We start from the raw sequence: 67,838 nt of genomic DNA on the forward strand, positions 1-67,838 counted from the left end.
TGAGAAGCACAGGCATCAGTTTAAAGTTTGTCAGTATTAGTATTTATAGTATTTATTCTAAAAGTGCATTAAACCGTACCTTTCCTGTCTTTATCAATTCAATTTAGATGATACAGAAATTGGGTGAAAAAAGGACAATGCTGCCCACATACACCAAGACAGTTGGTCCTCTGATTACATCACACAGAAAATAGGAAACCAGATTTTAGAGTAGAAAAAATGTCACAAGTCAAACGGAGGTGCTTCATCTCCGAATATGGCCTTAAAACTGCAAACATTCATCAGCATATCTGTGTTCACAGCATGACTCGGATAACATTAGATCCATATTTAGTGGTTCCTAGTTATTGCCAAACCAATAAATCAGGACAGATTCTTCAAGATTAGTCCATCACAGAAACAAATGAGGGGGAAAAGATAGCAGTTGAGAAACCAAACCTCAGAGCTCCACGTCTTCAGAGCCCTGCCTCACACAATACTTGGTATCCATAATTGATATTGGGGTCATCATTTTGCCTCAGATCAGGTGTCTCAAAAACTGGTTATGTCCTCCTCTGAGCTTCCACCTGTTTTATTTTGGTCAATTATTTCTTTGTTGTAACAATGCTTCTTGGAAATAAATCTCATAGTGTTGGAAAGCCTGTTTATTTCCCCTTAAATGGTGCCACACTTGTAAGGAAAATGCATTTGTGGATTGAGCAGCAGAGTTGAGTGTGTGGGCTGGGCCCTTATAAACTTGTCAAATCTTCCCTGCCAATGCCAAACAGCTTATCCAATACTGACTTCTGTTTTGAGCTTCTGGTAAGTAAGTAAGTAAAATTTTATTTATATAGCACATTTCTAGATAAAAAGATCACAAAGTGCTTCACAAAGTATAAAACAAAAAGTCAGTACCCCAGGTGCTGACAACATTTTTTTCCACTAATTTTGCTGATACCAAATGCCCTGATTAAAATTATAAATATATTATATTATTTTTTAAATAAAGATAATAACATATTTCGTACATCTTTCAGATCACCATAAAAAGTGTTTAAATACTTTAAAGATATGTGATGTAGACTGTTATCAGATCTTCGTAGTTTATTAATATAATGAAAATAATATTTATGTCACAGAGATAATATGAAAATGTGTTAAATATGTATTAATATATGCTACCTTTCTGACTTAATTCCAACTTAATTTTTATAATTTGTTTGTTTTTGTTTTACGATATAGATACAAAGACCCCGTTTAACCCTGTTTAATAAATGTTTAATAAATCCTGTAAGCACAAATAAAATGTCTAAGGGGACTGAAACCTATGATAGCTCTTCGAGAAATACACCAGATGTTCTCATGTGTCGGTCTCTCTGCACTTCATCCATCCGGATGAGTCTGCTGTTAAGACAGGGCCCGGTGCGTGTTATCCGGTAACCCACAGCGTGCCTCTTGGTTGGTAGGCTTTCAGTCATCTTCCCATTGGAGGCTTAGCGCGTCACGATGAGGGCGGACAGCGGTGTGGACCACACAGCCTGTGTCCGGGGAGGGTAAAGGTGCCGCCTAAAAGCGTGCCGAGTTATTGGATACGTGTTGTTGCTAGGGGCGTGGGTTGTGCCGTGAAATGTTCTAGTTTCCCCAAACCTGAAAGAGATGAAATTGAAGAAGAAAACGGTATTATCAGCTGGAACGACAGATGCGCTGAGAGCTGTGTGCTCCGACGACGTGGGGCAAGCTGTGCCGCAGTGAGCATAATCTGATAAGCGCTTGTGTCCATCCTGCACTCAGCTTCAGGACGACGCAGGAGAGGAAAAAGTATATGCGGAGTGTGAGGATAGATGGAATTATGCTGAGGTCACACTTCTCGGAGCTGATTCACACTTTCACCCGGAACACCTGCTGTATATTTGCATCCACCGGAGTCCGTCTCGATGACTGCCGCGCACTTGCTTGTCCCGTGATGTGTCTTTGGAGGAGCCGGTGCGTGCCACGGTCTAAACATCCCCGCCTGTCCACTGTAGGCCTATAGAACAGCTATTTGTCTGCGGAACAAATCACAGTTTTATAGTAGGCGCAGGATCTTATGCAATGTGGTCGAAACGGATTTCGTGAGCTCATAGGTTAAACTGACAGCGACATCAGGCTTAGGTCGCCTTGCTCTGTGCTGTACTGCAGCAAGGTGGACCACCGGGGCGTGAGGTGGCAAGGAGCAATGCACGCATCCTCCCCGCTGGACATTTTTTGGGGGATGTTTTGTGTCCCGAACAAACAAAAAACCCAAGGCCATACACCCTGAACTGGCGAACTGCGTCACCGTGTTGGAGTGTTGCAGGTAAGCAGCGAACTCTTCCACCGCTACGAGAGAGCGACTCATCATCCTCCAGAAACAATGTCGCCGGTGAGTGTTTAACAGCGTAACCGGGATGGATTCGGTGGATTCAAGCAAAGATCCGCCACTGGGATCCACGTTTTCCTCAGCACCCAATCTGGACTCGGACATTAATGCAAATGCTTGCAGGCCTGTGTATGAGAATGGTACAGACCACAATGTCAACATACAAAACACAGCCCTGCGTGGAGCAAGTGACCCCAGCTCATACCCCTCCACAGACTACCAGGTGCCGGTCCGCCACAGGTTTATTCGGCGGAGCCAGTGGTTGTCAGACTCCGAAGAGCCGCCGGTGGACACACCGGAGTTCGTCAACAGCAGTCCGGCACTCAACATCGACCTGCGAACCATCGTTGACAGGAGTCGGGCGCGGGTTCTGCACGCGACCCGCCTCCAGCAGACCTCGAGCACGGAGAGCCAGGTGAGCCTGAAAGACATGGCCACAGAGAGCGTGAACGCGGACGAGGAGAAGGGAGGCAGGAGCGAAAGCAAGCCCAAGGCAGAGGTCGTGCCCTCCGATGTCACAGGTAAAGCAGGAAGTGACGAAAACGAAGAGGAGCCCGGAATGAAGGCTGTGGCCACCTCGCCCGGAGGGCGCTTCCTCAAGTTTGACATCGAGCTGGGGAGAGGGTCTTTCAAAACTGTCTATAAAGGTCTCGATACCGACACCTGGGTCGAAGTGGCCTGGTGTGAGCTTCAGGTGGGTTCGCTAATCACTGAGGTCCAACATCAATCAGCCAACACAAATTAGCTGACTATAAGAGCTCTACGGCATCATTGATTGTTTTTCATTCGCTCACTTGAAGGTTAAAAATAAAAAGCAAGACAATAATAAAGATCTTTATATTACACATAAATACCCATATACATGCCAGTCATGTACCAAACTCTCAGGCAGGGTCAGTGGATGCTGTGTTACATTGTTGCCTTTGGTTCTTTCCCTCAGCTCAGCCAGGTCACAGCCATGGTTCTGTATATAGCTGGATTAAACAAGCTGAAGTTACAAGCATTTACAATACATATGACAGGATTTATGTGTGAACACACGCACACATATATATGTATTATAAGAAACTTCACTTTTTCACTTTTTTAAAATTCAGCAATCAGTTTACAAGCTTTTATTTTTTATAATTCTTAGCCTAGATGTTGCTATTTCCAAACCAAGTTGAAGTAACAGCACATTTCCGATTCAGTAGATTACAAAGATGTCATTTAAAGGAAATCTGAATCCTCCTTGTCCCCTGTGCACATTATTGACTCTTAAGTGAATTGAATTTCATCTGTACCTACTCAGCCATGTCAGCAGATGAACTGAAATGGCACTTTAATTAGTCAGATTTGCTTATAGGCTATATTTTAGCAAGGGGTGATGCAGTGTTTCATATGAGTGACAGCTTGCTGTATCACTAATCTGTGTATGTGGTAATCTAATGATTAGTTTAGATGCTGCCCATGTGATATACAGATTAGTCTGCAGACAGACCTGTAGACAGTGGCTGCCCTTTAAGGGCTCAAATTGTGCTAAGCTTTTTCAGTCTGCAGATTTATGAGCAGGCATAAGAATACAATTTTAAAAATTAAGTATTAAGACATTCTGCAACAAAACACAAGCAGAAGCGTCTTTGTTTTTCCCAGCAGATCTTTTTCATTAAACTTAAATAGCTACTACTTCTTGGTGTATGCTTAGTCACTGAATTGGCTTTCACGCTACACGCGGACTTAGACGTTGGGGCCAGTGCACAAAATGATGAGTCACCATCTCATCGTAATCTTAGAAACCTTTCGTGTGCTTTAAATGATCATAATTACAATTATTTCATATAAGATGAAAAACATTTCACCTCATACTCTTGCAGAAAGTGTAGGAAGGCATCTCAGCAAGTCTGGCCCAACAAATCACTGAATTTCTCCCTAATGAAAAAATCACAGCCTAGCTCTATAAGGTTCATAGAATTAAGTGGTAGTTACATTGTGCTTCTATTTGCATTCAGTAGATGAAAATGAAGTTCTGATGTAGCCCATTCAACGTGTCTTCATCTCATTTGAAGAGTGAGAACGGCGATTGTCCAAGGCTGTACCACAATGCGTCACTACTGTTTAAGATTAACTTTATTGCTCATACTGGAGGAAACGCATTTGGTTTTCTGATCCTCATCAGTACACCTATCCATATCTTCAGTGCTCATTCTTGTCTGTTAGAAGAGAATCCAACCACTGGGCATATTTTTAAGCACTTAAACACATAATTAACTGGATTTCACAGCAGAGTGTGCTTTTTGAATGTGTGTCACGTTTGATGAGCTCTACAGTAAGTGTATTTGTGCATTATGCGTGTGTGTTTGCATCTGCGTGGTGTCTGAGCAGGTTCTTAGGGGAGATCTAGTGATGATTCAACCATTCTGTCCCTCGAGATGAGGCCTTGCCCTTCGGAGTGTCTCTGTCTGTGTAGCTCACTCACAAAAAAAGCTGCTGTAACTCAAATGCCCTGTGTGGTTTGTACACTGTGTGCGTACGGAGGTAGAAGTAAGAATGAGACAGCAGAAAACATAGATGCTCATAGAAATCAGAAATGAATTCGAAATGAATTGTATTTGAAGTGGAGTGTTTTTTCCTGGTGTTGAGCAAACCAGGCTGCCAGTTTTGCTACTTACTTGCCTGCAAAAATGCGATCAAACATTTGCTGACCGAGTTGTTTACCCGAAATTAGCAAATCGCCTAACACAATTTAGTAAAATGCCAAAGCACTTTACCACACTGAGAAGTGTGTCTCACAGTTGTACATTTTGTCTGATGGCTTAGTAATGAATATCAAACAGCGATTTATACCCTTGTGCTGTTACCACACAGATGTGTCTGGAGAGTGAGTCTTGCTGATGCAGCCTTCTGCACCATGAGAGTAGAAACGGGAAAGGCTGGGTTCATCTAAGGACAGCTTATAGTATACGAAGTATTTGATACACAGTAAACCGAGAGTTCTGTATGTTTATATTATTTCCAGATTTGTGTCCACAACATTATATTTTATTTCTAATATTATTTATTATTTAGTTTTTCATTGTGCACAATTATGTCTCAGTAAAGACAATCCTGGTGCCACACCCTGCTGAGATCTTATCCCTCAAAGCGTCTTCTAATAATTTGTATGAAAATTGCTTTTAAAAAAGGACAATGAAGATATGGGGATGAGGCAAACTGTAATATATTTGTACACGATAAGAATCAGAGTTATGAAAGAAAGTCGGATCTGTATCCTTCACTGTGTTGCATGTAATATAAGACACCTCAGACTGAGCACTGTATAGATCACTATGAGCTTTGCAGGAAATCTGATTCTCAGGTATTTGTCGATAATCACTAGCATGAAATGTACATCAGGTTATTGTGGACCCCCTGGCCTTTGAAACATCAAATGCACCCGAATGGTTTCTGCTGAAACGTGTCTATGGAGACGGCTCTAAAGAAACCCTGGAGGTCATGCAGTTTTTGGCGTTGTCATAGTCTTTGAGTTGGATGTGCTGTGCTGACAAGAGAGAAACTGAAATGTGGAGGGTGTTTGCTGTCAGCTGTTTTACTATTTATACAACAGTTCAGGGAAGAAAGGGGTCAAAATATTGATCCATTATACACAAACCCACTCAGGCTTGTATAAGTAAAGACGTAAAATTCAAAATTTGTACAATTTAATTCCTAAATCAAGGATTTTCATTATGCTTTGTGGCTTTGTGATTGAAAGGAAAATAAAAATAAATCCTAGCTCGCTGTTATAAAGTCTTAATGGAATTCTTTTGTGTTCCATTATTTACCAGAGGCATGTTTGACATTTATGATTAAAAATGTGATTAAAGCTCACGTTTATCTGCCATGACAGATGTGTCTGTCTCTGTATCACAGCAACAGATTAAACAAGACTTCTACTCATCTGTCTTTTGAAAATGTGATTTCACTAATGCTGTAGTGCTTTGTGTTTTCTACACAGTGGTAATAAAGAGAGTAATTGGTTCAGACCCCCATGTATACCCACTCAAAATGCCAAAGCTGCTTTCACTATAAACATGAGCCACAGGCAGCAGTCCCATCATAAAGCAATGGGAATATTCAAAGGAATCATATTTGTTCCATTACCATCTCTAACTGAGAAGAATGCATATCTGTCCTTAATGAGAAACAGGTGCAGCGACTTATTGAAACATTTGCAAACAGAAGTGGAAATACATTATAGAAGGCAAACACAGAGGCTGTACAAAACTAATGCGCTTGAAAGTCAATGTTTGGTATGTTCACCTTTATTCTGCAGCACTGTCTGAACTATATTAGGCAAGCGTTCTTGTATTTTCTTTAAGCAGTCTTCAGGTATAGCTCTCCAGGCTTCTTGAAGGACATTCAAAGCTCTCCTTTTGTTCTGTTCTCTGTCAACATGATCCCACACTGCTTCAATATATGCATTTCTATATATGTGTTTGCTTTCAAAGAAATAGTTGTCATGTTGAAACTAAAGCTGTTTCTAATCAGATGCATTCCAGGTGATATTGCATGGTGGAGAAAATCTGATGGTACAGAAATTCCATCAGTTTTGACAGGATCTCCAACCCCACTGGCTGAAACGCAACCCCAAACCATAACAGAGCCTCCACTGTGTTTCACAGATGGCTCTCCTTCCTCATCATCATTCATCAGTTCTTGTGTAATTTGGCATACCTCAGCCTTTTCTCCCTGTTTCCCTTCCATTTCTTGGCCTTCCACTGAGGCCATTTTTGCTCAGGAATCTGTGAACATTCATTTGAATCAAATGAAGAGCTAGATGCATCTCTCAGGGCCTGTGTCAGGTCTTTGCTGCCTTTTTTCCCATTTCTTAAAGACAGGACTTTCAGACATTGTTCATCTGTTGCAGATAGGTTTTGAGACCTGCAACTTCTTCTTTTATTCTCCACTTGTCAGTGAAGTAAAGTAAAGAAAACACTGCACAACATGCTGAGATACACAAAGTTTTCACCTAATAGAAAAGATACTATTTTTTGTCTGTCAAACTGTGTTACCTTTGGCAATCTTTTTAGTTATTTATTTTGTAGATTTGACTAAAGAAATGGGCGCAAAATAGGTATTTCTGTCCCAGGCTGCTAGTAAAGTGCCTAAAGACACGAGTTAAAATTGTTTCTTTTGCTAAGTTGTCTTCTATGTGTAGACCCATTACCAGTTAGTCCCCTGAGTTGCCTTTTTATGATTAAATGCTTCATAGGTCAGTGTTACATGGCTTAACAAACAAACAAGCAAACATTCCTATGAAAAAAGGACTGGGCTGAAAATCCCTCAGAAAACGTGCAGAACTATTATTTGAGACAACTTTGAAAAGATAGAAGTCTGGCTTGTAGGAAGCAAAATATAAAGAAATGAGGTGGGTAGAGAAAGACAGAGAGACAGAGAGACTAATACTGTTTCTTTATACTCTATAGAAGTAGATGCATAAATAATAGTAAAAAAAAACAAACATTTTCTTTCTTCTTTTTTCCAGGAACGGAAACTGTCCAAAGCAGAGAGACAGAGATTCAAAGAGGAAGCAGAAATGCTAAAGGCTCTCCAGCATCCCAACATTGTGCGATTTTATGACTTCTGGGAATCACCCGTCAAAGGGAAAAAGTGTATTGTTCTGGTGACAGAGCTGATGACCTCAGGAACACTAAAAACGTGAGCGGCAAAAGAAAAATATTTCCTGTCATAACCTTTGTTTGTCTATTTTGCTATATTTTAATTTGCTCCCCAAAGCTGTTGAATGGCATAATTTTAGTCATTCTAATCAACGGCTGAAATCCAACCAAAAGCTGAAAGATATATTTATGTGAAGAAGGGGGTGGATTTTCTTCGTAAAGTGTAATTAGCAAAATAAATGAATACCAAATAGAGGGTAGGACACAATAGAAAAAGATTTTCAGGCAGTCACAATTAGGAAATTGGTTTGAGAAAAGAACAATCATTAGAGAAGGCAATAACAATTAGCAAGAGAAGAACAGCTAACTGGATATATTTTATAAATGCAGAGGTTACTTGGGGATAGATCTCTAAATGTGATTTCAGCGACTATCATTCAGCATGTTTGAAAAGCCAGTTTTTACTTGTTGCCAACTGGAAATTCTCTATCACCACAATAATATATACATTTTTATCTTCCAACAGGTATCTGAAGCGCTTTAAGGTCATGAAGCCTAAAGTTCTTAGAAGCTGGTGCAGACAAATTCTCAAAGGCCTCCACTTCCTCCACACTAGAACTCCTCCGATCATCCACAGAGACCTTAAGTGTGACAACATCTTCATCACTGGTCCTACAGGCTCTGTCAAAATTGGAGACCTGGGCCTGGCGACTCTAAAGAGAGCCTCTTTTGCTAAAAGTGTTATTGGTTAGTTACCATGCAGTTGGAAAAACTGCTGTTTTAATGATTTGGGAATTTTCACAGTGCAGAAAGAAACTGTAAACGCAGTGCAGACACTGTTAGACACCGTTAGGGGTCGAGATTATTTTACCTGATGCATCAAAGTCAAACATTCGCTCTAGTTTTGCTTTTAATTCTTGGCTCTGTTTTTATCTTTGGCAAAATATTTCACTGCACTCACCAATCCCACACTAAAATGTGTCAGCGGGTTATTTGTTGCTGCAGGTAGTGTTCAGTACCAAAAATGACACTGACGATCACGGTGGGAGTAAACGAAAACAGTAAATCTGTGTACTGCATAACCAAAATAAGGGAACTTGTTCCTTCTAAGTGTGGGATTTTGTGCCTGTTATGTTTTTTATGTAACAAAACAAAAATTTCTGTGAAGTATAGAATTACATTAAAAGCTCAATATCTATGTGTCACTGGATCCGACCAGCTGTGACACAATGAGTGTTTTGAATCATTGGCCATTTTTAAAAAAACATTAACCCTACTTGGTGTAGAGTTACCGAGATTGTTTGGGCTTATTATTAGCTTTTTGACCACCTTAAAGTTGCTATATTTTACTGTCATGTTTAGAAAATTCTACACGATTTATCAGGCCTGATCAGTTTCTGCTGTTGATGCCACTGGAGTTCAATTAAACCATCAGTAAGTTTGCAATTTATCATCTTCTCTTGCATTAATTTTCCAGGCACTCCAGAGTTCATGGCTCCAGAGATGTATGAGGAGCACTATGACGAGGCCGTGGATGTCTACGCCTTTGGGATGTGTATGCTGGAGATGGCAACATCTGAATATCCCTACTCTGAATGTCAAAATGCTGCTCAGATCTACCGCAAAGTGACCAGCGTGAGTTCACGTTCAAATCCTGCCACTGCTATAACAACTTTCAATCTATGATTACAACAAAGCCAAGCTATATCTCAATTTTTTGGTTCTTATTTAGAATGAAGGGTTCATTATAAGCCTGCCACAATATCCGATTTGTTCTGCAAATTTGCATTGATCAAAAGACAGTCAAATTTACATGTAGGTTTGCTTATTTTGTTGGAGTTTTTTTGCCTGCACGGATGGACTGTTGTATTTTTGTAGTGTTCCAGGTCAAACTTGGAAGAAAAAAATAAAGCATCTAGCTGGTTCTGCAGCGCTTGGAACACAGGACCCTGAGAGCATGGGCAAACCTCGGACTAATTTACTTAAATTACTGTTATAATAGACAACAGTATCTACCTAATGTAGCTAATGCTGACACTTTTAATTTGGCAGATGAGAACTGTCCTATTTCTTTTGAAAACCTTTTTTCCCAGGGCCCATATGTCTGAAAGACAATGTGTTTAACAGGCTCTGTATTTCAGGATTTTATACAATGCAGACAGAAGTTTCTTCTGTTATTTCTCCAAGTACTTCTGTTTAAAACCTGTCATTTGGTAAGCTAAGACATGGATTAAATTTTTTTTAGGGGGTGAAACCTGCCAGCTACAGCAAAGTCCGCGACCCAGAAATTAAGGAAATAATCGGGGAGTGCATCTGTCACAGATGGGAAGAAAGGTAATTGGAACAGAACCTCTATCTCTGGCTTATGACGCATTGTTGTGTGGGTAGAGATTGACTCTTATATTAGCACTGCGTTGTTTTGTTTCTCCTCCTGCAAAGAGACGTCAATACCACTATTTGACTCTGACATAGTTTGTGCTCCTCTGTGTTTTACTGTGCCAGTGACATGTAGTGCAGGTCTGTAGTGTTTGTGTATTTCTTGCAGGTACTCCATCAAGGACCTCCTGAATCACGCCTTCTTTGCAGAGGACACGGGTGTGAGGGTGGAGCTCAATGAAGAAGATGATGGGAAAAAAGCATCCATCGCTCTAAAGCTGTGGGTCGAAGATCCTAAAAAACTGAAGGGAAAATACAAAGACACTGGTGCCATTGAGTTTACCTTTGATTTGGTGCATGAGGTCCCAGAAGTTGTTGCCCAAGAAATGGTAAGGAAATTTTTTTTCAAAAAGCACTGTTTCTCAGTGCTTTGCCAGTTCATGTTTCTTATTGGTGTCTATTAAAATGTTGCCTCGCAACAAACACCTGGGTTTGAATCCATCATCTGGCCGGAGCCTTTCTGTCTAGAGTTTGTATGTTCTCCCTGCGTCTGGGTACTCTGGCTTCTTCCTACAGCCAGTCAGTGAGATTAGGTTTATGGAGTGATAGAGGGGAAATGAATTTAAACTCTAACCATAACAAAAGTAGTTTTGTTTGTTTTGTTTGTTTTGTGGTTTGCTATTTCAATTCAGTTTCTGTTATTTCCTGTTATGAGGTAGTTGGGCTATCAGCATAATGATATACAAAGTGTCTAATAATGTTATGGAAGTCATTACATTGGAATACATCTTCTGATGTAGGTCTGATGTAAGGAGTGCGTTACTGGTTTGCAGTACTGCGAAGTGCTTCAGATACCACAGGACTATGTCTACATAGACACTAGAGCAGGGGTGTCAAACATAAGGCACGGGGGAAAGGATCAGCTTGGCAAAGACAGTCGGGCCCACTAGAGAGCTTTGGGAAAAGGAGGGCATAAATTTTCGATTTTCAATTGTATTTTAATCTATTTTAGCGTTTTTCCTGTTGGTAAAGAGCTCCATCTGGCCATTTATATTACATAACAGTAATTATTAATTGTTTAGTTAAAAGTCTTTACATGCCCTTGGTGTAAAAAGTGAGTTTGACGCTCCTGAACTAGGGCAACTGATCACTTGACCTTTCGCTCTTCATGCAAACTTCTGTTAATGCAGGATGGGTAATTCTGAGCTGCAGTGAGTATCTTGCCTGTGCCTCCATAGGTGGATTCAGGTTTCTTTCTGGATTGTGATGTGAAGATCGTTGGGAAGTCCATCAGAGATCGTGTAGCTCTAATCAAATGGAGGAGGGAGCGGACTGTCTCACCAAATGGAAACAGCGAGACACCCGTGAAGAAAACTCAGCAGAACCTCCTGCAGGTTCCCAGTACAGGGATGCCACAGGGAGCTGCATTAGCTACTACAGATTATGAAGACCAAGAGTCAGAGCAGCAGACTCTGATCTGCACCATCCCCGCTGCCACATCTACCACATGTAAGAAACTGAAATTAGAATATTATGTGAATGTGTGCATTAACACAAAACCTGAAGTTAAAACCAGTGTTGATTTTAAGAGCCAATTTTGACCAGTTTTAGTTTTATTAAGAATTTAAACATCTAAGCTCTTTTAGTTTTAGTTGATTCAATATCGCAAGAGCATCACAAACTAAATCTGAAGTGATTCAGTTCACTAAAATATAAAGTGTAAAAGTTTGTCATGTTTTTACCAGTGAGAGTTGCTCCACATGGTTTACAAAGCATTTTATTTTCCATGACATCAAATATGAAATGCTGCTGCTTTTCCTGCTAAGAGATATTTTGTTGTGTTATCGTGAGAAAGCATAGCTGAGCCTGCCCTCCCTGCGTGTTTTTCAGATTAAATGTGTGTATCTAACCTTACTGCACAAGGAGATTACTTCTGATTGGATCCTACCTATCTACACAACGTAATTAGCTCTGATTGGATCTCATATTTCCAGAACGTCTTCATCTCGCTCATATGAAATGTGCTGACAAAAGTATCAACACATGTCATGATAGTTTTTCTCCTCGCGCATTTGTTATCATCTTGTTTTTGTCACTGACTAAAACTACAAGAAAAATTATTGGTCAACAAAATCAAACACTGGTTAAAACACACGACACAGACTGTTGCTAAAAATAGTTTCAGTGAACCTAAGCGAGAATCAGACATATGGCTGCTGCAGTGTCTGAGTGATGCCAAATTACGTGACATCATTTAGCATTTGAATTTGATTAAGATTCTATTCCACTGTCTCCCACACCCAATCTCTCTTTTTGAGTGTCTGTCCTTCCTGCATATGGACAAAAAGCATCACGGTGAATCATAATCTTTTACATGCTCTCTTATTACAGCTGACAGTGGAGTGAGCTCCACCATGCAATTAGATGAGCTAAACAATCAGCAGAATGGCCCCTACCCAACGCTTCAAGAACCTGTCACCACAACTCAGATTATCTACAGTCCTCCTGCACAGACTGACCCTCAGCTGCACCAGGGGCCTTACCAGCAGTCCACTGCACAGTCTGTGCAGTTACACCAAGGAGCGTACCAGCAAACCGCAGGCCAGCTGCACCCTGGGACCTTTCAACAACCTGCATCACAACTGCACCAGGGGCCTTATCAGTGTCAAACAGTGAGTAAAAGCATTTCATGTTATTTTCATTTTCTCTTTCTGATATCTTTAATGATATTTTTCCGAAATAACGAAAATGTTATTTTCTTTTTCTGAATGATACCTCATCAGCGTCACTACAGTGATCCCTTTGTATGCCATGAGAACCTGCTCATCACTGAAAGTACTATGTGTCTTAGGCGTGGCAGCGCCTCAATGGTTGAGATGGTACAGTGTAGGATGCAATCGCTAACTAAGACAACTCCACTCCCCTGCTTGTGTCCGTTACAGGAAGTGTCTCCGGCAAATAGCACAGAGAGTCGAGTGCACGATACAAACTGCCTGTATGCTAACTCTGCCCAGAAGCCGTCATTGTTATCGCCTTTCTTGCTCCCCCATCAACACTCTCATCATGACTCAGCAAGTCATTTCGATTCACCTCACCTTCCCCTTAATTTACAACCTCCTGCAGAGCTGCCTCCATGTGTCCCACGCAGCCCAGGGCCTCACCATCACTGCAAAGCTTGCATGTCTCTCCTCTGCAAGGACAGGACAAAAGGAGGTGGATCACTGGGACACACACACAAACGCACTGACACCACATCCACCCAGTTTGCTCCAGTCTCCAAGCCAAGCTCGCCCACATCTCTTCATCGGCCAAGGTCTCCTCCCTCTCTGCCCACTACCACATCATCAAATTGTCAGCCCGTCGTGGCAGCTTCTCCTTCACATCTTTCTCCACCTTCAAAAACTGTGTTCCCACGGAGTTTGTATGAAGGTGGAGATCTCACGCTCCTCAACTACTGTCTCCATCACATTGTCAGTCGCAGGACCAGCTCCCCCACCCTCTCTGATAGAGGTGTTAATCATCCACTACACAACCATGGGGAGGCTGGGGTTTGTTGTTCTTCAGTACGTGAGCATAAAGACAAGAGCCAGAGCCTGGATGCTCCGTTCTACTGTTCTCCAAATGTGGTTAGGAACCTGCAGTTATCATCACATCACAGCAAAGACAGAGCCAATTCTCTGGTGGGTTAGAGAAGAAGACTTTGCATAGCCTGAAATGCCATAGCAGCAGCCTTCTGTATCTTTCCTTATCCTGCAAGTTGCCTCTCTCCCCTGGCCAGTATGTTAGCAGCCTGTTTTTGCTCCTGCTTAATCAACATTAAGTGCTGAATTACTCGCTCAAAGTGCTTCTCTTAACATGTTGGATGGGCAATGATAGATAAATGCTGCCGCTTCCCGTTTCCATTTTAACTGCCCTTGATGAACAATTCCAGCTGCTAAAAAACACCCCTCTCCATTTTCTTGCAAGTGACCACAAATGCTTTGACAAACTAAACTGTGAGCCACATTTGTTGTATTAAATACAAACACATATTATACAGTTCTACTATCCCTAAAGAAGGTCTCCCATTATGTGTTTCTGACAGACAGTTCCTGCTCCAGCTACGCCAGCCACTGCTGCTAACCAGAGCAGACAGTGCTTTCCAGCTGCAGGCCCAACTCTACAGACACAGAACACTGCCCAGCCCAACCAGGAGCAGGTACTGCATACATCTGACTCTAAAATGGCAACATCTGTAGTGAGACCCAAAAATCTGAATTATGAAGCGACGGTTTGAAAGTCGCTCATTGGAGTCCACCCAGCTGCCTGTCCTAGCGTGCTTGACTCGCAGGGTCTCGTCATTTGACATGCAATATAAAAAATACAATTTCAACTTTTAAATCATAAACTGAAACATGCAATATAATGGAAGTTAATCTGCCATTTGATTTAGTGGTGCTGGCCATTTTAAGTCAAGTAGGTCTAGTGCTGTGTGTGAGGTGGGTGAAAAGTGTATCTGATTTTCCCTTTAATAGCCAATGTGCACTGTACTGTATATCTGTGTATATGTGTGTGATGTGAATAGCTGTTCATGTGGTTTGTGTCTCCTTCACATTTATCTCTCCTCACTGTAGTACCATCTCCAACCAGCTGCTATCCTGCCAAAGGTAGAGCAGCATGCAGAATAACTGAATCACAAGTCTGCCTGCCCTGCAGCTCACTTGTAACAAAGTGAAGCTGTTAAACTGTTTAATTATTAGTTTGAATTCTCAGTTTCAGATTCATACTAAATACTAAATAAGTAAAAAAAAAGAAAAAAAGAAAAAGAAAACCCCAAACATGTCATTTCCTTCCTTAGCTGTTATCTGCAGAGCAGCCTGCTTCCCACCTGAGTCATCCTGACACCGCTACCAGTTTTCCACATTTAGTCTCCAGTGCTCCTTCCCCACTTCTACCCCTGCAGATCAGCATGCAGGTGTGTTGTGTTAGCATAGAGAAGACAACAACAAATCTTCCTATAAAATGTTATAATAGGTGGCAGGGTAGAGTAATAAATAAGGGGCCTGTGTGAATGTTATTTCTATTGGTTATCTTTGTTCATTTTATATCATTTTCCCTTTTTCTTTCCCAGTTTTCCTCACCATATGCAGTTATTCAAACAGGGGGCCACAAGCCTTCCCCCGTCTCCCCAGCTCCTCTGCCATCTGTCTACAGCAGCAGTGAATCCACTATGTCTAGCACCTATTACTCACGTTCACCCCACCGTCCCTCTCTGCCTCTGATTCCTCATTCTGCCATGCCATCTATGTCTACTCTTGGCACTCCTCTGTCCACACCTCAGCATGTAGCCAGTGTGGCATTCCCCCTCCCATTTTTTGCCATGTCCGTGTCCTCAGCAGTGCCACAGCAGCAGGGCAGCCCCTCCACATCTCAACCAAACCTAAGTTTCCATTCCACCCATCCCTTACCTCTCTCTCAGGTACAACCCACCCCATACCCTGCCCCCAATCCTGAGCACGGTCTGGCTGAGCAGCCTGTCCAGGTGAATATTTCACTCAGTTCTCACTGTAATGGTTGGTTGGATCATAGGAAATCTGTAATACTAAGGTGGAATGGGTGTGATGCTTGTTGGGCATGGTTTTAGCGACTCAAAGACACAGAGTACTTGAACTAACTGATGAACAATTCTTTAAATGTGCTTGTTTTCTTTCAGATACAGTCAATCACTCCGCATGGCACTCTGGGAGACTTTCAGCATTTGGGTGCGGTTCACTCAGTTTTGCCTACTGTTCAGACTTCTCTCTGGGGAAGGGGAACAGATTCAGAAACTAGTGGAGCTGGGCTTGACTTAGCAGGAGCTTCTACAATTTCAGCCCCAGTCCCAGCCCCAGCGTCAATCCCAATCCCAGCTAAAGTTGATACTCAACCTCCAGCACAAAGTCTGGCTGTGGTGGGAGCACAAAACCAACTTCAAGTCCCAGTATCAGCTCAGGCCGCAGCTATGCCTCAAACCACAACCCTTCTTAAATCCCCCACTTCAATCCCAATACAAGTTCCAACAGCAATTCAAGCTGCAGTCTCAGCCCCAGCTCAACCACTAGTATCAGCATCAGGTCCCATTTTGGAGCGAACAGAAGTCTCCTCTGTGAGCATACTTTCATCCAAACCCGAAATGTCAGTCCCAGGCTTGGTTTCAGGCCCAAACACCCTGCCAGCACCAGTTCAGTCTGCAGCTCCTGTTCCCGCTCCAGCTTCTGTCACAACTTCAGTCCCAGCTCCAGTTCTGCAGCCTCCTGGCACCCAGACAACAGTCTCAATACCCGAGTGTTCCAGCCTGCCTGCAACTCAGCAAACTGCAGACATGGCATCTGCATCCAGCACCCCTCAACAAGAGCCCTGTGCAGAGGTAGTGATGAATCCAATGTCTGTGAATATTTGAGAGCAATACCAGTTTATACACTTATGTAAATTCTATAAGATTTACCTGTGCTTGATTAAAATTGTCTCTGCAAATGACAAATAAAGTCATGTGAAAAAGAAAGTTCTGCACAGAACTCTTTGGAGATCCATGAAAAACTAAGTACACCAGCCAGGTGCTTCTAAAGAAAACTTGATGAACTGATCATCAGCACTTGTGATCCCCTCTGTAAAAGCAGAGGTTTAGGCAGTTAGGTGTGGGGGTAACTCAACGCCACAGTCTTACCAGTTTTTAACGTCTCTGAAAATTCAGCCCAAGATCAGACTGTATAATGCTCCAAGAAACTGTGAAAAAAACGCTTCTCAGACTCCAGAGGCCTTATTAACCATGTCAGGTGTTAAAGTTCATGAAAGAACATGGCTCCACAGCTTAGGTTCACTTAGATTACAATACGCCAGCACATCAGTGCAACTCATAGCAGCTGTGTCAAGCATGGTGGAGGAGGGTGATTATTTGTGCTTGTTTTGCAGCTACAAAACCAGAGCATTCATTGAGTCGACCACGGACTCCACTGTATATTAAAGTAATCTAGAGTCACATTTGAGGCCTTATGCCTGACAGCTCGAGAGTGGCTGAAATTGATCCCAAATGCAGCAGCAATTCTACAACAGAATGGCTGAAAGAGACAAGATGTGTCAGTGGTCCAAAGTGCAGACCTCAACCTGACTGAAATGCTGTGGCAGGACCTGACGAGAGCTCTGCATAAATGAATGCCGGCAAACCTCAGCAAGGGATACAGAAACCAATTACTTCACATTATTACTACTTCCACAAATGATGGCTCATTGAATATACTGTAGCTCTGTAAAAACTTTCTTTTTCACATGACTGTATTAAAGTATCCGCTGGTCAGAAAGAACGTTCAAACTGCAGGATTCATTTCAAATTACATTAACATAAATTTTATACATCAGTCCCATCATGACACCAGCTTCTGAATCTTAGTTTATTATGCTGAGAAGTAACAACACACATTAACCATATTACATTATACATTAACCACAGTAAGGCTTAGTCCCCCAGTGATCCATTATAGGTCCTTCATCGAGGTCCTCTTACACTCCCATTTTTCTATTTTCAGGAGGTGCTTCAGGAAAAACCAATATCTTTACCCAGTTATGAATTTGACAGGTGTGTATCTGTTGTTTTTAAAAAAAATCTATTTTATGTCTTTTCAGATTCTGTAGTTTTTACAATTTTGTGGGAGGAAAATGTGCCACTTGGCCGTGAATTGCTAAACTGTCTTAAAATGTTTTTTTTTTTTTCGTTTTAGTCTCAAGTCTGATATACCATCTGGTAAGGAAACAAGTGATGGCTATGAAAGCTTTGCTAGTGTGGGAAAGGGAGATGGGAAACCGAGGAAACATCACCGCAAGTCTGCCCGCACCCGTTCCAGGCAGGAAAAGACCAGCAAACCAAAGCTGAGCATGCTCAATGTGAGTCTTGGTGACATTCGTGGTGTCAGAATGTACAGTTTCTTGAAATCTTTTATTTTTCTGATTGTAAAGTGTAAGCACTGCTCCCACAGGTTTGCAACACTGGTGATAAAATGGTCGAATGCCAGCTGGAGACTCACAACCACAAAATGGTGACATTTAAATTTGATCTGGATGGAGACGCTCCCGAGGAAATCGCTACTTACATGGTTAATCCAGACTTGTACAATCTAGACTTTGTGTTTAATCATTTCTTAATATTTACATTATTGTTTAACATCTTAACAACTGCATATCTACAGGTGGAGAATGGCTTCATCTTGATGTTAGAGAAGGAAATCTTTATTGACCAGCTGAAGGATATTGTGGATAAAGCTGAAGACATGCTGAATGAAGACATGGAGGGTGAAAGGGACACAGCTTTGAGTTGCAGTCCTTTACAAGTCCAACCATTTGAAGCATTAGTAGGAGAGGTAAGAAACAAATACACTGCTTGCTTGAAAATACTGTAGGTTTAGATATTAGCAGTGACATACTCATAAACACGGATTCAGACAAATAAATAGAATGGCAAAGCAATTAGCATACTGACTTAGCTTTCATCTGTACATTTCTTTGTAGAGTCAGCAGCCTGGAGGATCTCAACCAGTCTATCAGCAAAATGGTATAACACTTTTCTTAGAAAAACATTTACCCATGTCTGGTAAATCCTTTTTCCTCGTCACTATAACTTCTTTTTAAAAATCCATCCCAGTTCTTCATACAGGAAAGAGATGGTTCATAATCTGCCCTGTAGAGGAGATACCCACATCCAGTCAGGAGACCCCCTCTGACGGGACAACTACGCAGTCACCTGGGAGCTCAGCCGCTATGCACCCTGCTGACAGCACCACTGCAAAGCCCTCCAGAGGTGACTGCAAATTTTCCAATAATATCCAGCAGCTTCAAGGAGCAAGAACACCACCTTGTGGCAGTACAATGACAGGCATCCTGCAGCTCAGATGGGCAAAAACTGATTTCACAATAAATAAAGTAGACCTTTTTTTTTAAAAAAAAAAAAATCATAATTCTGTGTAATTTTGATTCTACCTTTTTAAAAACCTTTTGCAGAAGAGGGTTCATCTTCCACAATGTCTGGGGGAAGTGGAGGTTTCTCTTATGACGTGTACGGATTCTGCAGTCCTCCAATAATGTCCAACACAGACCCGCTCCTCCTGGCCACCCTGTCACCTCCTGTGTCTGCACCTCCGACTCTCCAGTCAGTGCCATCAGTGGAGCCAGCAGGCAGTTCAATGCAACACAGCATGCAAGCCCAGACAGCCAGAACACAAACATCATCCCCGCATGCTGCTTTCCCTGTGGAAGATTCACAGGGATCCCCTCTCGGCTCCATCTCACCAATCCATGCATCTCAGAAGTTGCCTGATATGACATGCCCGGTTTCTATTGCTGACGACGTGCCCTGCTGCCCTCTGGTCATGCCCCTCTCTCTCGATGTGAGCACTTCACAGGTTGGATCTCCGCTTACTCTTCCGCTCCAGGAGCCAGGATCAGTCAAAGAGGCACCGGCTGTCTCCTACGCCCCTGCAGCACGGAGCGAGCGACCACAGCAACCTGTGGTGCTGCATCAGCCTTTTGCCACTGTTGGAGGGACCAAAGTGTCCTCACTACCACAGAGTCCAGCACCATCCCAGCATGGTGCAGGCCCCAGTGAGTCCGATGGTGAAGGAAGACTGGCTCGTAGCGGCTTTGTGGACAGCACCATTAAAACCCTGGATGAGAAACTACGGAATTTGCTCTACCAGGAGTATGCTCCCATGTATCCATCAGGCAGCGCTGCAGAGACACCAGGGTCTGGCACAGAGTACATTCAGTCTCCTCCTGGTCCAGACAGCGCCACAGGAGGCTCAGGAAACAGCACCCCAGGGCCAATAGGGGAGGGACGCTACAGAGGAGGTGAACAGCTGGTAAGTATGTTTTGTACTGTGTTGTACTGTATCCAAATAATATTAATTTAACTGTTTAATATATTTTAGTGTTTTAATGGAGTTCAAGAAAAGGAGCACAGCTAAACTGATCTAAGAGAGAATGACAAATATTATTTAGCTGTTCCTCATCAAGTATTTTAAAGGACAACGAGTAATAGTTTGTATCCTCTGCCCTCTATAAGCCTCAAATTCCAGAGAGAATGGACAGTTTGAGCGCACTGAGTGATTCAGCTGTGTGTGGTACGTCAAACATCGCAACATAATCGGCATCATTATCTCCTAAGTAAACTGAGATGCGAGTTACTTCCTGCAGTGCTACAGTTTTAGTATTGTGGATATTTTCCTTCCAGCGTCCCTGTCGAGAAGACACGTTCCTCACTCTGCTTCATGCTCTGGAGCAAGAGGTCGATTTAAGGTATGAATGAGAGCATGTTCACACATTTAAAGTGAAGGTAGAGCTGTTTTTTCAGCACCATTTTCTTCTTTCACACCATTCATGATGTCATACGAATTCTTCTTCTGTGCTTTTGGCAGATCACTCCTGTTCCCCCTGAAGTGGCCAACAGACGAGATGTGAAGCAAAGGAGCTGGAGCAGCGCTGCCTCACCGGCGCACCCTGTGGGATACATTAGGGACCATGGTCAGTTTGATGCCATGGCTACCTCCACCACAATTGGCCGTTTCTCTGTGGTGAGCACTGAAGATGACATTACACAGAGGACACGTTGTAGCCGTTACTCTGCACCGCCTGATTTCTATCTGGACACGCCTCCTTCTAACGCCAAGCGGGGCTCTTTACCTCGTGCAATGACATCCGTCCCTGTGGATGTCACGGTCCACGCTCGCTTCCTCTCCTCAGATTCAGGGGCAGAGAGCAGCCCTGCAAAGCTGACTCCTGCCACCCCGTTGCAACACTCCCGCTCTGAGCGCAGAGGAAGTGACCTCATGAAAAGGGCAGTGGCCTTTCTCCGTCGTTCTGGTCGCAGCAGCAGCGTGCAGAGCTCTGACTCACCGAGCAGGCATGGTGGGGTGCACGGCTCGGCCTATGGCAGCAGCGATAATGACTCCGAGATGGAAGATTCAGACATAAAGAGAGAACTACAGAGACTCAGGGAGAAGTAAGCATCGCTTGTGGTTTGCTTTCTGTCATGCAGCATGTTTGTATATGAAGATATTTTGTCATTTAGCTTGTAAGTCATTATTATTTTTCTCTCCTGGGTTTCCTCAGACATCTGAAGGAAATCTCTGAGCTGCAGGCCCATCAGCGAGGGGAAGTGGAGCTCCTGTATCGAAGACTTGGTAAAGTTCCTCCTCCTGGCCTGGGAGTTGCTGCACCACATGCCAGCCGTAGAAAGAGGTCCAGCAAGCACAGGCTGAAGCCAGGCAAACTTCTCAGCCCTCTGGTTCAACAGTTTAGAAATGTCACAACCAAAACTGGTGACTCTAGCAGATCCAGTGAGTGGCTTTGCAGAAATCCAAGTACTAAAAGTTAAGAATATGTACTGAAAGACTATTTATTGATGTTATCCTCTTGCATTTGTGTGTCTTTAGGTGCTGCTGCAGGTACGGGTGACAACACAGTTAGTTTAAATGGGTCTCCAGCTAAAGGGTCTTTCCCCACTCACAGCAGGGCCCGGTCATGCACCAGCCACCTTCCCAGCTCAACCTCGGAGCCTGTGCAGACTCAGCAGCCCTGCTCCCTTAAAGGCTCTTTATCTACTGATAACATTTATGCTGGACTACACGGAGATGGAACTGGCACACAAGTGCCACCGGGGCAAGGTACCACACACCCTGATTCAACAGTATTAATAAAACCATTATTTGTGTTGTTGCTTTGTTTAATAATGTTGGCAATGGAGTGTTTATTCTTCTTACCCTGTTGTCTTTTCCCCTTGATTATGCTCCTCTACAGGCTGGTCTAATTACCCTCAACCATCTGAGAGAGTGACCTATAAATCGAGTAGCAAGCCACGAGCTAGATTTCTCAGTGGGCCTGTGTCTTTATCTATCTGTTTGTATCTCTTCTCTTCCCGCATAGCTTCATATTTTCTGGTTTCCATATTTTCAGTAAAACTCCTTTTAGTTCACAGGGTTCTTTATGTGCTATTTTTTCTCTGCCTCATTATTATTAGTTGGTATTTTATTGTATTATTTCATTTCAGAGATGATTTTATTTTATTCAGCAGTTTACACAAATTCCCTGAAAGAGAAGCTGAGAATTTTACCCAATAGCTATCAGTCATGTTTAAAAACTGTTTTTATTTATTTATTATTCAACATATTTTTATAAGTATTGAGTTTTACCTCACGTTTCACGTGTCTCACTAATTCTTCTGCTCTCTGTCTGTGTGCAATAAGCACTTATCAACTTTGTATTCCTAGGAAATAGACTCTTGCATGTCTCATGCATCCCAAACTACAATAGATTTTCTCGTCATGCTTCTTTCTAACCCTGTATTACCTGTTTGTTATCTGTGTCACTCGAATATCCTGCACTTTGTAATGCCTTAAACATGGGTCATCTGCATGATTTGCTAACTATACGGATTGTCTCATTTAAGGGAAATGATTGCCTTGTTTATCCATTTGTTAGTGTGATTTTATTCCCTTGTTTTGCAGTGCTCTGTAGCTTTGTTTTGCACCGCTCCCCGTTATTGACCATTATAACCTGCTGATGAAAGCAGCAATTTGCATTAATCTTTTTTTGTTCTGTAGGGGCGACACTGAAGCGACTTTGTCTTGGTAAAGAGCGTGGTAGCAGTATGTAAAATTACAGTCTCATTAAGAATTTGTTTTTCTATAAGTCAAGTTGTTTGTTTCATGTTGTAATCAGGGTATTAAACCAGGTGTTTATATGTGTGTGTGTCTTTTTTAGGGTCTGGAGCTTCAGCAGGGGCTTCCAATCAGTCACAGCAGCTGCCTGGGGGTGTCACACCTCCTCCACATCAGCCGGTGATAGGATTGGCCCAAGCTCAAGCCAATAACAGCAACAACAAAACAGGCACATACAGTAGCACATCTACGAGTGCCCATGATAGCAACCTGCCTGAAGACTTACAACGACTAATGGATGACTGGGCCCAGGAGGTTCTGATTGTCACCCACCGGCCTCGCACTAACTCTTTGAGTATAACTCGACCCCAGCTTTGGGATCAGGATCCACTTCAAACAAGTGAACAGCTTGCTAGGGCTTCAGATGTGAGTGCTATGGTTATTATCTATTCTATAAAAGAGATATTGCAAATATACAGTGTTTAGATCATGAGGCCTGAAGTGTATAAAACTACTCTAATGGCTATAACTTCAAAATGCCTTAATGTTGTAGGGACTCATTAATTAGAAGAGTTCATTACAGAATACAGTAATACGCTTTCATTTTCTCATGACTTGCACTCTGACTTGATTATTGTATTTCATTTCCTAATGCATGCTGGGGCATTCGTTAACATTACTAGAGGTTATTGCCATGCTAGTATTACAGTACTGTATCCTGCATGTCTACATGTTAGTGTAGCTATTATTGTTTTAATATGCAAAAGTGCTATGTTTACTATTTGCTTTTAACTATGTAACCCTTTTAGTTATCACCATGGACAGCTTCAGGACCAGAGGCCTGTAGTCTGCCACTGTCCTGGCCTGATGCCCCTGGGTCAACAATGATCGCCACCCCGCCGGCGGGGGCACATCCCTCTTATCAGCATCACTCTCCTGCTCCATTCAGGGCCTTGCCCTCACCTCTCTCTATTAGCCAGTGGCCTGGGTTTTTCTTTCCCCTTCCTCCAGGAGTCTTTGCCTTTCCTGCTGTGGCCTCAGCTCAGGATACCCACAGCTCCATTCCAGCACCATCATATCAGCCAACTGACCCCAAGGCGAGGACTCTCTAATCTCTGTAGCATTGTGTCTTCCAACTCCGTTACCAAAAATATATCTCATTATAGTTCTAGTCAATCTGTACATAATAGTGTAAATATATATAACCAGCACGTATGTAATCATATGTACATACTCATCCTTAGTCTTTTTGTTATTTGTGTCATTTTGCATCAACATACCTCATGTCCGTATTACAATGCATAATCCTTGAGTGCAGTCCACTTGTAATTAGCTGAATCGTGCATTAAAGTGCAGATTTCTTTTTCTGTATGTGCATTGAATGTACATACTGTATTTCTCATTCATATTGTGTTTTCAGTTAAACAGCTGATGTTTGTGTTGCTCATCTCACTCATATATATATAAGCTGCCGAGTGTATATATGAATTATCGTCAGTCTGTAAATAGCTCCTGTGTTTGTACAGTTACCATTAGATAATCTGTAGGTTGGTGCTGCAGTTACGTGTCTTAATGCAACACCTTATTTGCCACCATCATGCCATCACTGTGAAGACTTGACATCCTGGTCACTAAGGCCAGTCGCTTTACTTTCTCTCAGTCCAAGGATAGGTTTCATTCTTCATCGATGAAATGCTTCCAGCACAAGCGCTTGAAATATCCTTAAGAGATTTGAATGAACTTGAACTTTATCTTCAGGTGGGAAAAAAACACCTGTGAGAGTGCCTTGAAATGCAGTTTCCGTTTTTTGAAGAAAAGCATTTAGATTCAAAGCATACTCTAGATATTCTATATAAGCTTTCACCTTCACAGGTAAATTATGTGATTTGAATAATGAATGTGGATTAAAACATGTTTAATTTAGCAACAAAACACAGCTAATCACTACAATCCGGTGTTGCGGTACATTAAATATCAGAGATTGTAAAAAGATTAATGAATATCCAAAGCTGAATTAGGTTAGCATATACTTGTGTAAGTTTCCTTGTTCACTGAAGTCATGTTCTTGTGGGATTGCTTTAGCACCTGCACAGCAGCCTGCATGACCACACGGATGTTCTCTGAATCCCCACTGAGTGGTGTTCTGTGTTTAGAGTGGATGTTGTTCAGAGCAAGCGATTGAAATCATACATAAGGAGGGCTGAAGGACTCAACACACGAGTCAAAATCATAATCATCCCATACCTCTACTAATGCAATCTGTAGCTTTACATATTGTTGCCTTGTGGTTTTTAAGAGATTACTGCGTGGATGGTTGTCGTTTGATAAATGCTGTTGATGTGATAATATTAGGGGGGCACATGACGAATGTGAATTACCGAAAAGCCACAACTGTTTGATGTTTGCGTAATAGGCATAGGTTTTCAAAATTGTATTTATTAGATGCTGGCCTTTTAGCTCATGCTTATACGTATTAAGGCTAAAATGATTCAAGGATTTCCAAAAAATATAGTGCTTTCACTATTTTAGTCAAAAACAATACTTTAATACATCTCTTGCATAAATCATTTACTCCCTTACAAGAGTTCTGGGGTTGCATAAGTCATTTTGTGTATTTTTGAGTGCAAATGGCACAGTCATCTTAAGAAAACACTTGCTTTTATAAATGTGGTCCCTTGTTTCCCCGTGTAAAACTACACAGTCAGTATGGTAAGCCAAGCAGTTCTGTAAAGGCACGATAAACACTTTTGGGGAACCAAAACAGAAATCTTCTATATTTGCAGAATTACAGGACGCTAAATTTCCCATAATGCAACACACTAGCATCTTTACATCATCAGGGTTGTTATCTTTCAACCTGTAAAAAATATTTTCAAATTCACAAAACACATTACGCAGACTGAGTATAACACATCATAAACTGAACCTTAAATGTAAAATCATTGGCATGACCCTTTAAAATTGTTTCACTTTTGCACATTAAGAGAGTAATTTAAAATGGATTATTTGTCTATAAGGTAGATCTTTAATAATGACCTAGATATTTTTTTTAATCTCCTATGCAGTAGTTTTCTTTGTGCTTTCCACTGTAACTTCTGTCTTTAAATCTAATGCTTGCAATGACAGCTAGATGTATGATTGCTTTTGCCTGCTATATCACCTGTTTTCCCAGCAGTTTCCTGACCTTGTCAGATTGATACCTTCTCAAAAAAAGCTGTACATACTTGAAGACATAAATAAATTCATTTTTGCTTGACACCACACAATATTAGTCACATACTGCTTTCATTAGTAGTCACAAGCCAAATTGTCTCTGGGTCTCTCACTCTTCTCCACTCTAATTCGCCAAAACAGTATTGCTTATTACAAATGAAAAGACAGTTTTGCAAATGCAGTTCTGGGAAAGTTATCACTCTATATTTCACCAAACAGAGGCTAAAATCTATGTTAAAATCCACATTTCACCACTGGTATTTGTATTTCACTGATAATAGGAGATTTCTGAGGTGTTTACTTAAAGTTTTTGTGTATTAGTATCTTTCCGTCAGGCATAATGCACTTGACACTGCAGTTTGAAGATCATCCTGATCTTGATCGTGGCTCAAAGAGTTGGCAGTTCGTCTTGTAACCAGAAGGTTGCCGGTTTGAGCCCCGGCTCAGACAGTCTCAGTCGTTGTGTCCTTGGGCAAGACACTTCACCTACCGCCTCTGTCAGTCTGCCACAAGGCAGCTGTGGCTACAACTGTAGCTTACCTCCACCAGTGTGTGAATGAATAGTGGAATTGTAAAGTGCTTTGAGGGCCCCAAAAAGCGCTATATAAATGCAATCCATTATTGTTATTATTATTATTGTCCAAGGAAATCTAAAAAGTAGAACTCCAGAATTACACAAATTGTCAAGGTGTCTTGGAAGCATTTCTAAATAACTGGAGATTCCAAGATTGTTAGTTTAAACAGTTGTGTATATACACAAGTCAATCTGGATGTGTCACCACATTGCCAAGGTCTTAAAGAAGGCCAGCAACCACCCTCAGATGTGAGGAAATTAGTGATGTTCAGGAACAACACTGGATCTACCGATGTTCAAGTACGCTATCAACTGGAAACTGGTTTCATCATCGACCAAGACATGTTGACCAAGAAAGAAACCCAAATTCCACCGATTTAATATTGATTAAAATCTGCAGCTGCCCACATGGGCAAGCAAACTGGCTTCTAGAAAAAATGTTTTGGACAGATGGAGAAAAGATTGAGCTACTTGGCCACAATGACAAGAGGTATGTTTGGAGGAGTAAAGGTGAGGCTAAGAAACCTGAAAACTCTGTACCCGCAGTCAAGCATGGTGGTGGTAGTGTCGTGGTCTGGAGCTGTTTTGTTGCTAGTGGTACTGCAACACTGCACAAGGTGGATGAAATAATGAAGCAGGAGCAGGAGGACTCCACATATGTTGACTTGGAGGTGATTTGGACACAGCTGGGTGTTCCAACAGAATGCTAATCTGAAGCACACGCCAATTACAGTTTTGGATAAAGAAAGCAAACATCTGCAATGGCCAAAGCTTCAGCCTTAATCCTATGTGGACAACACTTAAAAGCTGGCTCTATGCAAAGAAACTAATTTAAATGAACTCAGTTATGCCAATTATGCCAAGAAGAGTGGTTAAATATCCAGCCAAATTATGCCAGAAGCTTGTTAATCGCTACCAAAAACATTTGGCTTGGGTTCAATTTGCGAAACGACTTTAAACCAAATATTAATGATGGTGTATGTATAGATTTGACACTGTGTGGATTAGATAAAATTTAAAATAAATTTAAAAAATAATCCAATTCATGCTTTTTAAAGTCGTTAAACATGAATGCTGTATTCAACCTTGGAAAAAGAACTTTTCAAATAAATCATTAAAAGCCCCAAATAACCATGATATTCATGCCAGTGATGAATGCCTTATCTAATGCTTGCAATGAAACCTTCAAGGCTGTTTTTCCCAGCACCTTTCAGATGGTTTCAGAATGGCACAGTCTGAACTACATACTTTAAGTCATAAATATTTTTTTTGCCCTAAACAAAACATTATTAGTTATAGTCACTAGTAATGGAAAGACAAATTATTGCCAAGACAGGAAACAGAATTTCCTGTCACTAATGAAAAGACAGCCGTGGGACCAAAGTCCTGGTAAAGTGCAAAGGTTTGACCCTCAATGTAAACATGAACTCCCACAGAAACTGCTGGACTTCTGGTAAATTACTGATTTACTTATGCGAGTGGGTGTTTTTGTCACAGACAGTTGTTGAAACTGGAGATAGGGAAAACAGAGTTTGAACTTTAAAAAAATAGGTACACAATAACGCTGTCCTTGTTTGAGTTCAAAAGAGTGTTTTGGCTGTTTTGCTGGCATTTTGGTTGGAGGCATCATGGGGAGAACCGTGGTGCAAATCACCTTCATCATATTCCTGCTGGCTTTGGCTTCCACACAGCCAAACAAGGTAAGTTCAGTACACATAAAGGGCAGCAACAGCATTTCAATGTAACAAAATCCTTAAAAAGTGCTATTTATACTTCACAGATAACAAGAGATTTATGAGGTCCATTGATTTTTATCTCTCTTGGCGTCTTTCAGTCAGGTGATATACACTGAACTTTGCAGGGTGAAGGTCCTTTTGACTTCTTCCTCCAGGGTTACTTCATGTTGGTCCTATTACATGATAATAATTTAACATAAGGATTGGAATAAGCTTAAGCTTTTAAGTAACAGATAGAAGATAATGTAATGACACCTGAAGTGAAGAAATCCTGAATGTGTGCATGTTTACTTTATCCTTTGTCTAGGGTCAGAGTATAAAGTAGTCTATTAGCTCATTTTAATGTTTAAAGATATACATTTAATAACAGTGATGGTTAGTGCTAGATTAAGCGATTTATGTCCCATTAATTGATTTATTCTTATATATGTGTTTTTATGATTTGGAAAGACCTTGAGAATCAACTGTATGCATAAAAAGTATTCAGGGAATAAATGTAAAGTGAATTAGCTTTTGGTATATCCCATAAACACTAAATGAAAAAAATAAAAATTTCTGTATTTAGACCAGTGAGATTCCACATCATCCACAAAAACAAAACAAAACAAAACAAAAATTAACACATAGCACAGTGTAAAACTCTGTTTCCATGTATTTACTGCATCCTGGTGAACTGTTGGCATTTATCAGGTTGCAATAAATATTTGATAATTTATTGCACCCAACAGCTGCAGTGTGTCAGCTGGTGATTCTATTAATTCATTTATTTCCATGTGTTGATGTTTTTCAGCACATAACCAGTCACATTTATGGTGTGGATGTGTATCTATTTCCCTTATGGCAATGATATCATCCAAAAACAAATTATTTTTCTGCTAAATTTGACCTTTGGTCAGCTGCTAAGCTCAGCTAAGCATTATTTTTTCGGTGAAATGTGCCTCCTGTGTTTGCTCAGGATGACTGGGACATCTACAGCTTTCACATCAACTCCACAGTGACCAGTCGTTATGCCACCACTGTCATCACAAGCCGTGTGGCCAATCGTATGGATGAGTCAAAGGAAATTGAATTTCATGTTCAGATTCCCAAGAATGCCTTCATCAGTAAATTTCGAATGTGTGTGAAATTAAAATAATGTGTAACCATCCAGAGATATTTGCAAATAATGAATTCTACAGTGAAGAATAAATGACAGGATACTCAGCAGTATGTGCATTTACACAAGGGATTTTCTTGATCCTCTTCAGGTTTATCGATGGCCAAGTTTATGATGGTGTTGTAAAAGCTAAGGAGCAAGCTCAGCAGCAGTACACTGAAGCTGTGTCCCGTGGTGAAAGTGCTGGACTTGTAAGGTATTAACTAAATGATTAAATGATAGGTATTGTACAAATACACTGAGTGTTCCTTTGGATAAAGAAGAAGAAAAAGAAAAATTTTTGTCATTCAAAATTAGTTTGGTCTGTTCTTGTGTTTTCTCTTCTTTCTTCATTTCTCTAAAATAATGTTAATGCAAATAGGAAAATATATTTAGAGTTAACCTTATTCTCTGCTCAGGTCCAAACTACAGCCATAATTGCAATTTAGTGAGATAATTTTTTTCTGCTTTAGTTCTGTAGGGAGGACACTGGAGGAATTTAAGACCTCTGTAACTGTGGCTGCTCACAAAAAGGTCACTTTTGAACTCACATATGAGGAATTAATGAAACGCACACATGGCAAGTACGAGCTGCAAATTCATGCTCGACCCACACAGCCTGTCAGTGACTTCAAGGTGATTGTCTTGTTGGTATCTATTAGTGAAAAATGCTGAGATAACATCACACATGATGAGATCTTTTATTTTTATTATATTGTATTTATTACCAGGTGGATGTGTACATTCACGAGGAAGCTGGCATCAGTTTCATCGATGTGAAAGGAGGCCTGAGCACCAATGCCCTCGCTAATGCCATCACTAAAACACATGCAGATAAACAGGTACTGAAATCTTTTTTGTTGCAGAACAGTAAAAAAACACGAGCTTTCTAACAAGAGACAGTTTGAGGTACTAACAGGTTGTTATTCATTTGCAGTAAGAGGGAGCTTGATCTCAGTGTAAAATGAATGACTATAAAATGAGTAAAATGCACAAATAACCATTATGGTAACGATGATATTTCTTCCAACATTATGGCTCATTTCTCATCCTTGTACACAACACAAATGCTAGCAAAGTTCTGATGTCTGGCGTAATGTAGATGGCAGCACATCGTGCTTCCAAATCGTAAAAATCCTACAGCAGTTCATTAACTAGAGATCACTTGGAAGAACTGAACATGATTTACAGAATTTACATGAGATACAGAATTGGATTAATAATTATTTGGCGATTAGATTCTGATGAACCATCATAGTAGAATGAGGTCCCAGCAATGATAGGCATAAGGGCAGGATCCCCATGGATTCTAGATGCCAGTGAAGGTGGAGATGGAGACATGGATGCGCCTCTGAATGATCAGTCGGAGGTGGACATGGTGATGAGACAGGCTGGATGAATGAATGGCAGAAGAGAACTGAGATTTTAAAACACACCAAACAAAGTCTGATTGGCTCATAAAAGGTTTGGAAGAAAATGATTGGACTAGAAAAATGCTGTCAGCACCAGTGTTTGGGTCATTACTCAAGAAAAATCAACTATCACACAATACTTAACAAAAAAAGTAATGTAGAACATTACTTTCTTACTTGCAGGAGAAGGTAATTTGTTACATTACTTGTTAAATTACGTTATCATCACTCCATAAAATGACCTGAAACAGTTACATAATTACCAGAAAACAACAGAAACCTGAGGCTACAGTCCCACACACAAACACAGATCCCTATCATATTGCGGATGAAGACAGTCTTGCTTTTAGTCAAAGGAGCTTGCAAAGAAAAGCGTCTGGACTTCTTTAAGTTACTTGAAGACGTTTCACCTCTCATCCGAGAAGCTTCTTCAGTTCTAAGGTCAAATGGTGGAGAGTCCCAGATATAAACCTAGTGGGAGTATCCCCCCACAGAGGGACAAAAGGACCCCCTGATGATCCTCTAATCGCCTGAGCCAAGGTGTGAAATTGGGTGTGGGTCCCAATCAACCAGAGTTTCGGGTGAGTTCATTGTGAAACCTGGCCCCACCCTATCATGCGAATTCCTGAGATCAGATGGCCCAGGATGTGAGTGGGCGTTAAGGCGTCTGGGAAGGGATCTCAAAACTGGATTATAGATGGCAGACAGTTGGTGTCGTAAACCACCGCCCCTGTTTAAAGATGGTCGCTCACAGTGGACATAGATGGCTTCTTTCACTCCTCTTTCAAACCATCTGTCCTCTCTGTCCAAAATGTGAACATTGGCATCCTCGAAAGAGTGTCCTTTATCCTTAAGATGCAGATGGACTGCCGAGTCTTGTCCTGTGGAGGTGGCTCTTCTATGTTGTGCCATGCGCTTGTGAAGTGGCTGTTTGGTCTCTCCAATGTAGAGGTCTGGGCATTCCTCGCTGCACTGTACAGCATACACCACATTGTTAAGACTTAACAATGTGGTTAAGCTCCTTTGACTACGATGACCTGGATGACTGAGAACCTTCACAGACATCTTGCTTTTAGTGTTTACAGATGAACACAAAGCAGAGAAAAAAACAGCCCAAAGAGACTAGAAAAGAGGCTGGTTTCTAAATCTTCTTAATATGTTTTTTTCTGTACATGGCTAAGTTTTAACCCACATTTGTCTTTGCAGCAGTGAAGTGTTTTTGGTTTTCTGAAGTATTCATGATGCAGTGGTTCAAATACATATTGTCATGGTCCGGAGTCCGTGACTCCGTGTTTATGTTAAGTTTATTATTATTCTGTGGTTTTGGTTATCTTGGGTTTTTGTACTCTTCTGTTTCACATTTCATGTTCCTATGTCGGTGTCCTCCAGTCTGTGTTTATTTGGTGTGTGTTGTGTTCAGTCGGTGTGTTTCCTGTTTTACTTTGAAGGTCTCTGTCTGATGTCAGTGTGTTCTGTTTACGTTTCCCCTGCCTCGTCAGCTGTTATGTCTCCCAAGTGTGTTTCCCTCCTGTTTCCCATCCCCTGATTACTGGTGTGTGTAAGTGTGTGTTCCCTCGTCCTCGTTGCTGGTTCGTCTGCTTCTCTCCGTCCGTCTTCCTGTGTATTTTCCTGTGCCTTCCTGCATATCTCTTTCCGGTTAGTTTCTGTTAGTTTTTCCAGTTTAGGTTTTCTTAGTTTCATGTTTCACCCTCGCCATCTCTGTTGTATCCACTGTTGGTAAATAAAGTCACTTGCACCACTGCTGCTGCATCTTGGGTCCTTATAATTCACAAATTCACAATTCAAAAACATAATTTCAGTAGTTTACTAATCATTTAGTTCTGTTTGCATTTACATTTTCAGCAGACCATGTATACAGAAAATAAAATCACTGACATTGCTCTCTTTCAAGTTTCTAAACTCTGTGATTCACTCTGTTTCCAGGCGTGGGTGTATTTCTATCCAACAGTCGACCAACAGAAAATGTGTGACAGCTGTGGAGATCAGGGTATGAATGGAGATCTGGTTATTGTTTATGATGTTAACAGGGATAATGGACTGGGACACATCAAGGTAAACCCTGGTCTTTTAGCAACACAAACTGTATGATTTGGGCTAAAAAGCTTCTTGAATAATCCTATAAACAATCAAGTCGTTGTTTTTTTTTTTAAACAACTCCACCTTAGAAATCTGACGGGTACTTTGTTCATCATTTTGCTCCATCTGATCTTCCACGGATACCAAAAAATGTCGTCTTTGTTATTGATCAAAGTGGCTCAATGGGGGGCAGAAAAATTGAGCAGGTAAAGTATTTGAAGGGTCTGTTTCTGATATTATTTTATAAATTTTTTCTCTTTTTTTTTACATTTTTAATGAAAAGAAAAACAATATGTAGCCATGAATTATGTTTTCTTACCCAGACTAGGACCGCATTAATCCACATTCTGAATGATCTGGCAGAAGATGATCACTTTGGTCTGATCACTTTTGATGGTATAATTTCTTACTGGAAGCAAGAACTCGTTCAGGCAAACAGCAAAAACCTGGAAAGTGCCAAAAACTTTGCACAAAATATACAAGACAGAGGATGTGAGAAGTTGCAGTAAATACACATTTTGGAATATCAACAGTTGGGAGGGGAATAGCAGTACTGAAAATGTATTTGTTGTTGTTGCATTTCAGCCACAGACATAAATGAAGCAGTGCTGCAAGGAGCACGTATGCTGAATGCACATAACAGAGAAGGTTCAGCATCTATCCTTATACTTCTCACAGATGGAGACCCAACCTCAGGTTGTAATAAAACACATCTGTAAACAAATGTACACAAATATTTCATGAAACTGAGATCTTTATGAGCTTATTGTGGTTAAAAGTCCTGATTTATTATGAATTATGAGACTACATTGTTTCTGAGCTGAACTGGGTATGTCTTGTGTCTTTTCAGGGGTGACAAATCTGGAGAAAATCCAGTCAAATGTAAGACAGGCTATTGCAGGCAAATTCCCACTGTACTGTCTCGGTTTCGGTTTTGATGTTGATTTTAATTTCCTTGAGAAAATGTCGCTGCAAAATAACGGTGTGGCACGACGGATTTATGAAGACTCTGATGCTGATTTACAGCTGAAGGTATTTAAATTATATATACTCTTTTATGTGATTTGAAACTCCTGACAATTGAAAGAAAAGAAAGAGCATGATTTGTATCACTTCCACACTGTATGTCAACAGGGTTTCTATGAAGAGGTGGCCACACCTCTACTGACAGATGTGACAATGATCTATGTGGGTGGGACCAATCTAACCCAGACTAACTTCAGTCAGTATTATAATGGTTCTGAGATTGTGGTGGCTGGTGAGATCACAGATAATAACATTGAAACCTTCACCCCACAAGTTGTGGCTATTTCAGTAAGAATCAATCCAAAGGACTCATCAGCAGAACTCTTCTCAAAACCTTTTTTGTGATAGACTGACGTTACAATTAATTTATTACAGAGTAACAGAAGAATAATATTCTCTAACCCAAATGAAACCGTGGAATCCACTCAAACAGTGTCTGATGACCGTATCCAGAGGGTTTGGGCATACCTCACAGTTAAGCAGCTTCTGGACAAAGAGTGAGTTTGACTTACAGCATCTTTCCACTTTTTTTCTTTTCAAGTGATGAGCTTATTTTAAAGGGTAGTTGTAGATTGGCACAGCAAAGCTGAGATTTCGGGTAAGGCTCATCATAATTTACCGGAGCCTGAAGAAGAAATGGTTTGTTCAGTCCAAGGCCCAAAAGATTCTGTTTTACACACCTTTATATATTTGTTAGGAAAATACTGCACAGTTTCCAGTTTTAATGGTGATATGAGATGGTAACAATCTTACCACCACTTTTAATTCTATTTAATTTATTTGTGTACTTTTTAACTGGTTGACTCTGGACTAAAGGCTTGTTTTCTAAAGTAAATTTATTTCTTTAACTCTGGGGTGTCACAGCTGTTGCGATACAGCTGCAAATCCTTCTTGAAGGAAGTAGTATATTAATTTATCCATGTTCATAATTCAAACAGCCTTTCAGGTTTGTAACCCTATATCAATATTTTCAAAACACTGGATTATCTTTGGACATGGAAACATTTTTTTTAAATTACTTAATTACATTTGATTTCTGTGTCAAACCCCTTATTCGTTTAATCCTTTGTGACACAGGCTTCAGTTATCTGAAACTGAGAAAGAGAAAGTGAAGAAGGAGGCTTTGGAGCTATCACTGAGGTATAGTTTTGTGACCCCTCTCACATCCATGGTGGTTACAAAGCCTCCCGGAGAGAACACAGATGTGCTTCATAAACCCAAGGAAGGTGAAACACCACAGAGAAGGCATTTCACTGGAGGTTATTAAAAGATTATTAAAATTCAAGTATTTAATTTGGATCAATTCACTTAATTATTTGTTGTTTCTCTGTCACATAAAAGAGAACCATTGAGTATTTATAATTTAACTACTAGAAAATGTAGAAAAATTGAAAACTAAACAGTTATGTAATAATATAAATTATTAATTTCTATTATTACTTGTAATAATAGAAATTATTACAAGTAAAGTTTCTATTTAGTGTTTTGTTGGTGATTAAATATGAGAATAGTGATGCCTTGCCTGAAATCATACAATATTTGCCAGAACTTTGCAATATTCTTGTCTGAATTTTTTGTAGTTCCTGTTAACCGCATGACCAGGATCCATGTTCCTGTTCATGGTATAAAGCGTATTTTTACATTGTATTGCATGGATGGTATATTGAAAATACAAGAAGTTTTTTTTTTTTTGTTCTTTTTTACACGATTTGTTTTTTATTATTATTTTTTTTCCTTTTGAGCTTTTAGTGATGTATTGTCTGAAGCCATACAGTATTCACCAGACTTTTGTGATATTCTTGTATGTAACTAATGTTGTCTGAATTTTTTGTAGTTCCTGTTAACCGCATGACCAGGATCCATGTTCCTGTTCATGGTATAAAGCGTATTTTTACATTGTATTGCATGGATGGTATATTGAAAATACAAGAAGTTTTTTTTTTTTTTGTTCTTTTTTACACGATTTGTTTTTTATTATTATTTTTTTTCCTTTTGAGCTTTTAGTGATGTATTGTCTGAAGCCATACAGTATTCACCAGACTTTTGTGATATTCTTGTATGTAACTAATGTTGTCTGAATTTTTTTGTAGATCCTGTTATGGTCATGTCCACACGTGCTCGTGTTAAACCCCCCAGGCATCAGGCCCCTGTTCGTGTTTTAAAGAAAAACACTCGTGGTATAGTATTGCATGGATGACATACTGAAAATACAAGAAGTGTCTTTCATATGAATAGGTTTTATATGACTTTTTTCCTTTTTATGTTTTAGAGGTCCAAACTATATGTCTGGCTCCTTCAATTAAAATTCACTCCTTACTTCTTTCATTTCTCTTTTTTGTGTGTACACATCTTAATTTTCAGCTATATAGAGCAGTTACAAGATGTTATCAAATAATAGAAATTATTAGAATCACATTAAGTGTGTTTTTTGTTTGAGGTTGAATATGAAAACAGTGATGTCTGAAGTTATACAAAATTCACCAGAGCTTTACAAAATTCTTGTGCGTAACTAATGTTGTCTGAATTTTTTTGTAGTTATTAAACTCAAGAGTGGACTTCTAGACACTTCTCGTCATTTTCCACTGGCACCTCGTGGTATAATATTGCATGGATGGCATACTTTCTTTTTTCTTTTGATAGAATTAAAGATTTTACAGGGGATTTTATACATGGCATCTCCAGGTTAAACTCATGATACTTCCCCAACTGATGACTTAAACCAGGCTTGGCCAACTCCAGGCTTTGAGGGCCGGTGTCCTGCAGGTTTTAGATCTCACCCTGGGTCTACACACCTGAACTTCAAGACATGTTGAGGACTTAAATCAGCTGTGTCGGATCAAGGACACATCTAAACCCTGCAAGACACCGGCCCTTGAGGCCTGGATTTGGACACCACTGACTTAAACAAAGGAAATTGTTTTTGTTAATGTAAATATTTGCCATAGAATAAAGTGTGTATTTATTGCTTGATGTTTAATATAAGAACATACATGTTTTGTCCAAAGTCATACAATATCCATCAGAGCTTTGCAATATTACTGTGCGTAACTATTGTCTAAATTTGTTTGTAGCTCCTGCTCCCCCTGTCCCTGCGTTCATGGTCCTCTCTACAACTGTCAATGTCCCACAGGCAACTGATGGTATTGTATTTTATTGATAGTATAAAGATAGATCCTCAGAGAGGATTTTGTAAATGGCATTTACAGGTTAAAATGTAAACAAAAACATATCATCACGATACTTCCTCACATGATTACTTAAACAAAGAAAATGATTTGTATTTAGTCTATTTTCTAAAACTGTGTATCTGTGGCATGAGGTGTTGTTCTTTTATAGATTTATAAAAATTAATTTCCATGTTTAAAAAAAACCTGAATTTGTTTTTTCAATGTTTACTACCCAAAAGAAGTAAAGTGACTAATATGTGAAAACAGTAAAGTTGGTGTTGAATGTTAAGCTTTTTATTTTGAGGAACAGAGTTTCTATATACTGACTCAGTGTGTCTATGTGTATCTAGTTCCTCTTCTTCACAGGTTTTTAATAAACAGTGAGAATCAGACTGTTCCATTGTGCTTTGATGTCAGTGGCTCACTACAACTTAAACTACTTCACCATCCCAGTGAGGGTCAGTAGTGTTAACTTTTCCTAATTTAATGAACCCTGATATATTTTTTCTTTTCATGCATAATAAAATCTTACTATTCTAATTTTTCATTAGCATTTTAATACAATCCCCAATTTGTGAAGTGTGTTAAGAGCTGCATTTCTCTTTTGTTCCAGAGCTGTTTGTGAATGGTGAGCTTGATTCAGTTGTGAATGGAGGCTTCAACAGTATTTTTATACACTTCCAAACTGACCATCATGTTGAGATTGACTCCAGGGGCGTGACTGTACGAGAAGGACAGACAGTGGCACATCACACTGGACAGGATACCATCACAGCTGGGAGGTAATCTTGCAATAGAATGGTACAAACTCATGTTCTCAGTATTGTATACAGATATGTATGGAAGCCCGTTTCCGCCACTAAATAAAAACAAAACAGCTAGTATCCATAACTCGAAATTTCGACTTATTTTCTCGAAATTTAGACTTATTAACTTGAAATTTTGAGAAAAGTAACTCAAAATTTCGAGTTACTTTTCTCAAAATTTCGAGTTAGCTCTGCCAATCAAAAATATACGTGAATGAGGTCGCTTTCTTGTTACCCGGAAGCATATGGCGCAGAAGAACGCGCACTCAAAAACGGATCCCAACAAATTGGCGCTTTCGTGAGTACGTTTGCTGATAGTAACACCATGTGATTCAGCTAATAACACAGGGATTTCATCATTTGTGAAGCCAGGCTGAAAACACTCAGCAATCTGTGCATTCACGACTGGATGTAATACTGGTAGCTTAGCTGTAGCATTTGTAGCTGAGGGCTTCAGCTTCCGGGTAACGAGGAAATGACGTCATTCACGTAGATTACTGATTGGCAGTGCTAACTCAAAATTTCGAGTTACTTTTCTCAAAATTTTGAGTTACTTTCTCGAAATTACGACATATTAACTCAAAATTTTGAGAAAAGTAACTCGAAATTTTGAGTTATTGAGCCTTTTTTTTTTAGTGGCGGAAACGGGCTTCCATAGATATGTAACTAGTATAAGTATAGGAGATGACGAATCCTAAATTAGCTTACATGTGTCAGACTGAACAGGAGAATAAACACGCAACAAATGGAGTTGTCACTGATTTTTATTTGTACCGATTAAACATATGAAATGTTTTTTAGTGAGATCTAGTTTGGTAAGCAGACCCTTCAACAAGGTTAGTAGTTTACAAATGCAGAGCAAATTGGCTGCACAACATTATTCTTATAATGCTTTTTAAAACTCATGCTTACATTAAAGGTTCTGGACACCCACAAAAGTGGACCAATTTTTTTTGTCAGTGACAGAAACTCTTCTCATCTTCAGAATTACAAGATTCGTCTTTGTTGGTGTTCATGTTTGTACATCTTGCTCACTTTCTCCTTAGCTGTGTTTTGGGAAACAATTTTCATCTTTCATTTCATTATAATCCATAAAATTGTGGCCCTTTGTAATGCCTTTAATAGTTTTGGAAGTGTAATCTGAACACAAGGCTGTCAGGAGCCCACTGCAGCATTTGGCAGGCATCACAGCAGTGCCTGCTAATTGCAGAAAAAAGATTTAAAAAAGGTGGTAAATTTAAAAAAAATATATTATTCCTATTGCTACTTATCTAAGCAAATTACGATTTAGGACGTTATGATAAATATGAAACGATTGAGAGTAACTATTTTTTTCTTTGGCGATATAGCATCAAATTAGGTCACCTGTTAATTTCTGAAATTTTGTTTTAAAGCCTGGAATTTAGTTGGAAAGACGAGATGTGATAAGGAGGGGTAGGCCTGACTGGGAAACCACACACTTACTGGCAAATGACTTTTAACTGATAACTCATTAGCCAATGATAAATGGACCAGTTTTTACACAGCGCTTTTCTACTCTAATGCAGCACACAAAACTATACAACTTGCCTCATTCAACGATATTCCAATATGAATGGAGAGCAACTTCACATTACCCGCAAAAGAGCATCTGATGTTGGATGCTGTTGTTGCAGCTTTAAGGCAGGGATGACTCCGGGAGTTACTTTCTCACTGCATATGCTTTATTTCACAATCAGATCGATAACAAAAACATACAGCAGTTCCTCTCCAACTCCTAGCCCTTTGCTGCGGTGGAAAAAAGAACGACTACCAAACCCCTTCAAGGAACATACGTACAAAAGAGTTTTCCTGACACACCAATGGGGCATTCAATGCCATCTTGTAAATATGAGTACTCTGGCAGAATAACAGTTCAAATGAAAAATACACCAGAACAAACAAGCAAACAAAAAAAGAAGTGTGGGGTACCTTTGAACCAATGAACAAAGTATAACAATTTATACTTTTTAACATAACCCGACCCCATCAATATGTGTATCTCTCACACTGTGCATCTTTGAACGTGTTGCCTGTGGAAAAATAGGCCTATAGTATGTCTTGACTGGTGTAACTAAAGGGATCTTGTGAGACTAGCAAACCTTTCAAGTTTCAAAATGAATTTGCTCTTAGGCATGATAGTCAGCCTGTGCACCCTCTCATATTACAGAAGTTTCATTATTATTGTACATGTGCAGAACAAAAATCCGCCAAAATATGTGAAATGCTCAGAAACTTTACAGAGCTTTAAAAAGTTCAAATAAACTCTATATCCTTGCAGTGTGACAGTGGTTGTGCACAACAAGAAAATACATGTTACAGCTGGAAAGATGCGCCTGGTGATCTTAGTTCATGAGAAGAATGGCAACAAATTCCTTTGGCCAGTTTTAAAAAAGCATCGCTCGGCCGACGACTCTGAAGGACTTTTAGGTGAGTGGAAGGTTTTTGTGTATGTGTGAATATTCACTGCATGAGCTGGAAAATTGTGTATATATTTAAGAAAAACCCGTTTACAACCAGCAGTGGTGTTTTCTGTAAAAATATCTTGATGCTGGGTCTGTTTTAGTATCTGATTCTATATGTCAGGTCCTATTTTATTGTTTTACTCCCTTTTTCCAGCTGTAAAGCCTGCAGTGTATGAGGTGGTGCAGCAAGTTCCTGTCACAAAACTAAAGATTAAAAACCAAGAGATAGATGTTACAAGGTACGTTTTTTGTAATGTTTTCAATTTCTTCATTCAAAACAGAAAGCCGTTTAAGATTCCACCTATAATCTTTTTTTCTCCTTTTGTAGTGACAGCGCTACTGATTACAGCATCGACCCTCCTGTCACAAAGAACTGCTGGCTTATGTCTGCTGACTCTGCCCTGCAGAGGCCACTGGCAGATTTTTCCGTGGCACAACTTTAAGTGTGAACTGTGCTGAATTACAAACATGAAGAAATAAAAAGTATCAGTTTAAAAAAAGAGCATTTTGAAACTTATTCAGTGTTGGTCTCAGAATGTATGTCTATGTAATGGGAAAGGCTTTAGGACCCAGGGCATCAAAGGAAGGTAATAAAAGAGGAAGTAGCAGAAAGTGTCTTCTCTCCGTTGTTTAGATGTGTAGTCGTTGAAAATTGTGGTTTTGGGATGTTACAATGTTTTGAAGTCCATGCTGAGTAGATTGCGTTGTCATTCAAGCACTTTGCGATAATACTGCCCTTCAGTATGATTCAAGTAATGAGTGAAAGGACATTAATCATGTTGTGCAGCAAGCATAGTCAGTTGGAGGATGGGCTGCACATGTGATTGTGCCACTGTTTTTCTTCTCTCTAGTTTGTTTTAGAGTGAGGGCCGTATTTTAAAACGGATTCTTTTTTCCTTGGTTTTGTCTTTATGTCAACTGGACCTGCTGCAATATTAATTAAGAAATGTCCAAACACCTCACAGCAATGTGCCACCAATTATTTCCTTAGCAAAGCACTTAGTGGATGTAATAAGTGTCCCCATGGGATCGCATTTATTTAGGGTGGATTTGGTTAAAGAAAAGCACCCATAATTTTTCTGCTGGCTAGATTGAGTTATTAGGTGATGCTACATTGCTGGCAGGTTGCACCATTAAAAGTACTCTGTGAATCGTTAGTGGCCTTTCACTGTGATAGTCACATTTTATTGCAAATCCTTTTTAGTCATAAAATTGTATAAAGGTTTGGTGATACTGACCTCTTATCCTGTTTATTCTGGACTCGTCCCTGCATGATATTCTGACTGGGAGTTTGTATGACAAGGTTTACAGAAGGTCTTTAATCCTCCACAGTCTACTTACCATATCTTGTCTACACCATTCCCTCAAATTGTTTTCGTTTAGCACTTTTGAGCCTTTGTTAAGGCCAGATCCCATCCAGGAATGTTCCAGAATTTTTTCAACCACAAACATTTGTGGCCACATGTATTCATTGGGTAAGTCCAATGAATACATGTGGCCAAATAAAATGGTAAGGGCATGTGCAATGCTAACAAGGTTGTAAAGCACTTACACCTTTGATGATGACTCCAACACTGTCCAGGTCATCTATGGTTTCTTCATGTTCACGTTTCATGGCCAAGATGGCCAGGATTAAATTCATTAAAGGCTTGCCTAATTTGTTTGAAGATGAAAGTTTGTTTCCCTCACACCAGGATCATTTTGGTTTTTTGGGCAATGTCATTTGTCAAACTTAAATCAACCAAAGGTGGTCTGTATTTTTACACATTACAGACACCATAAAAACATTAGTGTCATGATGCTCACTCGTTTTGTGTTTTTGCAAGGTAAACACAGCAAAACCATCAGGATGAACAGTACTTACGTGATGTTATTCAAAACCTCCACATTTAATAACAGATTAATACGTTAGCTTGTTAAATATTTCCTGGACTCCAACATTTCTTCTTGGAGAGTTTTGAAGACACCACCAAAGAACCGCATGGCTATTTATTGATAGACCTCACACCAACCTGCCCAGAGTGGGGATATTGCCTGAAAAGCAGCTTTGTCTTTTTATTTTACGAGGAAACCAAGAAAATAACCATTACTTTTTCCAAAGACACTGATAGAAGAAGTTTGGACTCTGGATTAGAGCCTGGTACTGACAGTTTTTGATGATGTCTTTTTTTTTTTTTTATCTGTCTGCTCATCTCTGGTCTGGGCCGCTCCTTATTGATGCATCTCTCTCAGGCTCGTATTAATCTTGAGGGTGACAGTCAAAATCAATACTGCCCAGTCAGAGGTTGTCAAAGTGACTCTGGTTGTTAGCAGTTTAGAAACTTCACGACTTTTAACCGGTAGAGGTTCAGTTCTGGGGCAGAATTTAAAGCCCATTGTTCTTCCAGAGTTTTTTCGGCTGTTTTATGGACTCTGCAAACATATATCCAAAGCTGCACTGGTACCATTGTAAATGCCCTGTTGTTTGTGTTGGGTGTCTGGCTGAGCAGCAAAAGGTTGCAGGGCCTCATGGGCACAATGGTGAAAAGTTCTCATTCTTCGTAGCTGATTTCTCAGTTAAATTTTGGTGTCAAAGTAATTTGTTATTTATTTGCACTATCTCTCTCCCTTGAAACTAGGTTTTGATGTTGACTATGTTTTTTATTGATCAGGTAAAAGCCTGCCTTGCTGCTCTTCTCATTGGCAGGGATTAAGGCCACCTGTTCTTTGAATTACTTTATTAGTGCTTCAGGGAGGAGCCCGAGCTCGCTGATTTAACTCAGGAGGCTATTTCCAATACATATATGTCAAGCAGCGAAGAACCTCTGGTTTCTCACTTTCTGACCTATGGCTTCAGGTGACAGGGTGTCATAGCCCCCCAACAGCTGCTACTCAATGATCAGCTGCAGAATAAGTTATCAGTTTTCTCACTGGTTGAGTTTGAGGTGAGGGCCATCCTTACTCACTATTGATGCTTTAAGGAGGAGCTCCAGGTCGCGGCTTGAACCCTCAGGGCTTCTTATTAGCTGCTGAGTGACTGTGGTGTGAATATCCAGATGTCTCTCTGGACTCTCTCACTGGGACGTCCGACTCCCACAGAGTGTGGGAGGGTCTAAGTTTCACTTTGATTGTGATCTAATTTTGCATTAAAAAAACAAATAAAATTAATTATGCAGTTCCAATGGGCTATAAATGATCTGGCTTTCACCTTCACTACTCCTCTATGTTGTTATAAAGCCTTACCTATGTAATATTGTTTACACACACACACACAAAAGCAGTTATGAAAATAATGTGTGCTCAAAACTTCCTGTTAAAAGGGAGTTTTTCCTTCCCACTATGATCCCCTATGCTTGCTCATAGGGGATCATATGATTTTTGGGGTTTTCTCTGCATCTATTATTGTAGGATCTACTGTACAATATAAAGCGCCTTGAGGCAACTGTTGTTGTGATTTGGCGCTATATAAATAAAATTGAATTGAATTAAATGTGATAAAATTTATAATTGTCATAGATTTTATTACCTCCCATAGCAAATCACTTGATAGGTGCCGGTCATAAATGACCTTTTTGACAAAAATTTACATCACATCTCTCTTTTTTTTTTCATGCTTTCCCAGACGTCTCCAGTACATACATGCCAACCCTCCCGATTTTTCCGGGAGAATCCCGAATTTCAGTGCTCCTCCTAAAAATCTCCCGGAGCCACCATTCTCCCGAATTTCTCCCGATTTTCCACCCGGACAACAAAATTGAAAAACCATATCGCAGAATTCATAGCGTGGCCCAGCCAGTTCCAGTTTCCAACAATGGCGGCAGCTACTTAGTTTTAATATTACTCTTATTACTCTTTCTGGGTCACAAAATAAACTTTTATTATATTTTCAGGCAGGGCCGTTTTTAGCCCAAAATGAATCAAAGCACCCCCAAAGATTTCTTACTTTTTTGACATTTGCTGTTTTTGTGACACACTACCGAAAATATAAAAAACATACAGCACTTGGTTGAGATGTAATAGTTTAACAACAAAAGTATAAATACCCCCCCCCCCCCAATGGTTTGTTCCAGCTCGCCTCTCCCCTACTCTGGCTCTAGCACCCTTTCTGCCAGAGCGATGGTGGCTGAGTGCCTGGCTTAAAACAGGGCATGTCAGCTGCATTTAACCTTCAGTTACTCTTTATATAGTCAGGTAGGAGTCAGACCATGTTTCTTTTTAGCTGAAAAACATTACACCACGGTAACCTGAGAGTGTTGAAAACGTGTTTTCCAAACAATGTTTGCTACACTACAATCCGTCCTACTCTGTAGTAAAATCAGCGACATTTGACTGTTGCTCCCATCGAAATTTATATAGTCTATTTAAAATCGACAACTTAAAATTGTCCGTAGCCTACTGTTGTTACCACTGTCCCGTTTGAAATGGAATGAGAGAAACTGGTTATTTTGTCATATGTGCATGTGCTGATATTAAACCCAAGGTACTAACTAGCTAACTGACTGGATGCTAGTGATGTGCGATACCACTGACTTCCTCAATATCGATATTTCAGTATCAATCCGCACATCACTACTGGATGCCCATAATGGATATAAGGAAGTTTTTTGAAAAAAAGGAGCCACAGTCAGGTAAAAGTGTAAGATCAAATGATCCGTCAATCAAAAATAATGTTGGAGCAGTGTTTCAATATTTATATCTTTTATTAGATGTACATGTGGTTTGGCTATTTTCCTTTTGGTTGAAAGTACACTGAGAGAGGACTTTTTTTTATTAGTGATCTTAATAATATATTTTTTTCATATTAATGTCATTTTTTCATCTAATTCAATACAGTCTATTTGTGTGTGATTGTCAGTTCAAAGAGGGAGAGAGGAAAGAGGTGAACGTGAGGAGAAAGTGCAAGGTCAGGAAGAACCAGGTAAGAAAACAGACAGGGATACCTGGCTGAGAAGGACCATGGGTCAAAGCAAACTCCAGCACCTGGCTGTGATGTCAGTTGAGAAAGAGATGTTTGAGAGAGTTGACCACCAAAAAGTGATAGACAGATTTGCCAACCTCACAGTGAGGTGACGTAGGTTAAAATAGAAGAAAAAAACCTGCAGAGAGATAGTAGTATCTGCAGTAAAGATCTTTTCATACATTGTATATGTTGTACCATAGGCAAAGTTGCCTCCATGTTTATAATTTTTTTTATTAATATTTTGTACATTTGTATGTTTCAAAGACTCTTCTATTTTTGGAGTGTATTTTTAATGTATCTGTATTATATTATACATACACATTAAAAGTAAATCTCTGTCCAAAAAATGCACTCACTTTTTATTCACTATGAGCATCATTTATTAGTCTCCCCCAGTAATTAAGGTTAGGATATGTATTTCTCTTTTATTCCAATCTATTCTTCTTTTGTAGTAGTAGTCTTTTGCAGCATTTAAATAACCTTTATCAGATTTGATGGTTTTGGTTATGATGACTGATAACGGAGACGAAGACCAGAGACGATGAGGACAGGAAGGAACAGGGGTTTAAATGCACCGAGGAGACAGAGAGAACTCGGGACAACTGGAGACATTTAAGGATGCAGGGACTAACATAGACAGGGAAGAAGTCTCATCGTGACAAGTAAAGTTTATCTTGCCTGGCTGCGCAGCTCTCTGGGTGCTCAGCACTTTGATAACTTAAAAATGTTATTGTTTGGCTTTTTTCAGTGTTTTATTTGTTTGTGAGTGAATCGGTTTGACTGAGATTAAAGTTATTAGATCAGATTAGATTAGATTTAACTTTATTAATCGCTCAGGAGGGTTCCTCCGGGGTTTTCACACAGCTGAATAAACATCAAACAGAAAACTGATTAAACAGAAGTGTGAGATGGTCAAGAATTTACGCCAGCGTCGAGTTATATTTTAGATAGCAAGGAGCAGACGGCAGAGTTTCACTCCACTGAGAGAGCTCGTGACGTAATTCTGAAGGCTAGACCGTCCAATTTCACAGTCGCTCACTACCCGGCTTTCGGAGGACCTGGCCCACTTAGACCACGAAGGCCTCAGAGGATGCAGCCTCTGAATTTGAATTTGGACACCCCCGCTGTTTCTGGCCAGCCAATAATAACGGTGACATTTAACTTATTTTATCCGATAAATAAACACTGTAAAATTCAAGTTTTTTGTATATATATACAGGGAGTGCAGAATTATTAGGCAAGTTGTATTTTTGAGGAATAATTTTATTCTTGAACAACAACCATGTTCTCAATGAACCCAAAAAACTCATTAATAGCAAAGCTGAATGTTTTTGGAAGTAGTTTTTAGTTTGTTTTTAGTTTTAGCTATTTTAGGGGGATATCTGTGTGTGCAGGTGACTATTACTGTGCATAATTATTAGGCAACTTAACAAAAAAACAAATATATACCCATTTCAATTATTTATTTTTACCAGTGAAACCAATATAACATCTCCACATTCACAAATATACATTTCTGACATTCAAAAACAAAACAAAAACAAATCAGCGACCAATATAGCCACCTTTCTTTGCAAGGACACTCAAAAGCCTGCCATCCATGGATTCTGTCAGTGTTTTGATCTGTTCACCATCAACATTGCGTGCAGCAGCAACCACAGCCTCCCAGACACTGTTCAGAGAGGTGTACTGTTTTCCCTCCTTGTAAATCTCACATTTGATGATGGACCACAGGTTCTCAATGGGGTTCAGATCAGGTGAACAAGGAGGCCATGTCATTAGTTTTTCTTCTTTTATACCCTTTCTTGCCAGCCACGCTGTGGAGTACTTGGACGCGTGTGATGGAGCATTGTCCTGCATGAAAATCATGTTTTTCTTGAAGGATGCAGACTTCTTCCTGTACCACTGCTTGAAGAAGGTGTCTTCCAGAAACTGGCAGTAGGACTGGGAGTTGAGCTTGACTCCATCCTCAACCCGAAAAGGCCCCACAAGCTCATCTTTGATGATACCAGCCCAAACCAGTACTCCACCTCCACCTTGCTGGCGTCTGAGTCGGACTGGAGCTCTCTGCCCTTTACCAATCCAGCCACGGGCCCATCCATCTGGCCCATCAAGACTCACTCTCATTTCATCAGTCCATAAAACCTTAGAAAAACCAGTCTTGAGATATTTCTTGGCCCAGTCTTGACGTTTCAGCTTGTGTGTCTTGTTCAGTGGTGGTCGTCTTTCAGCCTTTCTTACCTTGGCCATGTCTCTGAGTATTGCACACCTTGTGCTTTTGGGCACTCCAGTGATGTTGCAGCTCTGAAATATGGCCAAACTGGTGGCAAGTGGCATCTTGGCAGCTGCACGCTTGACTTTTCTCAGTTCATGGGCAGTTATTTTGCGCCTTGGTTTTTCCACACGCTTCTTGAGACCCTGTTGACTATTTTGAATGAAACGCTTGATTGTTCGATGATCACGCTTCAGAAGCTTTGCAATTTTGAGACTGCTGCATCCCTCTGCAAGATATCTCACTATTTTTGACTTTTCTGAGCCTGTCAAGTCCTTCTTTTGACCCATTTTGCCAAAGGAAAGGACGTTGCCTAATAATTATGCACACCTGATATAGGGTGTTGATGTCATTAGACCACACCCCTTCTCATTACAGAGATGCACATCACCTAATATGCTTAATTGGTAGTAGGCTTTCGAGCCTATACAGCTTGGGGTAAGACAACATGCATGAAGAGGATGATGTGGACAAAATACTCATTTGCCTAATAATTCTGCACTCCCTGTGTGTGTGTGTATATATATATATATATATATATTTATATTTATATTTATATATATATATATATATATATATATATATGTATATGTATACCCCCCCCCCCCCCAACAACAACAACAACAAAAAAAAAAATCTGCTCGGTTTATCAAGACATCACATATTTAAAAAAAGCTAGGCTCACTACAACCAGGGGGGACACCGCACTCCCGGCACGTTGTGCCTCAACCTCCTGGTCGGCTTCGAGCTGGTGGCCTCTGAAGGATGCGCCCAAAACATTTGCAAGATCTTGCAAAAGTTCATCTTAATTTTTTTTTCTCCCATGTCCCTTGCGGGGCTCCGTACTCCAGTCCTTGTCACATTCATACTGTTTCAAAAAAACTGTTCACACTTGCAAATAAACTGTTTTTGTTCTGAGACAATAATATTACTCACATTCACCAATAGTGAAAAGCTAGATTGTTGCCATATATCTTTCACTTTGATTTGTCAGAGTGCTATTGCTTATCACAAATGAAAAAGACAGCTGTGGGACCAAAGTTTGGCCACGTTTGGCTCAAGTGCACAGGTTTGACCCTCAATGTAAACATTAAAGGTCTAATAAAGTGCTGAGTAAGCAGTAAATTACTGTTTACAGGGAATGTTTGTGTGAGGGGATGTTTGTGTAAGCGAGTGAGTTTGCCCTTTAAAAAAACTTTGTGCATAATAACAGTGTCCTTGTTTAAGTTCAAAAGAGCGTTTCAGCTGCTTTGCTGGTATTTTGGTTAGAGGCATCATGGGGAGAACTGTGGTGCAAATCTCACTCATAGGACTCCTTTTTGCTTTGGCTTCCACGCTGCCAAACAAGGTAAGTTCAGTAGACCTAAAGGACCAAAAGAGCACTTCAAGGGAACAGAATAGAAGATAATGTAATGTCCTCTGAAGTGAAGAAATACTGACTGTGTGCACATGTTTACTTTATCCTTTGTCTGAGATCAGGGTAAAAAGTGGTCTATTAATTTATTTTAATGTTTAGAGCTTGGCATTTAATAAAGGTGTTGGTCAGTGCTAGGTTAAGGATAAATTGGCCTTTCTGATTATTTGATTAAGTGATTTATTCATATATATGTGTTTTCTTTTATAACTTGTAATACTGTCATGTTATTTGGACATTGGAAAGACCTGGAGAGAGTTAGGTTTTTTTTCTGTGAAATGTGCCTCCTGTGTTTGCTCAGGATGACTGGGACATCTACAGCTTTCACATCAACTCCACAGTGACCAGTCGTTATGCCACCACTGTCATCACAAGCCGTGTGGCCAATCGTATGAACGAGTCAAAGGAAATTGAATTTCATGTTCGGATTCCCAAGAATGCCTTCATCAGTAAATTTCGAATGTGTGTGAAGTTAAAATAATGTGTAACCATCCAGAGACTTTTGCAAATAAAGAATTCTACAATAAAAAACAAATAACAGGTTACTCAGTAGTGTGTATTTACACAAGATCTTTCCTTGGTCCTCTTCAGGTTTATTGATGGCCAGGTTTATGATGGTGTTGTGAAAGCTAAGGAGCAAGCTCAGCAGCAGTACACTGAAGCTGTGTCCCGTGGTGAAAGTGCTGGACTTGTCAGGTATTAACTAAATGATTAAATTATACATATTGTACAAATACACTGAGTGCTCTTTTGGATAAAAAACGAAGCAAAATACCCCCAAAAGGTTGATTCTGTTCATCAGGACGTAGCGTTTTCAGTGGGAGAAATATTTCGTCACTCATCCGCAATCTTATAAACAGTACATTTGCACAATAAAACTAGCCCACTGAAGGAACAATGGGCTGTGAGGTCAGTTCCTTGATCATTAATATGCAAATTGTCATGACCATTGATCCACAACCACTGATCAAGGCCCATGAGTACCATTCACAGAGAGTTGGGAAATGGCTGCAATCACAGCATTGTAAGATGGCGAAAGATGTACCCTTAGGCCCTCGCCTCAATTCAGAGATGGTCTTTCCCTTTTCACGTGAATGGCCTCCTTGACTCCTCGCTCAAACCAGCTTTCCTCCTTGTCCAGAATTTTTACATCCTCACCTTCTGCTTTGTGCCATTCGCTTTGCCAGAAGTTGTTTAGTTTCCCCGATGTATAAATCATGGCAATCCTCATGGCACTTAGCAGTGTACACTATAATCACTAGGTTTGACTCTCATCATCCACTGGAGCACAAACTGGGTGTTATCGGGATGCTACAACACAGAGCAAACACCATCCCCACAGATACAGCGGCCAGGGAAGCAGAAGAGCATCACATCAAGAAGGCCCTGAGTAAATGTGGCTATCCCAGCTGGACATTTGCTAAAGCTGGGAAGGCACCTAAAGAAAGCTCCAGCTGATCCAGGAGAGAAGGACAACTGCTGCCTAAGTGAAAACCGTTGGTGATCCCGTGTGTGTCAGGAGTATCAGAATAGTTAAAACACATTTTTTTTCTAAACATCCCATCTCTGTGGCTTTTAAACCCCAAAACACGCTGCACCAAAAATTGGTCCCCCAAGGATCAAGTTCCCCGGGGGGCTAAGGTTACATCTTTTGCCATCTTACAATGGTGTAATTGCAGCCATTCCCCAACTCTCTGTGAATGGTACTCATGGCCATTGATCAGTGGTCTTTGATCAGTGGTTGTTAATCAATGGTCATGACAATTTAATATTAATGATCAAGGAACTGCCATTCAAAATTAGCTTGTTCTGTTCTAGTTTCTCTTCTTTCTTTTTTTTCTAAAATAATGTTAATTGTGAATAGGAAAACATAATTTGAGTTAATCTTATTCCCTTTTCAAGTTCAAACTACAGCCATAATTACAATTTAGTAAAATGATTATTGTTTCTGCTTTAGTTCTGTAGGGAGGACACTGGAGGAATTTAAGACCTCTGTAACTGTGGCTGCTCACAAAAAGGTCACTTTTGAACTCACATATGAGGAACTGATGAAACGCACACATGGCAAATACGAGCTGCAAATTCATGCTCGACCCATGCAGCCTGTCAGAGACTTCAAGGTGATTGTCTTGTTGGTATCTATTAGTGGAAAATGCTGAGATAACAGCACACATGATGAGATCTTTTATTTTATTTTATTGTATTTATTACCAGGTGGATGTGTACATTCACGAAGAAGCCGGCATCAGTTTCATCGATGTGAAAGGAGGCCTGAGCACCAACGCCCTCGCTAATGCCATCACCAAAACACATGCAGATAAACAGGTACTAAAATCTTTTTGTTGTAGAACAGTAAAAAAATTATGAGCTTTCTAATAGACAGTGTGAGGTACTAACAGATCATTATTAATTTGCAGTAAGACGCAGCTTAATCTCAGAGTGTAAAATGTATGAATATAAAATGATCAAAATGCACAAATAACCATTACGGTAATGATGATATTTCTTCCAACATTATAGCTCATTTCTCATCATTGTACAGAAGAATTGGGTTGAAAGCAGGGGTATTCAACTAACATTTCTTTAAGCAAAGATCTGGATTATCATAATGTGAAATTATTTCGTTTGCGATCTAGACTGTCAAATCAAATGAAATCAGTACAATTGCAAAACCTTTTGACAAATAATTTGAAAAATAATTCCAAAATGATTATTGGTCACACAACATAGAACTGAACATTGCTTAAAATTCTCATACACCTGTGGAGGTGCACACTGATGATTAGTTTGATTATGTTCACTTTGGACAAAACTGCCTTGCTTTTGTGTGTGGAGCCAAACATGGTCAGGATACATAAGTCTACTTTCCTTAAACCTGAAAAAGTTGTCCCAGGAACCATTTGGATCCAGAAAGTGAAAAGATCAGTTCTTACAAACTGCTCTTTCAGGCAGTTTATAATTGCCTAAAGCGCAGGTAAAACTGCATGTGTTGTATCTTTTCTTCTTATACTGTCTTTTCAACTTACTACATCTCAACTATTGGCACTGTAGAGACCAGTGTTTATCACCTGGAATCCACAGAGTTGATTGGCTGAGTAGTAATGGGATGGCTAAACTCACATCCAATGCATTTTCAAAACCTGGACCATGGTCCACCTGTTAATGACATCTGGTTTAATGTTTTGATCCTTGAATACATATCTGTAGATTCTCATTCCATTTTCTTCTAAAGGTTGGGCTTCTCCAACACTCTTTGTATGTAAAGTCATGTTGCGTTAATTTGAGACAAATTAGTAATTCTGACAATGTTTCATTTAGGATTTTTAACAATACAAATATCAGCCCAAAAAGGAAAACAGAAAATAAAATCACTGACATCGCTCTCTACCAAGTTCCTAAACTCTGTGATTCACTCTGTTTCCAGGCGTGGGTGTATTTCTATCCAACGGTTGACCAACAGAAAATGTGTGACAGCTGTGGAGATCAGGGTATGAATGGAGATCTGATTATTGTTTACGACGTTAACAGGGATAATGGACTGGGACACATCAAGGTAAACCCTGGTCTTTTAGCAACACAAACCATATGACTTGGGCTAAAAAGCTTCTTCAATAATCCTATAACCAATCAAGTTTTGTTTTTTGTTTTTTTTAATAACGCCGCCTTAGAAATCTGACGGATACTTTGTTCATCATTTTGCTCCATCTGATCTTCCACGGATACCAAAAAATGTCGTCTTTGTTATTGATCAAAGTGGCTCAATGGGGGGCAGGAAAATTGAGCAGGTAAAGTATTTGAAGGGTCTGTTTCTGATATTATTTTATAAATTTTTTCTCTTTTTTTCTTCTCATTTTTAATGAAAAGAAAAACAATATGTAGCAATGAATTATGTTTTCTTACCCAGACTAGGACCGCATTAATCCACATTCTGAATGATCTGGCAGAAGATGATCACTTTGGTCTGATCACTTTTGATGACAGAATTTCTTACTGGAAGCGAGAACTCGTTCAGGCCAACAGCAAAAACCTGGAAAGTGCCAAAAACTTTGCACGCAATATTCAAGACAGAGGATGTGAGAAGTTGCAGTAAATACACATTTTAGAATATCAACAGTTGGGAGGGGAATAGCAGTACTGAAAATGTATTTGTTGTTGTTGCATTTCAGCCACAGACATAAATGAAGCAGTGCTGCAAGGAGCACGTATGCTGAATGCACATAACAGAGAAGGTTCAGCATCTATCCTTATACTTCTCACAGATGGAGACCCAACCTCAGGTTATAATAAAGCACATCTGTAAACAAATGTACACAAATATTTCATGAAACTGAGGTGTTTGTGAGCTTATTGTGATTAACAGTCCTGGTTTATTATGAATTATGAGACTACATTGTTTCTGAGCTGAACTGGGTATGTCTCGTCTCTTTTCAGGGGTGACAAATCTGGAGAAAATCCAGTCAAATGTAAGACAGGCTATTGCAGGCAAATTCCCACTGTACTGTCTCGGTTTCGGTTTTGATGTTAATTTTAATTTCCTTGAGAAAATGTCGCTGCAAAATAACGGTGTGGCACGACGGATTTATGAAGACTCTGATGCTGATTTACAGCTGAAGGTATTTCAATTATATATACTCTTTTATGTGATTTGAAACCCCTGAGAATTGAAAGAAAAGAAAGAGCATGATTTGTATCACTTCCACACTGTATGTCAACAGGGTTTCTATGAAGAGGTGGCCACACCTCTACTGACAGATGTGACAATGATCTATGTGGGTGGGACCAATCTAACCCAGACTAACTTCAGTCAGTATTATAATGGTTCTGAGATTGTGGTGGCTGGTGAGATCACAGATAATAACATTGAAACCTTCACCCCACGAGTTGTGGCTATTTCAGTAAGAATCAATCCACAGGACTCATCAGGAGTACTCTTCTTAAACCGTTTTCCCTGTTGACTGACATTACAATGCATTTAATTTATTACAGAGTAATAAAAGAATAATATTCTCTAATCCAAATGAAACCGTGGAATCCACTCAAACAGTGTCTGATGACCGTATTCAGAGGGTTTGGGCGTACCTCACAGTTAAACAGCTTCTGGACAAAGAGTGAGTTTGACTTACAGCATCTTTCTTTGTATGACTCTGAAATGTGTTATCAGCTGTTATGTCTTTAAAGTTTCTACCTCTACATAAGTGTCTTCAAAACACCAAACATTTTTTTTTATAAATAAAACTGTTTATTTATTTTATACTTTCTTTGTTTATTTTTCTGATATTTTAAGCATATATAAACTTTGAATGCTGTTTAGGATCACATTATATAAACATTATAAGAAAAGTCTGGATATATTGAATGGATGTCTGAATATATAGAATTAAATGTAAACATATAGACTGAAACTTGAATGTATAGAATGAAATTTGAATATACAAGGTGTCAGAAAGACAGGTGAACTGCAGCAAGACAATATGTTTTAAGTTTGTTAGATCAGGGCAGCAGGTTGAAATTAAGTCCCAAAATTCCAAGTAGAAGTCTGTTAAAGGGACATCAGATAATATGCCTGCAGTAATAAACTGTGTTGTCTTCAGTGTTGGATAGTTTGACATCAACATCTCCATTTCTTACCTTTCTATTAAACAGTCATGTACATCTCCCACATAAAATTATATTAGTACAATTATGTTTGTTCATCATCACTCATCTCCTTAAATTTCAAAAACAACTTTTTTCACATCTTTTTAAAGGCAGAGTTTTTACACTTAATCATAAAAGTATGTTTCTCAGAAGCTAAGGATTTGGACAATATAGACAGCAAGGTAATGGATCTCTATGATTTGGCAAGACTGTATTTTGCCTGTAACAAACAATAGATTGTGTGTTTTTTTATGAACTTTGCTGAATTGACTTTCAGTGAAGAAAATCTCTTAGATACATATTTTAGGACATGGATTCAGCTTAACACCTGTAATGTGTGAAGTTACATACAAAACCATTTTACACTTTGTCACACAGGCTTCAATTATCTGGACCTGAGAAAGAGAAAGTGAAGAAGGAAGCTATGGAGCTGTCACTGAAGTACAGTTTTGTGACCCCTCTCACATCTATGGTGGTCACAAAGCCTCCAGGAGAAAACACAGATGTGCTTCATAAACCAAAGGAAGGTGAAACATCACGGAGATGGCAGTCGCCAGGAGGTCAACCCAATTTAGCACACCTTACTCCTGCTAGTGGGAGTTATTTTGGGTGGGTTCATTCTGGTGAGCAAATCAAACCAATACAACAACATTCATCAGTTCAGCTGAGGAGACGATTGCTTACAGTACAGAGATGTTCTGTGAATGAAAGAAAGGGAGTATGAAATAGACTGAGTCAAATAGATGTGAGTCAGACAGAAGCAGGATGTAAGATGCAAGCTGAGACAGCTTAAATTGGGTGGTACAAGTGGCTAGTGGCTAGGTTAGTGTACAGGAACACCTGCCGCATAGGATTAGAAATCCCCATGGGAAACACCACTAAAGGTGTGTGTGTGTGTGTGTGTGTGTGTGTGTGTGTGTGTGTGTGTGTGAGTGAGCTATTTAAAGATTTAGTTAAGAACTTTAGTGTCAGGGCATGGATGTTAGTAAAAGCATTAATTAAATTCAATTATAAATGAATTAGTTATCCTTATTTATTATTATGTCCCCTGCATTGCCTCTAGCATTATTAACTTTATGTAATGTGTGTAAATGTTTTTTACAGCTGCTGATTTAAATTATATGATTAGCTCCCACGATGACGTGTTCTATGACGATGCAGGTACTGTATTGCATACATGGAATACTTTTTTGTTCTAAGACAGTCAAAGATTTTTTATTGTCATGCAATGTCAACCAGAGATCTGAAATTTTCTGGTATGTAACTAGTGCTGTTTAAATTATTTGCAGGTTATTTAAAGGCTACCCATGTCCCAATTGAAGTAACTGACGGTACTGTATTGCATAGATGGAATACTTTTTTTTTCTAAGAAAATCAAAGACTTTAAAGAGGGGACTTTGGAAAAAAAATCCTCAAAAAAAAAAAAGAAAAGTGGAAAAACAATTTTGGATAAAATTGTCTTTAGTGCCATGCATGATAAAGTCTCTTACACTTTTATTGGAAAACTTGTATTTATAGGTGAAAATTTAAAAAAATCTATATCACCATGACACTTTCTTAACTTAAGGCAAGTTTTCTAACATTCTATGACTGCATGGGAAAATTATTATTATTTTTTTAATATAAAAATTGATTCATTTTCAGAATTGTGAAATAGACAAAGTATGTAAAATTAAAGAAGTGTTTTATGTTTACTTTTCCAAGACTCTGAAAAAAAAATTCAAAAATGCCCAATGCATTAAAAGAGTTGAGTAAGTGTTGATTGCACAGGTCTTTATTTTCAGATTCCAGTCTAACTTTTTGTCTCTATACCTCTAGCTCCTCTTCTCCACAGGTTTTTGCTTAACTCAACTGGGAATCAGACTGTTCCACTTTGCTTTGACTTCAGTGGAGCTATAATCCTTAAACTATTTCACCACCCCAGCAGAGGTCAGTAGTAGTCTTTCTCGTGAGTATTTTCATATTTCTCCCCTAGTGGTTAAAGATCAGCATTTCCCTTTTGTTCTAGACCTGTCTGTTAATGGTGAGCTCGATTCAATTGCAACCGGAGGTTTCAGCAAAATTTTTATACACCTCAAAACTCACCAGCATGTTGAGGTTGATGCTGAATCACAGAGGGTCACTGTACGAGATGGACAGACGGTGACATATCAAGCTGCTGGACAGGATCCCTCAACAGTTGGCAGGTGATTTTGCAATATGATGGTCAAAACGTATGTTCTCACAGTATCGTTTACAGATGTGTGCCCTTATTCAGTTCTTTTCCCAGGATTTACATGAGGCAATCAGTATATACATCTCTGATGTCAGTTCTATATATGACAAAACATTTGCTGGGAAATGAAACCTTAAAAGGGCAGTTTGGGCCGTTTATTATTTTAATTCTACACTTTTTTGTATGGAGTATTTTGTGAGATTTGGCCAAATCTCACTAATTTAAACATGTCTGCCATAAAATTAAAATAAAAGGTTCATTTCTATCACAACTACAAACACATCACTAGCAGTGTATAAGCTTCGTAGCACAATATTTACTTTATATTTTTTTTAAATGCTCAAATTATGTCATTTGCTTTAACCATCGAACACACAAGCTCTCAAGCTGAGATACCCAGAGAAACCAAGAACATGGTGGTGAGAGGTCTCACTCTTTAGCAACAGGAAAGAAAAAGAATCCAACAAAATAATTTCTGGATGCAACAGCAACTCTTCAATATTGGAATATTGTAAGGCAAATATACCAGGACAAAAAAGGTTTTGGATGGGAAAAGCTAGGAACAACTTGCAGAAAGGCCAAAACATTAATTCTGTTCATCCAATTCAATTCAATTTATACAGCAATAATAGATTCTTTTCATCATCAGAGTTTTCAGTGGCAGAAACGTTTTGTCACTCATCCAAGTGACCTTTCAAGTCTCAGTTGACTGCAAGTTTCCCAAACCTTATAAATAGTACATTTGCACAATGACTGAAACTAGCACTGAATGAACAATGGGCTGTGAGGTCAGTTTCTTGGCCATTGATATGCAAATTGTCCTGACCATTGATCAACAACCACTGATCGAAGCATCATCTTAAAATGGCCTGCCTGCGGAGACAAATGGGATAAGCTTCTTTAGCCATACAACATATGATATCCTTCCATCACCTGTCCCATCCTGTCCCCACTGTTCAGTTCCAGTCAGTCTCAAGCACGTATTAGCTGTGTCCCAATTCAGGGATCGCATCTTTCGAAGGATTCAGCCTCCGCTGTCTACGTAAGCCGGGTCCTTCGAAGGCTGAGAAGGCCAGAAGTCTGAGGCTGTTAAATGGGATTGTCTAGCCTTAGTCGCACTGCTCAGGTTGCCCAGCAACCATGCTTCTAGCCGCTAGAAATGTTTTATAGAGGATGGTTTGACAGAATGAAGGCAAAAATTCATCTTTTTCTTGTTTCACTACTAAAAAACAGCAACAGAGAATGAGTATTTTCTGTTTGTTATATAAGGAGTACTAAATAAGATAAGATACCTTTATTAGTCCCACAAGGGGAAATTTCATGTTAAGGCTGCCGGCCCAGTCGGTACATTGGCCACATGTTTGGCTCCTATGATTAAAGCACCTTTTTTTTAGCTTAACAAGTGAACCGTTGGCACTAACATCACTAATGTCACGTGACGTTGCCACCATGTGGCCAACAGTAATGTTTTAATGTTCTTTGTTATTAAAACATTTGCATCGCCACATAAATAAGTGATATAAAACTCAATACTTAATTTTAAAAATGTACTCTTCGGCTGCCCCCCTTCAGCCGTTGGCCATTTAAAAAACAAACAAACAAACAAAAACTATCCACCACTGTGCTATGAATCCTGGGATATGCTGGGCCTGACCACCTGACCCATCCTTCAAATCGGGGGAACAGGAGGACGCATTTGTGGGCCGCATTTGGAGCAGCCCTCGAATTGGGACAGCTGGCTGGGACATAATCGGCCTTCAAATGCGGCCTCCGAAGGATGCAGCCCCTGTATTGGGACACAGCTACTGACTGCTTGTAATAGCAGTCTGACACATAGAAGATACAACTTGACACACCACCAGGTATTGAGATGCCTGGCAGCTGCACTAGAGCACATGCACATGCAGATTTCCCAGAGGTTTGGAGGACAGGCCTGTAGGACAATCATCAAAACACTGTCAGGGATTCATGCATGTATGCAGATCTATACAGAAACACCCAAGTGAAGATACATAAGTGACGATTATCAATCTTCGATCGAGTAGCAGGAAATCCAAAGGTGTGTGCTGATATTTTGGGATTGTAATATATATAAAGTTTTCATTAATTTCATGAATTTTTTTTTTTTACAACCAATGCTTGAATCAAAGGCCCTGCACACTCACGGTGAACCACAAAAAGTGGCTTGACTTATTTTCAATGACACTAGCTTTTGTCAAGCTTAGAAAAGTTTCTATTACCGTATCATTGCCTTGTTGTACCTTCCAGGTAGAAGCAAGTTTGTTGGATTACATGGAGTTGTGACATTGTGAAATGTCTATTACAGCCCTCAGTCGGACAGTAGTCAGCCAAGACTAGTGAAATGATCTGTGAAGGTTTTTAAAATCTTCAAAGAGCTTTAAAATATTCATATAAAGTCCATATTTTTCCAGTGTGACAGTGATTGTGCGCGACACTGAAATTCACATTGCATCTGATGACATTCTCCTGGTCATCTCACAACATGAGAAAAATGGCCAAAGACTCCTTTGGCCTGTTTTAAGACAGCAACCCTCAACCAACGACATCGAAGGACTTTTAGGTGAGTGAAACGACATGCATGCACATACTTTGTTCATTGCTTAAGAAATAAATGAATTTGTCAGTGTCATGTTAAGAATATTAACAAAGTTTGCACTGAGCATAAGTGGTTTCTGTAAAAGTATCTTGTTGCTGTGTCTGTTTTAGTATCTGGTTTTCAGTGTCAGTTCTTGTTTCATTGTTTTACTCCCTTTTTCCAGCTGTAAAGCCAGCAGTGTATGAGGTGGTGCAGCAAGTTCCTGTCACAAAACTAAAGATTAAAAACCAAGAGATAGATGTTACAAGGTAAATTTTTTGTAATGTTTTCAGTTTATTCATTCAAAACATAAAACTGTTTAAGATTCCACCAAGACATGAGCTTTTTTTTGCTTTTGTAGTGACAACGCTACTGACTACAGCGTCGACCCTCCTGTCACAAAGAACTGCTGGCTTATGTCTGCTGACTCTGCCCTGCAGAGGCCACTGGCAGGTTTTTTCGTGGCACAACTTTAAGTGTGAACTATGCTGAATTACTAGAAAATATTTGGTTTAAAAGTAGAGAAAACATTTTCTTACTGTGGAAAATGTCCTTCCACCTGTTCAAATGAACAAATAAAGTATCCCAGATTGCAAAATGGCTCATGTCTACATAATTTTATTAAAGAAAGAAAGAAAATAAAGAAATAAGGATTTGGAGGTTGTGGTGCCAAAATAATACATCTAACCATGTGAATTCTAATGAAACGATTACACAGAAAAAATCCACTGTGTTACTTCAGTGAAGCTTCTAATCTGACCCAAATCGAATAAATGACAATAGATAGAGTAAGAGGTTAGAGATTAAGAGATTACTATTAAGAGATTAATAGGCATTTATTCTACACTTTGTTGTTAAACAGAAAGTTAAAACTAATTAGATTCTTTTAGTTAAATGAAATATGCTTTGCTGGGTGATTTGTCTGAAAGAGAGTTATACTGTAGAAAAGGGTTGTGCAAACTCAGGGGCTACACTGACTTTTAAAATTTGACAGATGGGTTGGGCGAGCACCAGATGCATACATATCAAGTATAAACATAAATAAGGCTGTGTTCCTGTTGTTGTGTACATGTGGCTGGCAGCTGAAAAGCTGCAGCCGAGGTTCGTAAAAACAGCAATTGGAAATAAAAGTGTGCTGGAAAGTATGACAATGCGGTCGGGTTCGCAATTCATTGTTTACAAAGGAATTTCAGTGTTAATACTTACATTTACTTTTAGTGGTAACAGTGTGGTTGATCAACCTTTTTTGCCAGTGCATCAAAGTCTGGTGTTAGTTTTGTTGTGGAAATTCTCAGAACAGATCGGAGGTGTTCATCACTCAAATGGGACCTGTGGGGTTCTTTTGTTGGTGTTCATCACACTAAAAGACTGTTCACAAACACACACACGTAGAGCCAAAAACATCAGCATCCTCTGTGTCAGCTTCTGGATTTTTGTAGATTTTGTTGGTCTTAATAAAGTATAAAACTCATCCAGTTTAAGAAAGTTGAACTTCTCCTAAGGCAATGTCACATTGGAGATCAATCAGTTCCAATTGCAACTCTGCCTAATGCATCACCTGGTGGAATGTCAGTCAAATGAATGTAGTCATAATTATGATATTATTTGATTTGGGCAATTCTGTAGCAATCTTTGGCAGGCCAGACTAAAAAGACCAAAAGGCCAGATGTGTCCTGCAGGCCGTAGTTTGCCCACCTCTGCTGTAGAACGTTTGCATATCAATCACAAATTCGAATCATTTTAAATCTTGGTTAAATATCATTAACAGAGAAATCGTCTTACAACACTTATTAGCTGCTGGCCTCATATCGTTTGCCTCATACTGCAAATACAAAATATTAAAGCATACTTGATTCAAGGATGTCCAACAAGTATGACTGTTTTAGTCAAAACAGTACTTATATTTCTTGTGAAAACACCCTTAAATAAACTGATCAGTGCGGTTTGTGAACTTAAGCAAACAGTTGCATTTATATACTGTTTGTGTGTCCTCATTTCCCAATATACCACCTTTACGTTTAACAAGATTTTTTTGTCAGTTCACCAAAACTCTTTAGAACTTGTCCTTTATACACTTTAGGGATTTTTAAAAGGATTTCAGGGTCAAACACATAAAGACATGTATTTCAAACTTCAGTTTATGATATATTTCTAAAATGTGAAAGAAATACAGATGCCTACATTTCATATAATGCAACGCATGATCATCTTTGAGATTATCAGTGTTACTTTTTTCAAACGTTAAAAGCCATTTCTATAGCCACAGGATACATTACACAACAGATTTGACAGACTTTACCTGAATAAAAACAGTAAAATGACCTATATATATATGGTCAAACACTGATGTAAATCAGTGTTTTATTTACAGTGTATCAGTAAATAGTTAAAACAATGAGGTTTAAAATTGCAGAAAAATATTGTTGTTTGTTAGGTTTTATTAATTTTGTGCTAAAAGTACATGTAATGCATTTTTACTCGAATAAAATGATACATCAGTCAAAGTCAATATAATGTTGTAAAACTATTAACTGGGCTTATAATTACAACTATCTCTTTGAAAGTTTTGACTATATCACCTGTAATATGGGTTTTTACTTTTTGATGTAAATTCACATTAAAGCTGGGAGTTCTTCATCAAAGGACCCGATCCACAAACTCCAACATGATGGAAAGCGAACTCCATCCAATGCTGTTTTTTGGTTTTTTTACACAGCAAAAAAGCTTCAGTAAGCCTCCAGGAGTTGTATTAAAATATTCAGATGAACTGTTAACTTAGTCTGATACCAGACTGCTGAAGGGAACAGGGGTGAGTCTAAAGGAGGACACTGGGTGTACCAGATCATATTAATTCAGATATTGTGTTAATTAATGTCCTAAGACCCGAACTCTTTCGTGGCATGCATTTTTAATTTCTCTTTGCTATTTGGGCTTTATTGTGTTCGACAGAATGCTTGTCACGGCCCGGCAGACCAGCCTGAGGAATATTCAGCAGCAAATGGGCTTTGTTGTTGTTTTGCTTTCTCTCTTGTTCTCTCTCCTTCGTTCTCTCTCTCCCACTGTCGCCTGGGCAGAACTCATTATGGGTTTCTGCCTTTGGCCTACACACCTGTAGGATGGTGAACACCGGCGTGTCATTAGCCTGCCACTACTTAAAGGGAAGAAGCGAGGCTACTCATTGCTGAATCATTGTTTGACTTGTGTCAGTGAAACCCCGGCTTTGAGACTGCTTGCATCACTCTCTTGGATTGTGCATTTGTTCTAATTTGCCTTCTCGTTGTGTTTAGACACCCTGGACCTGTTCCTATTCCTTGTGGATACTTGAGTGTGAATGAGAGCAGAGTGGCTCGCAAAGCGTTGTGTGTGACAGAAGAGGAGTGAGAGTGTTTTCCCCATTCCTGTCCCTTGGATCCCCTGGAGACCCAACTCTTGCACTATTGTACATAGCACCTTATTCATTGTTGTACATATCATCTGGCATTTGTAAATGAATTCCTTGTTCTTTCTTCAAGCAACGGAGTCCTGCGCTTGAGTCCCCTAGTTTACCATAACAAAGATATATAGTCACAACACAATATATATATATATATATATATATATATATATATATATATATATATATATATATATATATATATATTTGATATTATTTGATTTGGTTTGAAATTGGACTGTAATTATTTTATTTAAGAAAATGTTTTCTTTAGGAAAAAAAAACCCCCAAAAAAACAGTGCACATCACAAGGACTTTGTGGCAACAAAGTCCTTGTGATGTGCACTGGTTTGACCCTCAGTGTCAACAATAAAGTTTACCGAAACTGCTGGATTTCTGGTAAATAACTGCTTTGGGGGAGTATCTTGCGTGGGTGGGAGGTGAAAGAAGAGGGAGAGAAAGTTTGCCCGTTAAAAAAAATTATGTACACAATAATCTTGTCCTTGTTTGACTTCAAAAGACAGTTTCATCTGTGTTTGTGCTCTGCTAGGAGGCATCATGGGGAGAACTGTGGTGCAGTTCACTCTCATTGGGCTGCAGCTGGCTTTGGCTTCCACACTGCCAAACAGGGTCAAAATACATAAATGGCCATAGCACCACTTTAAGGATCCATAATTAAAAATTAAATATAAAAAGTTAAATAAATAGTTTAAAAGCCAAAAACAAAAGAAAACAAAACAAACTTTTTATGTACCTCTGCAATTCATATTTCACAAATAATGAGATATCTGAGGTGTGTGATTGAATATTTTGCGTCTCAGCATCTTTCTGTCAGTTCAACACCAAACTCTGTGGGTTGAAGGTTCTCATGACTATTTCAGGATTATTTCATGTTGTTCATGTGTGGTGTTTGTGTACAAGTCAGCTGACACATTAACACTGGCAGTTGTGCATTAGTTTGGAGATAAAAAGAAGGATTGGGGTAAGATGAAGTATTCTGCTAAGCAATATGAAATAATGTAATGTCCCATGAAGTGAAGAATTTCTAACTGTATGTGTTTGTATGTCTTCCTTATCCTTTCTGTGCATCCACAATCACAGATCTCATTTTAATTGTTCAGGCTTGTTATTTGATGATGGTGTTGATTGGTTAAAGTAAATTTGGCTTGTTTGGTTGTTTGAACTATGGAAACATGTGTTGGATGTTTCTAACAACTCCCCTTATGATGCATAAAAAGTTGGTCTTCAGCAAATAAATGTAAGTGAGTGTCATGCTCTTTTGCGTGTGTGCCATGAAGACTAGATGAAAAATAATTTGAAGGTTTTTGCAGTGAGACCAATGAAATTCCACTGAAACCAGTCAATGAGATTGGTTAAGCCTGTCGTTTTTTCTCAGGATGACTGGGACATCTACAGCTTTCACATAAAATCCGCAGTGACCAGTTGCTATGCCACCACTGTCATCACAAGTCGTCCCCTTCATAAATTTGTAATCTGATGGCAATCTCTGCAATCCTGGTGTTAAAGTCCACAATATCGACTTCATCCATAAGTTCCTATACATTTAATGTGTATTAGTAAGTTTTGACACTATTTTGAGTTAAAGCATATGAAGGCTGGTAGATGCTTGTATTTTTTCAGCAGATGCTTCATCTGTGGTCATGTATCTTTCACTAGAGCAATGTTAGTCTCCCAGTGTAATGGAACATGTCTTCATTGTGTATTTTGTATTCCTTTTCTTTGTACAGTTTTACAAAAAAGAGAGAGAGAGAGAGAGAGAGAGAATTTATTTTCATTATTAAATCCTGCCAAACACAACAAGCGGCCTGTTTCTTGGAGGATGAAGTGCTGGGAATAAAGAATGTTAAGCTAGCTGTATAGCTGAAATTACGTTGCCTGCAACAAACTTTAGTGAGGACAGCATATTGTTCTTTTAAAGATATAAGTTTGTTTACTCATCCAAGGAGGCTCCCGAGATGTCATCCCGGTTGATATGGTGCACATCAGCTGGCATAGAGCTGCCTCTAGAGAAAAGAGGTTAAAGATATTTAACCAGCTTAAAAAACTACAGGCAGATGTCATTTTATTATAAGAGACTCATAGACCTGTCACAGCTACAAATTAACTTAAAACACCTACATTTCCTAATGTGTTCTCAGCCTGCTAGAACTCTAGACATAGTAGATAGTACTCAATACAGTTATAGATCCAGAGGGTAAATTTCTAATCATTAAATTATCAATACTTAACAAAAAAATTATGTATTGTAAGTATATATGGCCATAATGTTGATGACCCCTCATTCTTCCACACTTTTTTTTACTGCACTCTCTGAACACCTAGATTGCTCACTTGTTCATGGGGGCGACCTCAACTTTGGACTTATTTCCTAGTCAGCAGCTCACTGTTGAATAACATTTCAGACACTGAGATGCATCCTACAGCTGTCAGCTATCATGCTCCTGTATCTTTAATACTAATACATAAGAAGAACATTCCGCCTAGTAAAAACTGGAGATTTAATGCATCATTGCTCAAAGACGAAGAATTTATTAAATATTTTTTTAAAAAGGGGTAGACTTTACATTTAGACTATAATGACCTGCTTGGAACATCGGCATCTGTTCTCTGGTAAGCAGGGAAAGCTGTGATGATAGATAAAAAAATAATTTCTCATTCCATAACAAGAAAGGAGAACACAAAAATATTCTGGAATTTGAAAAAAACACAAAATCCTTAGAAGAAGCCTACGTGTCCGGCTAGGAACAGGAAATACCTAGCAAAATACATAAAACAAAACTAGAATTAAATGAAATTATTCATTAAAAAAAACACAATTCTCAGAAAAAAATTTTGAACATGGTAATGACTTCTACCTAACCAGTTAAAAATAAAGAAAGAACTCTATGTGATGTTAAATACTTATCTGGGCACACAGTATATTAGCCTGAAAGAATAAAAAATATTTTTAGGGATTTGTATAAAACGTTCTATTCACCTTTATATTCATAAACAAAGGGAGGTACTCATGAACAAAAATACGTAGATTATGTAATTTAATAGACTATTAATGTAGTAAAAGCACTGAAACCACAATATTGTCTCTAGATGCAGAAAAAGCGTTTGACAGAGTTAACTGGAAATTTTGCCACTTTCCACAAATCTGGTTTTGGAAATTCTTTCATAAACTGGTAAAAAATATTATTATAATTGCTGCTGCTGCTGTTGCTTCTGTGGTTTCCCTAGTGAGTACTGTGTTCTCTTTGTTGAGCTTTGTTGAGAATAATAGATTGCTTGGTATACGTTGGAGTTAGAGAGACTGTAGTTTGTGATTGCTTGCAACATTATAATATGGCGGTTAGAATAGAATAGAACAGAATAATCCTTTAATCCCACAAGGGGAAATTTGGTTGTAACAGCAGCCAGAAAGACACATATACAAACAAACAGTACACAGGACACAGAACAGAAACATACACAATTTTTCTTACATATTTACATATGGACAATGGTTACTATAAACAGAGTACTGTACAGTTATTAAATAAAATAAAAATAACTACAGATAAGAGGCAAACCAGGTTGTAGTGCGAATCGGTTGAGGTTGATGGGTGTAAGAATACAAAATAGAAAATAGGCCTGGAATGGGAACAAAGAACTGGGGTGCAGGGCAGGAGGAATATCAACCTTCACCCCCAGGACAGTAGCAAGAGTTACTGAGGGTGAGTGGCAGACCAATGGCCAGGGACACTACCTTAAAAGGAGATGGGGGGCGGGGTGTCAGCACCCCTGGCCACTGTACTAGTGTTTTTCCATTGTGGGGGTGTTTACTGTAGGGGGGAGGAGACCAGGGGTTATAACTGTGGCTACGTCCACACTAATGCATTTTTGTTTGAAAACGCATTGTTTTCTCTCCATTTTGGCCTCCCGTCCACACTGAGATGACATTTTCCCGAAAACGAATACATTTAAAGACTGTGTGTTTGCGTCACAGTGTGGAGAGTGAAAATGGAGACTTTCTAAAACAATGACGCATTTTAGTCATGTGACCAATTAAACAAAGGTAGCAGAGGGCATTACACAGCAGCTGTTTTGTTTGCTCTCAATTTTGACAGCCCTATTAAAGATTAATATCAGTTTGTACATGCTCCAGATACCTTTTCTTCAAATTATTTAATTCTCACTGGCTTTTGTAACTTTGTACTTCTGTGTTACTCGCAACAACAACTCCACCTTATTGTTAGTCCATTTAAAAAACTCTGTGCTTTTCCTCGACCTTTTGCCACAACGTTTCAGAGATGTGGAAAGTAAATAAATGGCTGACAGAAATGAGGCAGGCCAAATCTTCTTGCACTTTACGCATGCGCAGCTGGAACGTGAGCGTTTTCGGCCGTTTTAATGTGGACGCACAACTCAGTGAGAACGACTGAAAATGCTAGTGTTGACGCGGAGCGTTTTCAGACGAAAACGCAGTTTTCAAATCTATCCGGGCTAGTGTGGACGTAGCCTGTAACTGTTGTGAGGAATTCTTCAGATCAGCCTTTAGCATAGGACTGCATAGGATGCAGTGTGCTGATCTCCAGGTGCATCTGTAAGGAAAATGGGTAATAAAAAGATATTGTAAAACTTGGAAACATC

General features: G+C 39.5%; 3 protein-coding genes across 9 annotated transcripts; all 3 read left to right on the plus strand.

Moving 5' to 3' along the window:
* Window positions 1-1,420: 1,420 nt before the first annotated feature.
* wnk2 (WNK lysine deficient protein kinase 2) lies at window positions 1,421-26,311 on the plus strand. Of its 7 annotated transcripts, none has more exons than XM_084928562.1 (30): window positions 1,421-3,071; window positions 7,881-8,053; window positions 8,540-8,760; window positions 9,491-9,648; window positions 10,259-10,347; window positions 10,559-10,778; window positions 11,628-11,898; window positions 12,781-13,061; window positions 13,173-14,069; window positions 14,474-14,587; window positions 15,003-15,035; window positions 15,227-15,343; window positions 15,500-15,910; window positions 16,082-16,774; window positions 17,928-17,977; window positions 18,120-18,282; window positions 18,375-18,491; window positions 18,585-18,755; window positions 18,904-18,946; window positions 19,037-19,192; window positions 19,393-20,249; window positions 20,453-20,510; window positions 20,621-20,685; window positions 20,805-21,388; window positions 21,499-21,725; window positions 21,822-22,052; window positions 22,186-22,284; window positions 22,989-23,033; window positions 23,149-23,471; window positions 23,855-26,311. In XM_084928562.1, exons 1-30 carry the CDS (start codon window positions 2,406-2,408, stop codon window positions 24,155-24,157), a joined length of 7,836 nt encoding a protein of 2,611 aa, XP_084784688.1. In that variant the 5' UTR covers window positions 1,421-2,405; the 3' UTR covers window positions 24,158-26,311. The 7 variants fall into 7 exon arrangements, with proteins under 7 accessions (XP_084784688.1, XP_084784689.1, XP_084784690.1 ...); XM_084928563.1 differs by having other exon boundaries at window positions 22,186-22,260; XM_084928567.1 differs by lacking the exon at window positions 13,173-14,069 and having other exon boundaries at window positions 1,427-3,071.
* A 2,086-nt stretch (window positions 26,312-28,397) lies between these two features.
* Window positions 28,398-41,265, plus strand: LOC146387171 (inter-alpha-trypsin inhibitor heavy chain H3-like). The gene is made up of 23 exons (XM_084928569.1): window positions 28,398-28,532; window positions 29,524-29,684; window positions 29,816-29,920; window positions 30,177-30,339; window positions 30,435-30,545; window positions 33,060-33,188; window positions 33,302-33,418; window positions 33,536-33,704; window positions 33,798-33,908; window positions 34,063-34,244; window positions 34,347-34,526; window positions 34,614-34,735; window positions 35,316-35,497; window positions 35,819-35,860; window positions 36,073-36,114; window positions 36,329-36,415; window positions 36,774-36,833; window positions 37,310-37,378; window positions 37,756-37,863; window positions 38,019-38,187; window positions 40,511-40,659; window positions 40,849-40,933; window positions 41,023-41,265. The coding sequence occupies exons 1-23, from the start codon at window positions 28,461-28,463 to the stop codon at window positions 41,135-41,137; spliced, it is 2,730 nt and encodes a 909-aa protein (XP_084784695.1). The 5' UTR covers window positions 28,398-28,460; the 3' UTR covers window positions 41,138-41,265.
* Window positions 41,266-49,128: 7,863 nt separating this feature from the next.
* LOC146387172 (inter-alpha-trypsin inhibitor heavy chain H3-like) lies at window positions 49,129-60,382 on the plus strand. Its single transcript, XM_084928570.1, has 20 exons — window positions 49,129-49,253; window positions 49,621-49,781; window positions 49,911-50,015; window positions 51,277-51,439; window positions 51,534-51,644; window positions 52,744-52,872; window positions 52,988-53,104; window positions 53,224-53,392; window positions 53,486-53,596; window positions 53,751-53,932; window positions 54,035-54,214; window positions 54,306-54,427; window positions 55,335-55,579; window positions 56,061-56,117; window positions 56,246-56,287; window positions 56,775-56,885; window positions 56,965-57,142; window positions 59,604-59,752; window positions 59,952-60,036; window positions 60,129-60,382. The coding sequence occupies exons 1-20, from the start codon at window positions 49,182-49,184 to the stop codon at window positions 60,241-60,243; spliced, it is 2,604 nt and encodes an 867-aa protein (XP_084784696.1). The 5' UTR covers window positions 49,129-49,181; the 3' UTR covers window positions 60,244-60,382.
* The last annotated feature ends 7,456 nt before the right edge of the window (window positions 60,383-67,838 follow it).

Source organism: Perissodus microlepis, chromosome 5 (assembly GCF_051167445.1).
Source record: "Perissodus microlepis isolate ML-2025 ecotype Zambia chromosome 5, ASM5116744v1, whole genome shotgun sequence".
Lineage (NCBI taxonomy): Eukaryota > Metazoa > Chordata > Actinopteri > Cichliformes > Cichlidae > Perissodus > Perissodus microlepis.

Excerpts from the sequence above, each read along its gene's own strand:
- wnk2 (XM_084928562.1), top strand. The coding sequence starts at position 2,406 with ATGGATTCGGTGGATTCAAGCAAAGATCCGCCACTGGGATCCACGTTT. Across the intron at positions 18,756-18,903 it reads TTGAAGCATTAGTAGGAGAG|AGTCAGCAGCCTGGAGGATC; the intron begins GTAAGAAACAAA and ends ATTTCTTTGTAG. Across the intron at positions 22,285-22,988 it reads GCCTGTGTCTTTATCTATCT|GGGCGACACTGAAGCGACTT; the intron begins GTTTGTATCTCT and ends TTTGTTCTGTAG.
- LOC146387171 (XM_084928569.1), top strand. The coding sequence starts at position 28,461 with ATGGGGAGAACCGTGGTGCAAATCACCTTCATCATATTCCTGCTGGCT. Across the intron at positions 34,245-34,346 it reads ATGCTGATTTACAGCTGAAG|GGTTTCTATGAAGAGGTGGC; the intron begins GTATTTAAATTA and ends GTATGTCAACAG. Across the intron at positions 34,527-34,613 it reads CACAAGTTGTGGCTATTTCA|AGTAACAGAAGAATAATATT; the intron begins GTAAGAATCAAT and ends AATTTATTACAG.
- LOC146387172 (XM_084928570.1), top strand. The coding sequence starts at position 49,182 with ATGGGGAGAACTGTGGTGCAAATCTCACTCATAGGACTCCTTTTTGCT. Across the intron at positions 53,933-54,034 it reads ATGCTGATTTACAGCTGAAG|GGTTTCTATGAAGAGGTGGC; the intron begins GTATTTCAATTA and ends GTATGTCAACAG. Across the intron at positions 60,037-60,128 it reads CAAGAGATAGATGTTACAAG|TGACAACGCTACTGACTACA; the intron begins GTAAATTTTTTG and ends TTGCTTTTGTAG.